The sequence below is a fragment of the Balaenoptera musculus genome, chromosome X (genome assembly GCF_009873245.2).
Source record: "Balaenoptera musculus isolate JJ_BM4_2016_0621 chromosome X, mBalMus1.pri.v3, whole genome shotgun sequence".
Classification (NCBI taxonomy): Eukaryota; Metazoa; Chordata; class Mammalia; order Artiodactyla; family Balaenopteridae; genus Balaenoptera; species Balaenoptera musculus.
Genome location: NC_045806.1, coordinates 57,732,359 through 57,804,447, shown reverse-complemented (window position 1 = coordinate 57,804,447; position 72,089 = coordinate 57,732,359). Strand labels below are relative to the sequence as shown.

General features: G+C 40.5%; 2 protein-coding genes and 1 pseudogene across 5 annotated transcripts in view; 1 reads left to right on the top strand and 2 right to left on the bottom strand.

Annotated features, from left to right (window-relative positions):
• Window positions 1–7,081, bottom strand: part of GCNA (germ cell nuclear acidic peptidase) — a 16,153-nt gene extending 9,072 nt beyond the window's left edge. The window contains exons 1-4 of the mRNA XM_036839122.1: window positions 6,993–7,081; window positions 6,555–6,591; window positions 3,600–3,682; window positions 198–569 (exon numbers count right to left, since the gene is read on the bottom strand). Of these exons, the coding sequence (XP_036695017.1) occupies window positions 198–569; window positions 3,600–3,678 (451 nt within the window). The 5' untranslated portion in view covers window positions 3,679–3,682; window positions 6,555–6,591; window positions 6,993–7,081. The remainder of the gene's footprint in view (window positions 1–197; window positions 570–3,599; window positions 3,683–6,554; window positions 6,592–6,992) is intronic.
• A 10,923-nt stretch (window positions 7,082–18,004) lies between these two features.
• Window positions 18,005–55,635, bottom strand: OGT (O-linked N-acetylglucosamine (GlcNAc) transferase). 4 transcript variants are annotated; one of them, XM_036839236.1, is made up of 22 exons: window positions 55,370–55,635; window positions 52,349–52,499; window positions 51,230–51,473; window positions 45,065–45,133; window positions 41,663–41,779; window positions 39,326–39,405; window positions 38,576–38,771; window positions 38,176–38,316; window positions 37,485–37,585; window positions 37,170–37,323; window positions 36,966–37,067; window positions 36,589–36,768; window positions 35,758–35,916; window positions 35,520–35,609; window positions 30,482–30,607; window positions 29,902–30,072; window positions 29,672–29,788; window positions 29,413–29,583; window positions 27,620–27,772; window positions 25,490–25,742; window positions 25,143–25,266; window positions 18,005–20,284 (listed from the first exon to the last, which is right to left on the bottom strand). In XM_036839236.1, the coding sequence occupies exons 1-22, from the start codon at window positions 55,404–55,406 to the stop codon at window positions 20,110–20,112; spliced, it is 3,111 nt and encodes a 1,036-aa protein (XP_036695131.1). In that variant the 5' UTR covers window positions 55,407–55,635; the 3' UTR covers window positions 18,005–20,109. The 4 variants fall into 4 exon arrangements, with proteins under 4 accessions (XP_036695131.1, XP_036695130.1, XP_036695132.1 ...); XM_036839235.1 differs by having other exon boundaries at window positions 52,349–52,529; window positions 55,370–55,620; XM_036839237.1 differs by lacking the exon at window positions 25,143–25,266 and having other exon boundaries at window positions 20,150–20,284; window positions 52,349–52,529; window positions 55,370–55,620.
• LOC118888298 lies at window positions 55,603–60,386 on the top strand (annotated as a pseudogene).
• The last annotated feature ends 11,703 nt before the right edge of the window (window positions 60,387–72,089 follow it).

Here is a 72,089-nt window from a genome sequence, read left to right as displayed (position 1 = left end):
GTTCCTCGCCCTTCCCCAGAAAGAGCCTTCTCACTGGGATGGCTGTCTCCCTCGGCCACTAGGAAGCTGCTGACACATAGCGGAGGGTTAGTAGACAGGACAAGCAGACTCGACAAGACAGACGTATCCGGGGGAAAGGGAACCCACTTGTGGCGCTAGCCTTCGTGGGACAGGCATACTTGGTTTGATTGGCTTACCAGGTGTCACAGGTATGTTTTTGGTTTTATTTTTCCTTTTCCTTGGTTGTGCCACAAGTACAGCCTCTTCATCACTTGACAACTTTCCTTTTGAAATCTCTAGCTCAGCCTTAGGATTGCCATTTGGTGGCTGGCAGACATTTTCCCCAAGATCCTGCTTACCAACATCATGAGATGATTTGTTTTGGGAGATAACAAACTCATCCCTCTTTTTCTCATTTGAGGGAGTTGGGTCCTCATCACACGAATCATCTTCTATTAGCACAGGGCCCTCCAAGTCATTACGATCATCATCATCATCATCATCACTGATAAGTATTGGAGAGTCCTGGGGCGGCTGCTCATCGGTATCAGACACTTCCACAATCTCATCTGAAATCCAAGAGACACAATGACGTATAAACATACTCCCTCTACACCCCACACCCCCAACTCAAGTTCAGATTATTGAGCACAAATTAAACAAGTCAGGAACTGTGATGTAATGAATCCTAGGTAAGAATCAGTTATTTAGATGATTTTCCCTCTATTACTTTTTTATTTTACTGAGAACAGTGACAGATAAAATAGCAATCCAAACCCAGAGGCAATTTTCAAATCACATTCTCTGTAGGTGCTCAGGGGTTCCCACAGGTCCGAAACTTGTATATTTTCACTGGGCCAGAGCAAAATAAGAGAAATTAGAATAATAAAGTGGGTTTGTTTTTTTTTTCCCCTATCAAGCTAGCTTTCTATAATTTAAAGGACTGTCCTTTATTTTGAGATTATGTCCTGACTAAACTTTTGGTGCTCTTTACCTTATGAAATTATGGTGACAGATGGCAGATGGAGTTTATTTCCATCATTAGACAAATTAAAAATTGCCAACTCTATGTTAGTCACCAAAATTTCTTTTTTAAACTAGTCCATAAGTCCAAAGCTCTCAAAACCACTGATGTGAGAGTGAGGAGTTAAGTTCTGATGCCAGCACTGAGAGGCCTTGGGAACACTGAGACTGTCCCTGCCCTCACTGAGGATCCAACCCTTCATCTGGATACAAGGGGCAACGTGTCTAAGACTCAAGCTCTCTGCAGTCTGCTCAGAGTTCAACTTCTAGGTATCTATGATTCTGGATGTAAAAAATATAAACCACAGCATGAGCAAGTTGTGAAAATATCTTTATGGTGCAAAAACTCTGTATCCTAAAATTGCAGATTTGGGATAATATATTTTGAGTCTCATCTATGATTTAAATTAATTATCAAAAAATTTCAGGGCTTCCCTGGTGGCGCAGTGGTTGAGAGTCTGCCTGCCAATGCAGGGGACACGGGTTCGGGCCCTGGTCTGGGAGGATCCCACATGCCGCGGAGCGACTGGGCCCGTGAGCCACAATTGCTGAGCCTGCGCGTCTGGAGCCTGTGCTCCGCAATAAGAGGGGCCGCCATGGTGAGAGGCCCGCGCACCGCGATGAAGAGTGGCCCCCGCTTGCCGCAACTGGAGAAAGCCCTCGCACAGAAACGAAGACCCAACACAGCCATAGATAGATAAATAAATAAATAAAAAATTTAAAAAAAAAAAAATTTCAGATATGCAATAAGGAAAGAGAAAGCAGTGGGTGTTCCTATGGTAAAAAGTCATCCTTCCTAGAAGAGTTAAAGATTTCCCACCTGCAGCTGAAATTCTAAGCAGTAGGGACACAAATGAACTCATTTACCAAACAGAAACAGACTCACAGACCTGGAAAACAAACTTCTGTTTACCAAAAGGGAAAGGTGTTGGGGGGAGGGATAAATTAGGAGTTTGGGATTAACATATACACACTACTATATATAAAATAGATAAACACCAAGAAGCTACTGTATAGCACAGGGAACTATATTCAATATCTTGTAATAAACTCTAATGGAAAAGAATAGAAAAAAGGAATATATATATATATATATATATATATATGTGCGTGTGTGTATAACCGAATCGCTTTGCTGTGAAACTAACACACCTGAAACTAACACAATATTGTAAATCAACTCTACTTCAATAAAATATAAATAAATAAAAAGTAGGGACACACTGCTTACAATCTATAAAAAATGACTCTGTACATTGACAAAGGTTACAAGTGAGGTTGGAAGTATGTGTTTAAGCTCCTTGGGACTTTTTTTTCTGTAAAACTGCCTAAATTCATTACCATAACAAAAGAAATGGCATGTGGAGAAGAGTAAAGAAACATACAAAGACAGTCCTGTTGAAGCATTCTTCATCCCACTACTGGGATGGATGCTACCGGTCAGAGCAGCCTTAGTTGAAAGTTCATCCTCAAAAGACGATGGATCTTCTGATTCAAAGAGTTAGCAACTGGTGGCCTATGGTGATAAATTGGCCTCTGGCTTTGTCACTCAGGCCCCTACTCTAAAGCTACCTCCCTCGGGGCTCCCTCTGCATTACAGTAGCTTGTCACGTTACACCCCCTACTCTGCACCTGGACCTCTGTCCTGCTCAGGCAATCCACTCAGAGCTAGAGAGGAGGGAAAAAGGAAATGAGAGGGGACAGGTGGTGAAACAGTAGGAAATGCGGGTTCCAAGCCACCTCTCCTTTCCCTTCTCTGATATCAATGGTATATCTGAGGTAGTTATCAAAGAAGTATCCAGTATTTTTAAGGGTGCCAGTACTTTAAGTAGGTGCCTGTGTCTCATGCCCTACACCAGGTACTTAGCAAACAGAGATCAATAAAATACTATCCCAAAGGCTTAAGAAGCTCCTAGTCTTCCAAGTCTCACACCCACCGAGCGGGTTCTGAACTGCGAGTAAAACTCTGTGCCTCCCGAAAGGTGATGAGGGCCTCTGAATCCAAAGAGGCAAGGACCTGCTATGGGAAACAGGCTCTAAGAACAACAGGACTCTCTAGAAAATATAAAGGGGGTAGCAAAAGGCAAAGACAAACAGCTAGACAGAGAAAACAAGCATTCCTCTGAGAAGTCACTGTCAGCTGGCCCGTAAGCCTCACACACGAGTCTCCATCAGGCTGGAAAGAATGAGCCCCTGTCTCTTACTCCTCCTTCCTCCTCTCTGTCATCCCCACACAGAGAAAGAGGAAAAGAGCGGAAGGCGGAGGAGCAGGGCAACCTTCACGCTAATCAGGCTGAGTTCCTGACTTCCCTCTGCTCCCGTGATGTAACGCTGGGTAGCTAAGAACTCTACTGAGGGCGATGCCTGGGGTCTAAGGCAGCAAGAACAGTTGCTGGTATGTTAGGAAATTGACCAGGCGGTGCGGGGAACCCAGCCATATCCACGTCCAGCACATAGGACGAAAAAACAGTGGCACTCACTACGAAATGATTCAGAATAGAACATTTGCTGACTTTCATCCTGAGATGACTGTGCATGGTGAGGCTGCACCTTCTCTAAGTTAGTAGTATACTTGCCTTTGATATGCATTTCAGCTATCTTAGCTCTCTTTTGCTTACAGAGGCATCCATCATCAGAGTCTGAGTCGATCACCATGTAGCTGAGTGATGAGACAGGGAAAAACAAAAGAGAAGCATGAATGCAACATTCTTCTTTTCATGGCATTTTCTACCTTTGCTCCAATGAGCATAATCACTTTGAAATGACTTGTTGGTTTCCCACAGTAACTCTGTTCCCCTTCTCTGGAACTACTCAATTGTTATTCCTGATTTTCCATCTTTCCTATCTTCGTACCAAACCTTTCCATCTGTCTCAATCCTTTCAAAAGGAGGAATGTGTCAAGTACGGAGAGAGTGAAGTGGGCTGTCAGACGGTATGTGTTCAAATAGTTTTGGCGCAGGGGGAAATTGATTAAGGAAAGGTCTAGTTAATTGCCATTTCTCTTTATCCACGTTGAGATCCCCCTGCCACAGATACAGAGAGGCAGCCTCGGCAGGGAGATTTCTCCTGGGCGCCACTCTTTGCAGCCCGAAGCCAGCACCGCCCTCTCTAATTGACGGACTGCTCTGGCAGGAGTCCAACTCAGCAGTATCCCTGTGCCACCCAGGATGCTGGTGGTGAGCACGCCTCTGGGACCATTGTTCTCAGCTGGCCCAGGTATTTGGGTCAGAGGTTCCAGAAGGCTGAAATTCTCCACCTTTCTGTATTTCCCAAACAGTGTACGATAAGTGTGATATACCTTTACGATGAGACAGAAAACTACTTAAAACACTGCTAGAGGACTTGTCTGCACCCGTTACAGGCACAAATCCATTCATCCATTTCCACCATATTCACCACTTTTAAGCTGCCAAGTTGATGGGCCTTTGCTCTCCTGTTAACCATTCATTCCATCCTTAAAATTCTCTCTTTTCTTGATTTCTGGGATACTGTTTGGTTTTGGTTCTCTTCTCACCTTTTTTGCCCACTCCTTCTCACTCAATTCTCTTCCTCACTCATTCCCAGGCTTTATCCACACCCCTTTCATGCCAATCCAATTAATTCCTAAGGATTGGGTAAACATTATCCATCCGCCAGCCCAACATTGCTTCTGACTTCTCGCTCCACAGTGCCAGCTTCCTACCTGGATATCCTGTGGGGAGGGCCGGTTTTTAGTCAGTCTCCACAGGTACAGCCTCACCAACTGTTTTATTGATGGTGTCTATTCGAACCAGTCAGGCAGCCATCCTGACTAATCCCTGTCTGTATCTATTGGCTGTAAATGTTTTGAATATCAGCCCTGCCTAATAGGCCCCTCAATTTCAGCATACCCAAAACTGAACTCATCACCTTCCTCCCCAAATCCACCCTTCCTACAATATCCCATATATAGAAGCCTCCTGGGACTGGACCAAGATCTGTGGGCACTCCTGGGAGACCCGTTGAAATGGATTTTCTTTACATATTTATTCAACATCTACCTAGTGGAGGCAGGAAGAAACCAATTTTTCTACTTAAAATTTGGATACTTTTAAATTTATTATCAAACAAGGGCTCTATAATGTATAATATTGTAAACCAGAATATTTCTAAGGATCCATGACATACCACTTAAAATGTAAGGGGCACTGATGGAAATTCTGCATCTTTGACTGTGGTGATGGTTACACTACCATATACGTTTGTCAAAACTCATCAAACTGTATACCCAAAAAGGGTTAATTTTCCTGTATGTTAAGTCATTCCTCAATAAACCTAACTGTAAAAGTATAAATAATAAAACTGATAGTTTCTAATAGATAGCTTTATACAATGCATTATTCAGTTCTAGAATTTCAGCTAACTGCAACTGCAGACTTTAAATCACTTTCACACATTGGTGTCAAGCTTGGTGGCTTGCATGCTGCAAAAATAATCAACAGAGATAAATCAGAACTAGCTAGAAAAACATTTTCCCACTTGACAGCACTATTTCGCCTTGGGTGGGTGGGTGGGGGACAGGAATGATCAATTCATATTTCTACAGGAATTCAAGGAGTTGATGTGGAAACCACAGTTATTTCAGTTTTATTCCAGGAATTTTTTTTTTCTTAGCACTTCCTATAGTTTGGCACCTGGGCAACACCCCTTCATCTAGCAGAGGGCTCCTAAATAGGAAAAGTAGTAGACAATGCTGACAGTTAGGTTAGGGCCGGATCACAGAGGACTTTAACTACTGGGCTTACCAGTTTGATTTCCCTATGATAAGCAACTTGAATAGACAATATGATCAAAGCAGTGTCTCAGGAGATTAATCTGGAAGTGGGATACAGACTGGATCAGAGGAGGAAGAAATCAGGGTTAGGAGCCCACTTAAAAAACTCTTGTACGGGGGCTTCCCTGGTGGCGCAGTGGTTAAGAATCCACCTGCCAATGCAAGGGACATGGGTTCGAGCCCTGGTCCAGGAAGATCCCACATGCTGCGGAGCACCTAAGCCCGTGCGCCACAACTACCGAGCCTGCGCTCTAGAGCCTGTGAGCCACAACTGTTGAAGCCCGCGCAGCTAGAGCCCGTGCTCCGCAACAAGAGGAGCCACCGCCACGAGAAGCTTGCGCACCGCAACAAAGCGTAGCCTGCGCTCGCTGCAACTAGAGAAAGCCCGCGCACAGCAACGAAGACCCAACGCAGCCAAAAATAAACAAATAAAATAAATAAATTTATTTTAAAAAAAAAAGCTCCACACAGATACAAGAGTAAAAACTGATAAAGGCCTTAGTAGTGGAGACTGGAAGTTAAGGGATGGTTCAAAGAGACATTTTGAAGAAGAAACTGACCAATTAAATAATGGGCCAAGGATAAGAAATCTAATATTTTGAACCCAGTTGTGAGACCAAACACCCATTATGACCCTGAACATAGGATTCACAGAGAAAATGTGATGTTTATTCTTAAGTCATCTTACCAGGAACATCATTCCTTAAAAACGTCAAATTTCACTAATTCTCCTACCCACCTGATGTTCCCTTTCTGCACGTTCAGTCCAGACACAACTGAAACAGAGAAAGAAAGAGGGCATCAGAAAGCATCTGAAGCATGATCAAATCTGGTTACCCATGTCTTTAACTCCCTAAAACCAAAGTCCATAAATTAGAGCTGGTCAAAATTTATGGTGGACTCTTACATCTCCCATGAGAGAGAAGAAATAAAAGTAAGGAGACCTTGAATGAAAAAAGTAAAGGAAGCAAATTGGAAAAGAAGCACAAAGAACTTCCTCTGCTCCTCACAGTAGGGAAATAAACTTTGCTTTGCCAATCTAGAACGAGACCTAGAGGAGACAAACCTAGGACAGCTTACACCAAATGTCCCAAATCACATTTTAGTCATCTCTACGGAGACATGGCTAAATTATGCTTTAAATTGTAAATTACTGCTTTGAGGGGACTCTACTTACAGTAATCAAGTTCTTCATCACTGCTTGAGTCCACAGTAAGAATGGAACTGAAAAATAAAATACATTCTGTTTTAAAGGAAGGCTACTAACGTCATAAGCAACCAAATGTCAAAAATCTCAAATGAAAAGAACCATCAATCAGAGTTTCTGAAATGCAAAAAGGTTTTAAGGACTTATGAAATGAAGATCACAATAGGGGAGGAGAAGAAAAATTAGAAGGCACAAGCTGCTCAGTCCGTACTGCACAAGAATGTTAGTTGAGTATCATTAGCCATCAGTGAGAAGCCTGTTTTCTGCCAAGTGGTATATTTCTATTTAAAGATATGAAAGTGAATTCTGAGAAAGGGACCACAGGGGAAAGGACTTGAGGATGCAGAGTTTACAGTTAAAAATCAAAAGGGCAAAAGAGCAAGGGGGACACCTTTTGGGGCTGTGCTGCTTGAAGAGGGTCTACTGATCGGGACTGCTACCTGAGTAAATGGACAAATGCTGAAGTCCGTTTCTTGGGGAGCAAACAGAGCGTGATTTCAAAGCTGCAACTGCTCCCTGCAGTGAACCTTGGTGTTGGGCCGCTTGCTTCTCTGCCTCGCAATTTGCCAGAGGCCCTAGTACTCATCCTACCCCCACCGGCGGCAGGCTAGTTGGCCTGTTGTTGTAGCTTGGCAGTATGGTCGGCCCTCCGTATCCACGGGTTCCACATTTGCTCATTCAATCAACGTCAGATGGAAAACATTCAGGAAAAAAAAAAAAATCGGCAAGTTCCAAAAAGCAAAACTTAAATTTGCTGCACGCTGGCAACTATTTACAGAGCATTTCCATTGTATTAGGTATTATAAGTCATCTAGAGATGACTTAAAGTATACAGGAGGATGTACATAGGTTATATGCAATTACTACACCATTTTATATAAGAGACTTGAGCATCCAGGATTTTGGTATCCGAGAGGGGTCCTGGAACCAATCTCCCACGGATACTGAGGGAAAACTGTACTATCTGAGGTGACACCAAAACACATTGCAGCTGGGGATCCTTTTTTTTTTTTTAATTTATTTATTTAATTTTTGGCTGCGTTGGGCCTTCGTCGCTGCACGCAGGCTTCGTCTAGTTGCGGCGAGTGGGGGCTACTCTTCGTTGTGGTGTGCGGGCTTCTCATTGCGGTGGCTTCTCTTGTTGAGGAGCATGGGCTCTAGGCACATGGGCTTCAGTAGTTGTGGCACGTGGGCTCAGTAGTTGTGGCTCACGGGCCCAGTTGCTCCGCGGCATGTGGGATCTGCCCGGATCAGGGATCGAACCCGTGTCCCCTGCATTGGCAGGCAGATTCTTAACCACTGCGCAACCAGGGAAGCCCGCAGCTGGGGATCCTTTAGCTCACCAGGTAGCAGCTGACTGAACACTGTCAGCTATCTTGACTGGACTCAAGATCCAGCTCAGAAAAGTCATACTGCGATAAGCATCACTTCCATGCTGGAGCCAGGCTCCAGTTGTAGGACCTACCCATAGGTAATCTTATCATGGATTACTGTGACAATAGAGCTAACAGAGGAAACCAAAGTGCTGAAGAAAGCCTTATAATAGCTATAAGGCTTTACATATATTTATATGGTTTTATACACATAAGGTTTTACATAACATTTATAAGGTTTTACATATAAAAAGTTAGCCTTACCCACTTCTTGTGGACTTTTATTTTGGCCTTGAGGTTGATTACTGGATTGCTTATATACCTTTTATATACATTCTTTCAAGACACATGCTGGCTCACCCCCTTGATTGAGTTTCCTATTCATTTATTGATCACTGTACACTGGACTTATTCAGTAGTAGGCTTCAAGTCCCTTTCTTTTTTTTAATCAAGAAAGAAAACTCTTGGTTTCCTAGGTATGGGTCAAAACGTGACCTTGGTTATTTGAAACCTATTATCAATATATCGCACTATATATAAACTAAAACGTGGTTCATACTTCATTTATCTTTTTACATATTTTTGTGTTACACGCACACACTTTTTTTTTTTTTTTTTAGAGGTCAGGCAAAAGGAATCAGGGATTGGAAACATGACACAAAAAGTTACACAACAGAGAGTCCCACTCTAATCCCGAAAGAGAAAATATCGAATTCCAGCCTGGCTAGTAACCAACAGGAAAAGTGAAAAGGTCCGAGGACAGCACTAAGGAAGAAATAGGAGGTCAAAAAGAAGGCAGATTTTAGACACCCTTCTCAAGTAAAATTTACGACCAGGAATACAAGTCCCTAGACAGTGTTTCAAGACTCATGTCACTGATTTTTTTTTAATTTTTTACAAAATAAATTTATTTATTTATTTATTTGTTTTTGGCTGCGTTGGGTCTTCGTTGCTTAACCAGAACTCTATCATGAAAGGACTAAGAAATCATATTAGGGGACTTCCCTGGTGGCACAGTGGTTAAGAATCCGCCTGCCAATGCAGGGGACACGGGTTTGAGCCCTGGTCTGGGAAGATCCCACATGCCACGGAGCAACAAAGCCCGTGCGCCACAACTACTGAGCCTGCGCTCTAGAGTCCGCGAGCCACAACTACTGAACCCGCGCGCTACAACTACTGAAGCCCACGCACCTAGAGCCCATGCTCTGCAACAAGAGAAGCCACCTCAATGAGAAGCCCGCGCACCGCAACAAAGAGTAGCCCCTGCTCGCCACAACTAGGGAAAGCCTACACGCAGCAACGAAGACCCAACATAGTCATAAATTAATTAATTAATTAATTTTAAAAGAATGTAACATGGCCAACACAGATTTTTTCATTTTTTCCTTTCATCCTGTTCCTTTACAGTCTTACCCATCTCAGTCAATGGCACCACCATCCAACCAGAAATGCAAATCAAAAATTTAGGAGTCATCCTTGATTTTGCTCTCTCTCAACTCTCATGTCCAATCCAACAGCAAGACCTTTTGGCTCTACTTCTAGAGTGTATTTCATCTAACCTGATACATTATTATATGTACCTCTAAGAAAGGAAAAAACACTACTAAATGATGACATGCTATCAAACATACGATGCATCCCAATCTCAGAAATGTTAAAATGTGGGTAGTCTCTGAACTGATAATATATCCTACATTCATCCAAATCTCTCCAACTTCACTATCACCACTCTACTCTAAACCACCATCACTTCTCACCTAGATTTCTGTAAATGCAACTCTTAGGCCTCAGCTGTAAAAGAACCATTTATCTCATAGGGCTATTGTGAAAATTAAACAAGATCCTACAGGATCATGTACTTCTCCCCCATCATGGCATTTATCACACTATACTGTCATTGCCTGCTTACATGCTTCTATCTCCCATTCCAGACAGTAAGCTAGGCAAGGATTTGGAAGTGTATCTGTTTCATACTGTTTAGTACAAAGCCAGTACTTAATAAATATTTGTTGAATAAATGAATGAATCTCAAAAAGTGGTTCCCAGGACCCCTTTCATTATTTTCCACCCTCCCACCCACACCCCCATAGAACCTTGTTTTTGTTTTTTGGTTTTCTTTTAATTTTTATTTATTTATTTATTTATTTATGGCCATGTTGGGTCTTCGTTTCTGTGCGAGGGCTTTCTCTAGTTGCAGCAAGCGGGGGCCACTCTTCATCGTGGTGCGTGGGCCTCTCACTATCGTGGCCTCTCTTGTTGCGGAGCACAGGCTCCAGACGCGCAGGCTCAGTAATTGTGGCTCATGGGCCCAGCTGCTCCGTGGCATGTGGGATCTTCCCAGACCAGGGCTCGAACCTGTGTCCCCTGCATTGGCAGGCGGATTCTCAACCACTGCGCCACCAGGGAAGCCCAGAACCTTGTTTTTAAAGGATTTTTTTGCCCATTAGATCTCACTAAGTAATATTTTTCTCCACTTAAAAATTTAATTACACATATATGCCCATCTATGTGACAGTCTGAGGTACAGAGTCAGCCCAAAGTAAAAACAAACAAACAACTAACAATATTGTCTGCATTAATGAAAATACAGTGCCCGGATCCTGAGACATAATGGTCCTGACTTGCAACAAGGGCGGGTGGAGAGACTGGCAGTTCGTTGTCCAACCTCAAGAGCAATCTCCAAGCAGAAGTCCAGCATCTGGGCTTTGCATCTGTAGCTTCAGGAATTCAGGTTTCTCAATTCTTCATCAAATGTTAGAGGAGTGACTCCTATTAACCAAGTTTGCAAGGGGCTGACTTATAACGCAGAATATACCTGCTTACTTCTCAGGAGAACTAATGCCAACCAAGTGCCCTGGGCACTCCCTATTTGGGGCAAGTGACTGAGGGTCATTGAGAGAGCTCGGACTTTACCTTGTGCATTTTTGATCACATACACATTACTTTGATCCTTTAGTTGAATGCTGCAAATAGCATCTTTGTGCATTTAATTACTTTCATAAATTGGATTTTCCTAGGATTGATTTCCAGAAGTCAAATTACTCAGTCAAAAGTATGACCAATTTTATAGCTCTTGGTACATTTCCCTAATTGTTTCCAAAGCGCTGTACTAGTTTACAGTGTCAGGAATATTACTATAATAGGACTAAATATTTAAAATGTGCTAATTTAAGAGGTAAATCATTCTTAAATTAGCATTTCTTTTTATTACTTCTTAAGATGTATGTTTTCCAAATGTTTGCTGCATTCTTTTGCTAATCTTCCCCACTTTACTGACTATCATGAAATAATGTTTACCAGACAGTTTTGTGACTGATTAAAACACACTGAAAAGAGGAGTAAGGAAGAGGAACACTTTGTCCCTGTTCTTCCAACAGTCCCACTCCCCAGCGATAAACAATGTTTCGTATTTATTCTTTGAGAAAGTTCTTAAGCATAAAGCACATACCAGCACAAGTCAAGTGCACAAAGCTTTTCTTCTTATAAATGGTATTATGCTATATGGATTGTTCTACAGGTTGCAGTTTTTGACTTTATATACCTTAGTATTTCCCCTATCAGCACATACAGCTCTTATCACTTTGTTCTGGATGAACCGTAATTTATTCAAATACACCCTTCGGGCATTTAAACTCCTTCCAAATTTGTGCTATTACAAACAATGTTGCAATGAACATCCTCGTATGCATTTCTCTGTGCGCTAGTAATTAATCATACATCCTTCATCCACAGAACTGAACAAAGACCAAAACAACCTGTGTATGTCTGTATATGATCTAATGAGCATGAGTTACAGGGAGAAGGGACAAGGGGGAAAGGAAGGAGAAGGGGAAAAGGAGTCAAGAGAAAATAAGAGTGAACTACAAAAAGAACATGTATGATGCAACCACATTTTTGCACTTATGTATATGTGAGTATATGTATACAGAAATTAAATAAAATTGTCCTAAAAATGAAAGAAAAAGTCCTAGTCGTGAAATTACTGGGCCAAAGGACATGGGCATTTAAAATTTTGACATTGCCAGATTGCCCTCCAAAAAAGGTTGCACCAATTTATAGTCCCACCATGACTGTATGAAATTTCCCTACAAATTTGCCAACACTGGGTATTATCAAAATTTTTTTTTAATCTTTGCCAATCTGATATATGAAAAATGGTATCTCACTCATTTAAAATTCTTTCATTTCTTTAAATAAAATTAAAAGTTGAATAAATTTTAGTGTCTATGGGCCATTTGTATTTTTTTCCCTGAGAACTACCTTCTAAAACTTTTGCTCATTTTCTGCTTGTTCACCTTTTTTAATTGTTGCTTTTATTTAGTTAGTTTTTGGCTACACCACGTGGCTTGCGGGATCTCAGTTCCCCGATCAGGGATTGAACCCCAGCCGTGGCAGTGAAAGCCCGGAATCCTAACTGCTAGGCCACCTGGTAACTCCCTAATTGTTGCTTTTAAAAGTTCTTTGTAGATTAAGGAAGATAGCCTTTTATCATAAGTAATAAAAATATTTTTCCAGTTTGTTGTCATTTTTATGCTTTTGTTAGATATCAAATTTAGAAAGACCTTCTCCACTCCAAAATTACTGGAAATGAAATCCAGCTATATTTTCTAGCATTTTTAATGGTTTCATTTTTTAATTTTTTTAATTTTTTTTATTTTTTTTTTATAAATTTATTTATTTTATTTATTTATTTTTCGCTGTGTTGAGTCTTCATTGCTGTGCACGGGCTTTCTCTGTTGCAGCGAGCAGGGGCTACTCTTCATTGCGGTGTGCGGGCTTCTCATTGCAGTGGCTTCTCTTGTTACGGAGCACAGGCTCTAGAGCGCAGGCTTAGTAGTTGTGGCTCACGGGCTTAGTTGCTCCGTGGCATGTGGGATCTTCCCGGACCAGGGCTCAAACCCATGTCCCCTGCATTGGCAGGCGGATTCTCAACCACTGCGCCACCAGGGAAGCCCCATTTTTTTATTTTTAAATATTTTATCCAAGTGTAATTTATTTTGGTATAAGGAGTGATGAGGTAAGAATCCAATTCTTAATTGTTTCCCAAATGGTCAACCAATTATCTTCAAATTATTTTTCAATGAATCTATCTTTTCCCCACTGATTTGAAATGTCATTTTTTTCATCATGAACTAAAGTTTCATATGTATTTGGGTCTATTTCCAGACTCTCTATTCTATGGTCTCCACTTTCTCCCATACCAGACACTTGTCTGTATGCTTATCTTACCTGTGAAGGAGGAAAACAGAGCAGTGTTCTGGGAGAATGAAGACTTGGAGGAGATGAGGCAACTATCTTAAAATGCCTATCCCAGAGAAGAAAAATACCTCACCTGTGTACCTCAAGAGGGCAGCACTGCGAACACTGGGAGTAACAAAAGGACAGATTTGAAATTCATCAGAATGAAGAACTTTCTAGAAATTACACATATTCAACACTGCATTGTGTTGCTTCATGAAGTTGTACACTCCTGGCCACTAAAAGAGCTGTTATACAGAGGATTCAGGCATTGGATAGAAGCTGGACTCCCATGATTCTAAGCTCTCTTTTCACAATTCTCATTTTATGACTAACCAAATTATACACTCTGTAGACTCTAAGTGACATAAACATACACTTTTTGAGAAAGTCGTTTTGCCAACAGAGTAAGACTAAACTAAGAGAAAAGAGAATTTTTCAAATCTCACCAATCATCATCCTGGATCTTCCAATGCACATCCTCTGCTTCAGACATGTCCACGTCTGTAGTCAGGACAAGGATATACGTTTGAAAGGAAACCAAAACCAGTTAGATGTTTCTACATTCTGCATTTACCTTTGAGCAGCTTCTTCACCCTAACTTAAAGCCAAAACTTTGCTCTATGAAATGAGAAGTATTTAAATTTGTTTATTGCCGATCTTTCTCCGACCTTGCCCCACCAAGGTTCTTCGTTGATCCGTTAGAAAGCCCAAAGCCCATAGCGGCCCCTGATGTTAAGTCGCCTCAACCGCCATCTGTTACAGAGATGTGCAGGGAGGACAATCGTTCATTTATCAGCCCCCAGATCAATTTTCTCCCCATTGTAAGGCTTTAGCATGTACTACTCCGTCCCCGACCCAATGCTCTTCTGACCCCAAATGTATTCCCACGCCCCCCTACATCGCCACCGGCCCTCCCCTCTCCCCACATCTTCATTCCCCCTACTTCCGCCTCATGCCCCAAGGAAGTCTTCCATCAGGCTTTCACACGCTCCCCCCCCACCCCGCCATCCCCGTACCCTCCACCACCTCCCTACTCCTGCTCGTAGCCAGTCTTACACAGACCAGGCCACACCCCGACACACACCTCAATCCAACTCACACTCTCCCCATCCCCCTACTCGCACGGGGAATCACGTCACCGTCCCCCCACGCCTCCACCTTCTGCCCCAGCGGGGCCTCAAACCCTCCGCTTACCATCACACTCCGCACTCCGCCTCCCCGCCTCCCCCGCCCCCCCCCCACACCCCCCCCCGCCAGCTTTGCACCAATCAAGCCTAGACCCCTCTTCCCTCTTGCACATCAGACCTCAACACCTCCACTTACCCCCCCACACACACACCCCTCCATCCCCTTGCTCCCGCCTCCTCTCCCCAGGAGGTCTTACACCAACAGGCCTAGACCCTTCCCCCACTCCCGCCTGGAACCAGTTTTGCACCATGAGGCCTAGGCCCCTCCCCCACCTCAGCGCCCCCAGCCAGCCTTGCACCAATCAAGTCTCGACTCCTCCACTCCCCCCCCCCACTCTCGCCTTCTCTCCCCACGAGGTCTTACACCAACAGGCCTCGACCCCTCCCCACTCCTGGCAGCTTTGCACCATGTCCTAGACCCATCCCCCCACCTCACCTCCCAGCGCCCCCAGCCGGCCTTGCACCAATCAGGCCTTGACTCCTCCGCTCCCCCCTCCCATGCCCATCTCTCGCCCCTAGCTGATCAGGCATCGACCCCCCCCCCCACGCACACCCCTACCCACCCTCCACCTGCCCCTACTTCCACACGTTACTTCAACCTCTATCAGCCGGCTGGCCTTCCACCACTCAGGCCTAGAGTGCCCCCTACAACTGTACGCCACCTCCCAGGCCTCTACTCCCTCATGCACCAACTGGTATCTCTGCCCCCCATCCCCCACCTTTCTTTTGCGGAGTTAATATCACTAACACACACAAAAAAATTCCTTCTTCCAAAAGCTTTAAGTGGAAATGGGCAAAATATTTTGCCAAAATCTCAGTCTCAAGGCTCATGGACAGTGTCCAGAAGTCAGCTCAACTAGGACGAGGGTGAAGATGGTGAAGATTGTTTCCGCTTCGGTACCCTCCCTTCACCTACCTGCTTCTGCGGCCTCTGGCCCGATCGAATCGCCGCCGCTCTCCTCAGACTAGAAGTGGAAAGTGTGCAAGGTCCCGAGCAACTGTGAAACACGTGAAACGCGAGCGCTTTTATAGAGCCCAGGCTCAGCGGGGGGGGGTAGGAACTGACGTATTCCCGCCCTCCCTGTACCCACCTATCACAGTGCGGTAACCAGGAGATTTTGCGGCTATGAACTCAAATTTGGCGCCCAGTTATAGTGCTTCCGGAATCAAGCTTATCACTTCCACGAGGTATCGCTAATATTTCCGGAACGTACCATTTCACGCACAGGGTACAAGCTCATTTCTGTAGTTCGGCGATCCCTAAATTAATTTTTGGGGCGACAGGGAAAAACCGAGTCGAATCCTCCCGAACAAAGTTTCATCCTTGTGAGGACTTGGATAAGCGAGCCCCATTCCTTGCTTGAATTGCCCAACTAAGACCCTTAGCCTCCCTCCGAACGTTAGCCTCCCTCCAAACAACGCGGACGCGCGGGAGGGGGGTGGGGGGAGGGGGGTGGGGGGGAGGGGGGTGGGGGGAGGGGGGTGGGGGGAGGGGTCAGACCCCTTGATAAGAGTGAGGCAGCAACCCAAAAGTACCAGGCAACACTGAACTATGATGTTTGCTTCCAGACCCCTCCAAACTCCGGAGATAAAGAGAAATTAGTTACTTGAAGCATTCTGGCACTCATTCCCGACACACCAAGCAAAACAAACGGGGGCAGCAAAGGCTTTCTAGATTGTGCCCGTTTCTCTGGCAAAAACCCATACATCTCATAATTTAAGCATTTGGCCAACAGAATACATATAAAACGTCCCTGCATTTAAAAACATTAATGACATTGAGCTTATTTCATGCTAGGCTCTGTTCCAAGTGTTTTTATGTGGATTTAATCCTTACGACACTTTAAAAAAGTAGGCAGTGTTAGCACTCTCATTTTACAGAGATCACACGGCTAAAAAGTGGCAGGGAGCTAGAATGCAAATTCCAGCAGCACTAGTTAGTCTTAAGCACCAAACTGCCTACATATAAAAAGGTACTTTCTGAGTTGATAGGGAATGGAATAAGAAGGGCTTATCATTATAACCTTATCACTTACAACAAACTTGCAAGTTTACCTCTACAAGCCTATTCCATAAAAATGGGGATTACATAACTGTGTGCCTCAGAGGTTTGGGCAAAGAATCTGAACATTAGCTGTAGTTAATATTAAGAGGCATGTGCTTCAAGTAAAGAGTGGGTTTAGGATTGGAATCAAATGGTAAGTTACACAAGTTTATTCAAGGTGCACAAGCAACTCCTTTAGACTGAAGGCAGGAGGAGCTGAAGTAGACTGGAAATAACTGATGCAGATTCCTAATAAACAGAAGAGGGTGGGGGTAAGAACTTATTTATGGGGACTTCCCTGGTGGTCCAGTGGTTAAGAATCCGCCTTCCAATGCAGAGGACGCATGTTCGATCCCTGGTAGGGGGACTAAGATCCCACATGCCGTGGGGCAACTAAACCTGCACGCCGCAACTCTAGAGCCCACGCACTCTAGAGCCCACGCGCCACAACTAGAGAAGCCCATGCGCCACAACGAAAAGACCCCGCAAGCCACAACGAAAAGACCCCACATGCCGCAACTAACACCCGATGCAGTCAAATAAACAGATATTAGAAAAAAAAAAAAAAGAACTTATGACTAATCTACTGGACATCTTTCTTGCCCCATCTTCCAAGAAACAAACACTAACCCACATTAGGGCTTTGAGGGTCTCAATTCACAGAACTTGGGAGGTAAATTACCTAACATTTTATTGAAAAAAAATTGGTTATATCTCTGAGAAAACAGGCAGCTAAACAGCCTGTTCTGGTCCCTGATGCATGAATATCCTCCTCCCTCATACTGGTGGTTGAGTTCAATCACCATACAGAGTGGGAAGGAATAGTCCACATAAAGAATGAGACTACAAGGGTAGATGAAGAAGCCAGAATGGTTATAAGCTGAACAGGAACAAACACAAATGCGTGTGCTGGGAGTCTCAGGCTTTGTTAAGTCTTAATGAATCGTACACCAACCTGACCCATGCTCCACCACACTTGGCTGAGAAAACAAAAGAATTCTTACTATCACAGCTGCACTGTAGGGAAATCTGGTCCTTTTGTTGTTTGGAGCTGTTCAAATATAGATTTCATCACTGGAGGACCCTATTATTCCATCCAATGCTCAATTTAACAGAACACAAAATACATCAGCCATATTAAGGGCAAATCATTCATTTATTGTTTAAAGATTGCAAGACAACATCTGAATTTCTGTAGCACAATGTAAATGTTTTACTTTTTTGATAAAGCAGAGTATAATAGAAAAAACAATTAGTTTCCAGTAATATCTATATCTCTATTCAGAATTAAGTCTTCCACAGACATGTTACCTGGAAACAAAAGCCTGTTACAATAAGCAAAGCTTCAACCAGAGCGGCTACTTTTCAGGCCAGGGAAAGGTTCATCCCTATAGGAGGATGATGTGCTATGTAAAATGGCTGCAAGGTCACAGCCTTGAGGGCGTTGGAAGTCTATTATCCTATTCCACATTAAGTAGTTTGGTGAACTTCAAACGTCCGTTCATCTGCAACCAAGCTGGCAACCTTTAACTGATTATTTCAAGCAGGTAAAAAATAAATTAAAAGAAATCCCTACACTGATGTTCCTTGATTTACACTGTTAAATCGTTCATTAACATGTAATTCTGGCCAAGAATTACATTTGAGACTCCTTGCTCAGATTTTGGTTAACAGTACAAATCTTTCAGAAATTCAAGTTCTTATTAATCAATAATTTGTCAGCTAGGATACATTCAGGCATCAGCTGCAACTACAGAATAGGTGCACTGCCTCAGCGCTTTGGAAAGACAGAATCTAGAACACTACTAGCAGACAAAATATCTGTTACTAGACAGCATATGTGCAGTACAGCAAGACAAAAACATATATTCATATGTTGGCTTGTTTAAGCCTCAAGCCCTCAATCCTTTGTTGAAATACAATAATTTCATTCCTATGGTTTTCAATACCAAAAACTCAACCTTCAGGAGGGCTAAAGTCTAATTTATACTCCAAACCAAGTAGTGCAGTTCGCTACTACTGAGGCTGATTCCATAAAGACTTCAAGACCACGTCCAGAAGACAAGTTATTATATATAATACCCTAGAAGGTCTGAAACATAATAATCATATACATAGCTGGTCCTCCAGAGCTTTTTACCTATAACATGTTTTTTGATAAAAGTTATTTAATGTACTGGAGATAACTGTGACTTACTGATCAAATATTTGAATACTTATACTTACCTGGGATTTCATTTCTGCTGAAAGAAAAAGGAAGAACAGGACTCACTTAAAAAAAAAAAAAACTTTAGAAGTGAAAGTAAAAATCTTATCACACACTATCACTTTTGGAAGCAGCATAGAGGGGCAGTTAACGGTAAAACACTGGTGAAATAGATCAAAACTCTAGGCCAAAAATCCATTATTATTATTATCATCAGTGACAGTACCACAACTGTGCCCTTCATAACTAATAGTCACTCCTAAGAATCTTCATTTGGCACCAGATGATGTGTTTAAGAGAAACACTCTGGGAGGTTTTGAATCAGACTTGGTTTTTTGTTAGCCAAGTTACAGGAAAATTTTTAAAGTGGGGGGAAGGGAAGAAGGAAACGGACCAGAAAAAGAATTTAAGCCATAAATCAACAAAGCACTGATAGTTCCAAACATGTCAGACACTAAAATGACTGATATAGGCTCAAGTGGTTTATAAAACCTATAAAAAGACTACACCAGCAAAGTCCCCATTATCTACAGAGTTCAGAAACTAAAACAAGGAATATTTTAGCTTAAAACCTTATCTCAAGAGAATCATATACACTTCACATGAATAAAAATACCTGAAACCAAACATTTTTAAAAGCTCCAATACCCAAAATACAGAAAAAAATAAATTCAGAAGACTCAATCAACCCATGATAATCACAAAACGGCTGGGCAATCTCTATCTCCCCTCCACACTAACCATCCATCCCATGGAAGACCAAGGGAGATCAGACCTTCCAGACTTATGCAACACCTGGCTGCTGCAAAATTCTATGGAGACTCCTTGTGGAACAGCAGTTTCCCATCTCTTGTGTCTCTCCCTATCATGATCATGCAGGAAGCAAGTCTGGCTGTGCTATTTGTTATCATTGTCTGTCACCCATCTGCAACATGATATTGTACAGATAAGTACAAAGTAATGTATCTAGTTCCATTTCCCCCAGAAGGTTGAGGCTCAGGTACAGGGGTAATTCTCCTGTGCACACAGTCATTATTTAGGCCGACTCAGTGACTTCAACAGGCTTAATCATGTGATCAGGTTTGTTGCCAGCTGCATAATGCTCCCACATCTGTAGATAGAGCCGCTCTAGTTCCATTGTGTATTGTTTGGTGTTGAACAGAGGGCTAGATATTCTCTGCTTCCAGACTTTGCCACGAATTCTCTTCAGGCTGAATAATAAAAAGAGAGCCAAGTTTACAAATCAGAGCAGAAACTCAGAACTAGCCCCCATAAACACCTAGACACCTTTATGGTAAATTACATGACCAAACTTTCTCTTCTGATTGGCCCTCCCTTACCTCAATGCTAAAAAAGTGAAAGGTCACAGCTAACATAATGTTGAACACTTATAATGGAGTTCACCTCCACGTCTCCTGAAAAAACTGTTCTTTCCTAAATAAGCATATCCAAGAGACACCATGCTTTCTCCACTTCATCTTATTTCTACCTATAAAATAAAAATAAGACTTGGCAATGACACGTCTATTCCTACGTACTACTGGTTAGAACGTAAACTGTTTACCCTTTTAATAAGCAACTTAGCATGTGTCTATTAGAACCATAAATGTGCATAACCCTATGACCTATCAATAACACTTTTAAATCTATTCAACAGAAATATTCAGAGATGCAGACATACTTGACCATGCAAAGATGTTCACTGAAGCATCATTTACAATAGCTAAGGCACAAACATAAGACGGAAGTATTCATTTTATGAATGTTTTAACGAAATAGGAAAACACTCAAGGGGAAAAACTGCAGTATGTCTACTGCTTTAATTTTCCCCTTGTACATGAACTGAGTTGTTTATTTAGATATAAAAAAAAAAGGGTTCCTAATATCACCAAGACTATGGTTCTGTTCAGAAACAGGAAAAAAAAGCAATCAATTCTTCTGGGGAAAGAGGATAGAATTCTCTCTCTCCTCCTGTTGTGAATATATCATTTGTCATGAGACTATTCTTATACAGAGAGAATTATTACTTTAGAACCAGAAGCTGGAATACTCCTGTGCATTTTTAAAAACAATTAAAAAAAAGGTTATTCTAATGTTTTTTTGTGCCAGAACTAGTAAAACAGCTATGCGTATCTGTTGGCCTCAACCCAACCATGACCATATTAATGTTATCTTCCAAATAAAAATACCTTTGTGTTTTTTTTTTAAAGTTCTGTATGTCGGCTTCCCTGGTGGTGCAGTGGTTAAGAATCCGCCTGCCAATGCAGGGGACACGGGTTCGAGCCCTGGTCCGGGAAGATCCCACATGCCGCGGAGCAACTAAGCCTGTGCGCCACAACTACTGAGCCTGCGCTCTACAGCCTACAAGCCACAACTACTGAGCCCGTGTGCCACAACTACTGAAGCCTGTGCACCTAGAGCCTGTGCTCCGCAACAAGAGAAGCCACCGCAATGAGAAGCCCGCGCACCGCAACGAAGAGCAGCCCCGGCTCGCCGCAACTAGAGAAAGCCCGCGCGCAGCAATGAAGACCCAAAGCGCCCAAAAATAAATAAATAAATAAAATAAATTTTTAAATAAATAAATAAAGTTCTGTATGTCAATAGAATGGTTAAACTGTGGTGCATCCATACACTGAAATACTACTCAGCAATAAAAGGGAATGAACTACTGATACGAGCCAACAACATGGATGAATCTCAAAACATTATCCTGAGTGAAAGAAGCCTTCAGAGTACATGCTGTATGATTCCATTTGTATAAGGTTCTAGAAAGGCAAGACTAAATAAATTATGGTGCAAAAAAAATTCAGAACAGTGGTTGTCTCTGAGAGTTGGTGAGGAGGACCAACTGAGAAGGGGTGTGAAGGAACTTTCTGGAGTGATGGTAATGTTCTACATGCTGTTGGAGGCCTGGGTTATAAAGGTATTTCTCAAAACTCACTTAAGATTTGTGTATTCCAGTTTGGGATTAGCAGGTACAAACTACTGTAGATAAAGTAAACAACAAGGTCCTACTGTACAGCACAGAGAACTATATTCAATATAATAAACCATAATGGAAAAGAATATGAAAAAGAATATACACGTGTATAATATATATATATAATATATATATATTATAATTATAAATATTATATTATATATATTATATATAATATATATAATATATTATATATATATTATATATAATATATATAATATATAATTATATATTATATATGTTATATATTATATATTATATATATATTATATATAATATATATAATATATAATAATATATAATATATATATATAACTGAATCAACTTTGCTGTACACCAGAAACGCTGTAAATCAACTATACTTCAACGAAAAAAGTAAAATTAAATTAAAAAAAGATTTGTGTATACACTGTATATAAATTCTGCCTCAAAAGACAAAAGAAACAAATATTAAACTCTAATGATGGCCATTCTGAAGTATTTAGGGAGAAGAATACTGATATCTGCAATTTAAATAAGATGGATTTCTAAATGGATATAGGAATAAACAGATGGAATCAATGTGATAAAAGTACAGTAAAATTATCAGTGGCGGAAGCTAGGTGGTAGGTATATAAGTGTTTATTATAAAATTGAACTTTTTCATAACAAAATGTTGGGAAAAAGTATTGTATGAAATCAACTAAGTTCCAAAAAAAAAATACACTAAATTATTTACTGTAGTTATCTCTGGGATGATGGACATAAATCTTAATTGTTTAATGCCTGGGCTCAAAGTTTTCACTAGTTTTTCTTAGCTGTATATGATGTTCAGGGGAGAAAATTTTGAAAATGATAAATAAATGCTTAACATACATCTGTTGAATGCTTACTATGTACCAAGAACTGTTGTTAAGTGCTGCACGTGGAACGCTTCTTTTCTTTTTTTAAACATCCTTATTGGAGTATAATTGCTTTACAATGTTGTGTTAGTTTCTGCTGTATAACAAAGTGAATCAGCTATACATATACATGTATCCCCATCTCCCCTCCCTCTTGCGTTTCCCTCCCACCCTCCCTATCCCACCCCTCTAGGTGGTCACAAAGCATCGAGCTGATCTCCCCCTGTGCTATGCGGCTGCTTCCCACTAGCTATCTATTTTACATTTGGTAGTGTATCTATGTCAATGCTACTCTCTCACTTCGTCCCAGCTTACCCTTCCTTCCCCCTCCCCGTGTCCTCAAGTCCACTCTCTACGTCTGCATCTTTATTCCTGTCCTGTCCTTTAGGTTCTTCAGAACCTTTTTTTTTTTAGATTCCATATGTGTGTTAGCATACGGTATTTGTAGAATTTCTCTTTCTGACTTCACTCTGTATGACAGTCTCTAGGTCCATCCACCTCACTACAAATAACTCAATTTTGTTTCTTTTCATGGCTGAGTAATATTCCATTGTATATATGTGCCACATCTTCTTTACCCATTCATCTGTCAATGGACACTTAGGTTGCTTCCATGTCCTGGCTATTGTATATAGAGCTGCAGTGAACATTGTGGTACATGTCTCTTTTTGAATTATGGTTTTCTCAGGGTATATGCCCAGGAGTGGGATTGCTGGGTCATATGGTAGTTCTATTTTTAGTTTTTTAAGGAACCGCCATACTGTTCTCCATAGTGGCTGTATCAATTTACATTCCCGCCAACAGTGCAAGAGGGTCCCCTTTTGTCCACACCCTCTCCAGCATTTACTGTTTGTAGATTTTTTGATGATGGCCATTCTGAACGGGAACACTTTTTTTTAATCCTCACATCTCTGCAAGGTAGGTACTATCATTCATCCCCATTTTGCAGATGGAAAAACCAAGGCACATAGAGACTAACTTGTCCAAAGTCACAAAGCTTGTGAGAGAGCCTGGATTCAAACCCAGGAAGTCTGACTCAAAGAGGGTGCTTCTTTAAACTTCTACATAATATGCTACTTGTCAGAAAACACAAAGAAAAAAAAAATCACACGTAATACCCAAAGAAAAATCTCATTTAAGAGATAAACACTATTTTATTGTATGGATAAAGCATCATTTATCTAAGCATCATCTCTCTAATTCCCACCCATTTGGGGGCATTTAAGTCGTGCCCAAATATTATTATAAGGATATTCTTAGGGTCAAAGGTCTAGCTTTTTTTTTTTTTCTTAGGGCTCTGAAAGGACTACCAATTTACTCACCAATGTATGAAAAGGTCAGCACCTCAATGCTCCCTCATCATTGGTATCATATTAAAAATCTTTTATTTTATTGGTAAATAATGGGTATACCTCAATGTTATTTTAATTTATTTCTACTAGGGAATTCCCTGGTGGTCCAGTGGTTAGGACTCCACGCTTTCACTGCCGAGGGCGTGGGTTCAATCCCTGATCAGGGAACTAAAATCCCACAAGGCGGGTGGCAAGGCCAATAAATTAAAAAATAAATATTTATTTCTACTACAGAGGTTGAAACTTTCTTGTTAACCATTTGTATTTCTACTTTAGTCAGTTGTCATTTCTTTGCTTACTTTCCTATTAAGGGATTTAAAATGTAAATATTCTTCAGTCTTTATATAGCCAGGCTATTAATATTTGACATTAAGGAACAGATTTTTTTCCCTCTTGTTTACCTTTTAATTTTCTTCTTTTTTTGATTGAAGTATAGCTAGTTTACATCTTTTAATTCTCTTGACTTACTTTTATTCAGCCACTTACTCTTTACATAGTGAAACCTAATGATCACTTCATTTATGAAAGTTTAAAAAGTTCTTCTCAGGACTCCCCTCGCGGTCCAGTGGTTAAGACTCCATGCTGCCACGGCAGGGAGCACAGGTTCGATCCCTGGTCGGGGAAGTAAGTTCCCGCATGCCGCGTGGCGCGGCCATAAAAATAAATAACAAGTTAAATTAAATTAAAAAATAAAATAATAAAAAGTCCTTCTCCCATCCAGAGAGCATACAACTAATTCATTTATTTTATATTACCCTTATTTTATGATTTCACTTCATAACACCTATATTCTCTCTAAATTTTTCTTGTTTCCTTCACCTCACCATATAATTTGTTCATGGAAAAGTTTACTTACTATTCTAGATCAGTTCCCAGTTTCACAGCTATGTCTTCATATTCTTGTCTATTTTTAGCAATAAGCTCAAGACAGCCTAAACAAGTGAGCTGGGAAGCTGCAACTCGGGAAGCAAGAGTCTCTCCTGCAATAAGAAAGATAACAACTGCACATCTGAGAATGCAAATAGCACACAGTTATTAATGTTGTTTATGTTAAATATCCACACAATGCAGATGAGGAGTGTCCAGACTTGAACAAGTCTCATTTTCAATCATCTTGCCCTAAATGTTGCTTCTAGTACATATGATTTCACCTGGAAGTGTCTCTCCCAAGGAGATTTTAAAAAGAACAAGGAAGCAACTCACCTGGCATAGTCACCATGGGTGTCCCTGCCCAAAGGACATCCATCCCTGTGGTGTGTCCATTACAGAGTGGAGTGTCCAAGCAGACATCAGCCAGCTGGCCTCTCCGAACATGTTCCTCTTTAGGAGCAACAGGTGAAAAAATGATACGGTTCTGGGGAAGGCCCATATTTTGTGCGTACTGTTGAATATTAGGTTCTCCTACTGCTGGAAAACGCAACAGCCACAGTACACTATTGGGAACACGCTTCAGAATCTAAAATAGGGAAAACAAGAGCAAGTATTAATAGCAGCTCTGCCCTTCTCAAGAAAGGCTCCCATAAATTTCTAGTAATTCTACCATACTCTATTCTTTTCACCCAGATAAGCAGCCTACCGTGAACTTAAGTCTTTCTTTCACATAGATGAATTAGATCAACTGAATTATAGGTTCCTGTTCTGCTTAGCTGTCCCCAAAGACAGTTCAAAGAAAGAGGAGATTAATGCAAGAAGACACAAAACAAGTTACTAATTGGCAAAATCTGAGGCAGCTATGTCCTGTGGGAATTGATACTAGGAGTGGTTTTTGTCCATGAGATAGGAATTTTCCATTTCAAATTTTAAATCCCCCACCATGGTACAACAAATAAAGTTAGTTCACACTTGCCAAACTTTATTTGCCTAATCTAGATCAGGGGTCGGCAGACATTTTCTGTAAAGGACCAGAGAGCAAATACTTTTGCCTTTGATGCCAACATGGACTGTGTCATAACTATTCAATTCTGCCCTTGTCACTGGAAAGTAGCCATAGACAATATGTAAGTAGGCATGGCTGTGTGTCAATAAAATTTTATTTACAAAAACAAGCAGCTGGGACTTCCCTGGTGGTCCAGTGGTTAGGACTCCGTGCTTCCACTGCAGGGGACTCAGGTTCGATCCCTGGTCAGGGAACTAAGATTCCGCATGCCACACTGCCAAAATAAAAAAACAAACAAAAAAACAAGCAGTGGACTGGATTTGGCTCATCGGCCATAGTTTGCCAACCCGATTTAGACCTACATCTACTCAATGTATCATACAAGTTCACCATCCCGTCTCTGAAAGCCATGAGAACAGATGGATTTCAGAATTTAGAATATTTCAGATTTTTAAAAAGTAGTACAGTATATATAAATTACGTAACACTCTCAGCGGCAACTCCCTGCAAACCAACATATTAGTATCTCTGCATCAAGATGTAGGAATATTCATACTAAATGGAATAAAGAAAGAACCATAAATAGCCTAACGTCAGTTCAGGCAGTGTGGCTGCCAACCAAATAAATTTACCACAAACTTATGAAGATGCTTTTGGTTTTCAGGTTTTTTGAAATGGGGAAGTGAAGATTAAGGGATAGTAAACCTGTACTCATCTGTTTCCTCTTCTCCACCCTCCCTCCTCCTTTAAAAAAAGAAAACAGACCAAAAAACCCAGATATTAATCAGAAAAAAAGTCCACCAAGAATTATCTCCATTTTAGCTCTATGGAAAAAGAGGCAGATATGGATAGCAAAGTTTAGAACCTTCAGAGGTCCTGCTTATGCAAACTGGTATGATGAAATGACTGAGAAGTAATGGCATAAGCCAATTCCTTCCTGGTTCTAACTCTACAATATTGCAAGAATGATGTAAAATGTGGATGAGTATACGTAACAGCTTTGCTATCAGCTTAGACCATGGGTTGGCAAACTATAGCCTATGAGCCAAATCTGGCATATTGCCTGTTTTTGTAAATAAAAACTTATTGGAACATACCTATACTCATTCATTTATATAATGAGTATGATGTTTTCTTGCTACAATGGCAGAATTGAGTAGGTGTGACAGAGTATGGACTGCAAAACCAAAAATATTTACCACCTGGCCTTTTAAGAAAAAGTTTGCTGATCCCTGCATTTGAACACATAAATTTTAAAAGTTCATAATATGATATTTAGACACTTGAAGGACAAATCAAAAATTGCTGAAATCTACAGCTCTTTTGAAGATTATCACAATAATCTAGCACAATAGCTCCTGAATGGGAGGATTGGGGGGCAGCCTCAGCAAGACGACCTATATACAGAATCTTTACTAGAATCTCTAGACATTAATAATGAATCTACACACACTCACATTTGCCCACATCTGCAAAGTAGATGGGTCAATTTTATATAACTGATTAAAGTTACAGTACACAATGGCATCTTCTGGTAACCCGTACTGAGAACGTGTGGTTACAATAATGGTACGGGGAACCTCCTCTCCAGTGGCAGCCTTATTGTTGATCTAAAACAAGAAAAAATATACGATTATATTTAAAGTAAACATGGTCCGATATTTTCCTTTTCTTTTCAATATTTGTTTATTTATTTATTTGGCTGCTTCAGGTCTTAGTTGCGGCACGCAGGATCTTCGTTGCACCATTGCAGCATGCGGGGTCTTTAGTTGCGGCATGCGGGATCTAGTTCCCTGACCAGGGATCGAACCCAGGTCCCCTGCATTGGGAGCGTGGAGTCTTAACCACTGGACCACCAGGGAAGTCCCCAATCTGATATTTTTCATTAATAAACAATCCTTATGATGCAAAGTGGTATAACCATTAAAAGTCATGTCACTGAACTATAATGAGAATATATTCATGACACATTAAGTTAAAGGATAAAAGTTAGAGCATTATCTTAATCTGGGGGGGACTGCACTATGAAACATTTCACTCTAGCCAAAAAGTTCTCTTCAAAACCCTATTAGTCCAACAGCAAGCTTTTGCTCACTCTTTTCTCCATGTATGAAATATCCTTTTCTAAATCACACCCACCTTTCAAGACTAAACTTAAATTACTAAACAATCTCTACTAAGACTGCCTCTCCTCACATTGCTCAGCACTATTTCTGAGCATCTACATACACAATTACAGTCTTATCTTAAAATTCCCACACATCTGGGTACTGCCTTACCTTGTTATGCAACTATTCCAGGTGTGACAGACATCTCATACATTACGGGCATTGTGTTCTACACTCAAAATTCTTTGTACCTGTGCACTTCAAGAAGTATACTTTTTTTTCCTTAAGTCAAGCATGTCTGCCCTATTGTTTCAAAGGACAGTTCAGGCCCAATACACATTACGGGTGATTAATTCCTTTACCTGAATTCATTTCAAGCATTCTTTGTATAAACTGCTATACCACTAAAACTGTTAACTCCTAAAGAGGTCAGAGATCCTTGCCTTATGATCTCTTGACAGAGCTACATATTCACTTATTCAAGTATGCAATATATACTATTGGGTTGGCCAAAAAGTTCATTCGGATTTTTCATATGCGCTTACAAAAAAACCTGAAGGAACTTTTTGGCCAACCCAATATTTACTCAGCACGTACTTCAATATTGTGGCTAAGACACGGACCCTAAAGTAATTCAATTCAGTGGAGAATACATACAAACCCAGGGAATTATAATGTGTTGTGCTGGACGTAAAGATATATCCCAAATACTACAAGAACAGAGAATACAGGTACCAATGGAGCAGGGAAGGAGAGGTCAGGGATATGGACAGAAACAGATTCCTGGCGGAGTTGTCTGAACTGAAAGTCTTAAAGATGAGTAAGATTTAACTGGGGAAAGGATGAGTTACAGAAGCAAGACACTGTATGATGCCTACAGACAGTTCACCGTTGATAAGAGTAAAGCCACAGGCAGGGAATAACAAGGTATTAACACAGAAGACTCTCATTAAGTAGCCTGCTGGCTGAATCCAAGAGACTTTTAAAATCAAACAAACCTATATAAGATGCCAATTTCCACTGAATTCATTTCCTCATCTATAAAACAGGAGTAATGACGCTTACCACCTAGAGTTATGAGATGTAAAGAAGATAAATGTATACTTGGTGGTAGATAGTATGTTCTATTATTCTCTTCTCACCTGGGTAGTTGCCAGTCCATTGCTAATACTGAATCCATTAATTGTTATCTGAATTTGTCCTCTGTTAATCATTTCAATAACTGCTTCTGCAATCGTATTCATAGGAATGACAGGCATATTAAGAGCTATATTACTGCTGTCTGCGTTGTCTCCTCCATCAGGACATTTCATCTTAAAATAATTACACAAAATACATCATTAGGGAAAAGATCCCAAATGCAGATAACAATTTCAATGACAGTATTGACCAGGTTCTGACCTTGACAATTTTCACATCTGGTAGACTATCAAGAAATGCTTTGAGGTCGATGCCATTCAGCACAATCCGATTGTCATAAATGTGCCCATTAGACTTAAAATCGATGACTGCTTTTTTCTAATCGAAAAAAAAGTTTCAGACATATCTTTTAGGATGCACAGGGACAGCAGCAAGGAAATAAATGACTACAGTTCTTTGCAATTCCCCTATAGTACTGTTTTTCTACCTACCTTCAGGTGAGGGAACATATTAGCATGATCACCAATAAAGAAAGTATGGGGCATATAAGCCAGTTTCTCAGAATACTGCTCAGCAACTTCAGCAGGTGAAGTTTCCTGATCAGTGATGATATAATCCATGAAAAGCGCGCCACTAGTCCCAGGGTACCCCAGCCACATTGCCTAAAAGAAAAAGAAAAATCAGACCAAAAACTGACTAGGAACCTTCAGCAAAATGGTCTAAAATTAAATAAGTAAACAAACAACCAAGGAGGGTGGACTTCTTTAGCCAAGAGCAATCAAGTAATATTTTAGACTAACCTTCTAAGTGCTAAACCGTTTTTCCAATTTACAAGACAGAACAACTGTTTACATCCAACTTGCACGTCTCCATATACATGTACCTGTGGTCACTGTGTTCTCACTCAAAATTCTTTGTCCCTGTGCATTTTCAAGAACTACACTTTTTTTTCATTAAGTCAAGCATGTCTGTCCTATTGTTTCAAAGGACAGTTAACCAAAGAGGGAAAAAACCTATCACTGTCTTCTTAGCCCAATAAACACTGTGAATAATTATCATTATTTCCTTTACCTGAATAGGAGCTGGCCTGAGAGCAAAGAGCTCATTTCGAGCACCCTTGGTATAACCATTCATATTTACAAGGATGTGTATACCATCTTGATGGATGCGATCAGCTGCTTTTCCATTGCATGGAATCTATGGAATAAAAAAATAAGAACTCATACTATGTATAATCTAAGACTGATTCAACTAGTCTTAATGGCATTGAACAGAATTCAAATTCCCAGATGCAAAAGTGGTAACAACACAAATTACATTAACGCAGGGTAAAAATATGGTTAAGCACCATTAAAATGGGCCCACAGCATTACACAAACAGGATACAGAGGAAGGAGAGTTTACCTCTAGACTGAATGTATGAACAGCTAGGCTTGGGACTTCCCTGGTGGCTCAGTGGTTAAGAAACCACCTGCCAATGCAGGGGACACAGGTTCGAGCCCTGGTCCGGGAAGATCCCACACACTGCGGGGCAACTAAGCCCATGTGCCACAACTACTGAAGCCTACATGCCTACAGCCCGTGCTTTGCAACAAGAGAAGCCACCGCAATGAGAAGCCCATGCACCGCAACGAAGAGTAGCCCCCGCTCGCCACAACTAGAGAAAGCCTGCGCGCACCAACAAAGACCCAACGCAACCAAAAAAAAACAAAACAAAACTAGGCTTCATAGGGGAGTTGATATTTGAAATGGGCTTCAAAGGTGGATAGGAGGACTTCCCTGGTGGCGCAGTCATTAAGAATCCACCTGCCAATGCAAGGGACACGGGTTCGAGCCCTGGTCCGGGCAGATCCCACACACTGCGGGGCAACTAAGCCCATGTGCCACAACTACTGAAGCCCGCGTGCCTACAGCCCATGCTCCACAACAAGAGAAGCCACCGCAGTGAGAAGCCCACGCACCCCAACAAAGAGTAGCCCCCGCTCGCCACAACTAGAGAAAGCCCGCACACAGCAACAAAGACCCAATGCAGCCATAAATAAATTAATTAATTAATTAATTTTAAAAAAAGATGGATAGGAGTTTGAGGGAGTTGGACAGAATACAATCTCGACAGAGAACTGTATGAATAAAGAACCAGAGTAAAGTGCATGGTAGGTTTAAAAAATGGGTAGATTACTTCTACTTGGTATAGGGTATAACTGAGGGCTAATGATGGGTGAAAAGCACTGGCAAACAAGGTTGTTTGTTTAGAAAGGTTGTGAAGGCCACACTGAAGAGCTTGGACTTCATATAGGCACACCAATGTTCACTGCAGCACTATTTACAATTGCCAAGATATGGAAGTAACCTAAGTGTTCATCAATGGATGAATGGATAAAGAAGATGTGGTATATATACACAATGGAATATTCCTCAGCCATTTAAAAGTTGCCAGAGGGAAGGGAGGGAGTGGGGCAAAATAGGTGAACAGGATTAAGTAGTACAAACCTCCCGATATAAAATAAGCAAGCCACAGGGATATAACATACAACATGAGGAATATGGTCAATAATACTGTAATAACTTTGTATGGGGACAGATAGTTACTAGACTTATCATGGTGATTTCGTAATGTATGCAAATGTCAATTAACTATGTAGTACACCTGAAACCAACATAACCTTGTACGTCAACTACATTTCAATTAATTTATATATATATATATATATATATATATAAAATTAATAAATATATATTTTTAAAGAGTTTAGTCTTCAGTCAATAAGCAGTGAATCCTAAAAGGTCTCAGAGGTGGAGGGCCATATTCTTCTTGGTCACAGAGAGTCCAACCCTACATCAAAAATGGTCAGGTATATTTCCAAAGCAACAGCTATAACGCAAAAGACGTTGGTAGAAATTATTTATGAAATGACAAGAGTCTCACAATCCTTCTGCTAGGACTTCAATGATTCATATATATGAATTACTGGATATACCACATGTACCTCTGTCAGTGACCAAAGTGGCCAACAGCGTCTATAAAAAAAACTCTAGTCCATACCTTCAGCAAATTCACTCCCTCACAGGTTTCAATCTTAATTTATCATAAAACTTTTGCTCCTAGAGGAAACAGCAATGCAGCAAGTATAGAAATAAAGAAAACCAAAGGCAAAGGCCCTTTCAATGACCTATTTGTTCTTCTTCCAAGCCACCATTTTGTTCAATTTATTCAGGTAATTAGTATCTACTGTCACAAGTGCTAGCTCAATCCCCAGAGAAGTTCTACGTCCAAGCACAAATACACCATATTTCTATTTCATTTGCAAACTCAGCAAAAATCCATGCTGATTATAAATGCAATGTAATAAATGTAAACAATCAAGGAAATAAGGTCAAAGCAATTGACCACAGGTATGTAGTAGCTGATGTTAAATATCTGTCATGAAAAATATTGAGGATATGGGCTTCCCTGGTGGCGCAGTGGTTAAGAATCCGCCTGTCAATGCAGGGAACACAGGTTTGAGCCCTGGTCCGGGAAGATCCCATATGCCACAGAGCAACTAAGCCCGTGTGCCACAACTACTGAGCCTGCGCTCTAGAGCTCGTGAGCCACAACTACTGAAGCCCACGCACCTAGGGCCCATGCTCTGCAACAAGAGAAGCCACTGCAATGAGAAGCACGCGCACTGCAACGAAGAGCAGCCCCCACTCGCCGCAACTAGAGAAAGCCCATGGGCAGCAATGAAGACGCAAAGCGGCCAAAAATAAATAAGTTAATTAAATTAAAAAAAGAAAATTGAGGATACAAGCTACACACCAACAGTTTTATTCACTATTTGCTCAAAATAAAAAGTTGGCAGTACAAGCCTCTTAGATAGACTCATCCACCAGAGGGCAGACAGCAGAAGCAAGAATCCTGCAGCGTGTGGAACAAAAACCACATTCACAGAAAGACAGACAAGATGAAAAGGCAGAGGGCTATGTACCAGATGAAGGAACAAGATAAAACCCCAGAAAAACAACTAAATGAAGTGAAGATAGGCAACGTTCCAGAAAAAGAATTCAGAATAATGATAGTGAAGATGATCCAGGACCTCAGAAAAAGAATGGAGGCAAAGACCCAGAAGATGCAAGAAATGTTTAACAAAGACCTAGAAGAATTAAAGAACAAACAAACAGAGATGACCAATACAATAACTGAAATGAAAACTACACTAGAAGGAATCAATAGCAGAATAACTGAGGCAGAAGAACGGATAAGTGACCTGGAAGACAGAATGGTGGAATTCACTGCTGCAGAACAGAATAAAGAAAAAAGAATGAAAACAAATGACAGCCTAAGAGACGTCTGGGACAACATTAAACGCAACAACATTCGCATTATAGGGGTCCCAGAAGGAGAAGAGAGAGAGAAAGGACCTGAGAAAATATTTGAAGAGATTATAGTCGAAAACTTCCCTAACATGGGAAAGGAAATAACCACCCAAGTCCATGAAGCGCAGAGAGTCCCATACAGGATAAACCCAAGGAGAAACACGCCGAGACACATAGTAATCAAAGTGGCAAAAATTAAAGACAAAGAAAAATTATTGAAAGCAGCAAGGGAAAGATGACAAATAACATACAAGGGAACTCCCATAAGGTTAACAGCTGCTTTCTCAGCAGAAACTCTGCAAGTCAGAAGGGAGTGGCATGACATATTTAAAGTGATGAAAGGGAAGAACCCACAACCACGATTACTCTACCTGGCAAGAATCTCATTCAGATTCGATGGAGAAATCAAAAGCTTTAGAGACAAACAAAAGCTAAGAGAATTCAGCACCACCAAACCAGCTCTACAACAAATACTAAAGGAACTTCTCTAAGTGGGAAATACAAGCGAAGAAAAGGACCTACAAAAACAAACCCAAAATAATTAAGAAAATGGTCACAGGAACATACATATCGATAATTACCTTAAACGTGAATGGATTAAATGCTCCAACCAAAAGACACAGGCTCGCTGAGTGGATACAAAAACAAGATATATATAATATATGCTGTCTAGAAGAGACCCACTTCAGACCTAGGGACACATACAGACTGAAAGTGAGGGGATGGAAAAAGATATTCCATGCAAATGGAAATCAAAAGAAAGCTGGAGTAGCAATACTCATATCAGATAAAATAGACTTTAAAATAAAGAATGTTACAAGAGACAAGGAAGGACACTACAAAATGATCAAGGGACCAATCCAAAAAGAATATATAACAATTATAAATATATATGCACCCAACATAGGAGCACCTCAGTACATAAGGCAACTGCTAACAGCTATAAAAGAGAAAATCGACAGCAACACAATAATAGCGGGGGACTTTAACACCTCACTTACACCAATGGACAGATCATCCAAAATGAAAATTAATAAGGAAACACAAGCTTTAAATGACACAACAGACCAGATAGATTTAAATGATATTTATAGGACATTCCATCCAAAAACAGCAGATAACACTTTCTTCTCAAGTGCGCACAGAACATTCTCCAGGATAGATCACATCTTGGGTCACAAATCAAGCCTCAGTAAATTTAAGAAAACTGAAATCATATCAAGCAACTTTTCTGACCGCAACACTATGAGATTAGAAATCAATTACAGGGAAAAAAATGTAAAAAACACAAACACATGGAGGCTAAACAATACATTACTAAATAACCAAGAGGTCACTGAAGAAATCAAAGAGGAAATCGAAAAATACCTAGAGATAAATGATAATGAAAACACGATGATCCAAAACCTATGGGATGCAGCAAAAGCAGTTCTAAGAGAGAAGTTTATAGCTACAATCCTACCTCCAGAAACAAGAAAAACCTCAAATAAATAATCTAACCTTACACCTAAAGGAACTAGAGAAAGAAGAAGAAACAAAATCCGAAGTTAGTAGAAGGAAAGAAATCATAAAGATCAGAGCAGAAAAAAAATGAAATAGAAACAAAGAAAACAATAGCAAAGAACAATAAAACTAAAAGCTGGTTCTTGGAAAAGATAAACAAAATTGATAAACCATTAGCCAGACTCATCAAGAAAAAGAGGGAGAGGACTCAAAAAAATAATAAAGTTGGAAGTATAAGAGATTCACCTACCTGAGAAAGATCAATGAAATGATTGGCTTCTGCCATCACCTTCACTCGGAAGTTTGTGCCATCATCTGGGCTCAGGGCATAACAGAATACCTGAAAGGCAGCACATAGTATATTTAATAACCTTGGCTCAAATCTTTCCAAAAGACACTGGGCTTAACACCTAAAGGTGACTATAAAGCTACCACTGTGGGTTTGTTTGGTTTTATAAATAGTGACTCTAGAGCAACACTAGTCTTACCTCAAATTTATCAGGATTGTGCATGCCTGGAATAGACTGCATAAGATGAGAAGTAGGATGATTCCCAAAGTCAGAACTCACGTATCCTACACGCAGCCGACCATCACTGAGCTTCAAGTCTTTTGGATGTTCATACGGTGGTTTATGAAGGACATTTATCTACCAATGGAATTCAGTGCTTGTTAGTAAAGTTGAGTCTATATGTAAATTTTCATCTAGGAAAACTGACTAGAAGCAGACCTGTTAGGAATGGTATGCCCAGAATACTTCTTTAATTCATATAACCAGTCTAATACAACCTTAGCAATTTGTATAATATGCTTCATACTTTGACCTGTTCCTGAGGCCTATGAAGTAGCCCAAGCAAGTTAAAGCTGTAGGAAGGAAGCAGAGTGGAAAGAGCATGACAAACCCTGCATTTTAGAAAATTCTGTAGGGAAGCATTTTTTAAAAACAGAATTACACCTAGCACTCTGCTCTATTCTGCTGAGAAAATTCCCACCTTTGATCAAGTACTGCTCTAGTTCTCAAAGGTGAGTAGAAAATACCAAACACTTTATTAAAAACTATGGTTTCAAAATTAAAGGAAAACACCATCAGCCTACTGTTAAAGTATTTCAGTTAAGGATTCCACCTTATAGAATGGAAGGGGTTATGATCAAGACAGGACACAATGGGAGGGGGGCTTCTGGGCTGGCTCACGAAGCTTCATTTCTCAACTTGGGTGGTAAACACCGTATGATAACTCATTAAGCCATAAATTTGATTCATGTAGTTTTCTGTATCTGTGTTTTACTTTACAACGAAAAGATTAAAACGAAAGACTCGCACCTTATCCAGGCAGAGGTTCCCATGCCTCTCAGCAATAGCCTTCCTGAAGCCATGAGAAAGAGGATATAGCATACTATGATGAGGATGCACAGAAGGCAACCTATTCTTCTCTAACTGGTCAGCCACAATGCTGACCAACTTCTTCATTCGTTCATCATAGTCTGTCCAATCACAGACAATCTAGAGGAGGCAAAAAGAAGTTATTATCCAGAAAACCTTACTCCAAGACTTAACATCTTATGTGTCTTTGGCCTAAAGTAATGTCAGATAACCCAATAAAAAACACTGTCTCCAGCCAAGCTTGGATTAATATGGCACATAACAACTAAAAAGTGATTACAACCCTGAAAGCCAATTACTGGCCCGTTATTCTTTACCTGCAGGCAATGAGCCAGATTACAATAAGCGTCAGGAAAATCAGGTTTAAGCTTCAGAGCAGTGCGATAAGAAGCAATTGCTTCTGGAATATTCCCTGAATCCTGGAAATAAATAAAGTGGGATGGTTAAAATTTTTCCTAAAATTAAAAACATTAGGTGCTAAGATGCATATATTGTAATAAAATATATATAAAAAATAGTACCTTGTGAATGGAAGCCAGATTGCTGTGGGCATCCGCAAATGCAGGGTTAATCTGAATGGCACGAGTATAACACTGCAAGGCTCCCTGAACATCCTGCATCTCCTTTAGAGTGTTTCCCATATTAGAGTAGGCATCAGCAAAGGTAGGACTGATTCTAAAGGAGAGGACAAAGATTTTATTTCTCTAGTACAAAAACCTTTAACCCCCTGTAATATTAATTTAGTCTGCTATTATTAAAAGTCCCACATACCAAATGTGCCAAATGCCAAACCTTTAAAAACTTAGAAGAAAAAAATAAGGCTGTGAGTCTCTTACCGAATAGCCTCCTTATAATGCATCAGAGCTTCCTGCAGTTTTCCCTGCTGCTGCAATACACTTGCTAAATTTGAATGGGCAGCAGCAAACTCTGGGAAGACCTATAAAGATTCAAGATGATAACCGAGGTTTAAAAAAGAAATAACTGCTAAAACAGCAGTAATAACTTACCACAACAAGAACTTTGCTCAAGCACCTTTATATCCCTACACTTCTCTCCACCTTCTCCAAGTCTACTCATTCTTCAAAGCCAAGTAGTTCAAATTCTACCTCTTCCTTTATTTTACACCTCTCCGTGTTTCAAAACATGAGGTAGACCTCTCCTCATCTTAGTTTATGCTGGTAACTCTAGCATCTCTCTCTTCAAAACTCCTACCACACCTACCAACCAACATTACAGCCGTCAGGTACTGAAATTATATATTTACTGGTAACTCTTCTTGAACTCTAGCTTACTGTTTAAATTTTTTGTGCCGATCTTATCTACCCATAAAATAACAAACTCAATGTTAAGGATTTTCTTGAATGTCACACAGGACCTCACTCATACCTTAGGTACTCAATTACTGGTTCAACGAATGATTCACCCACTATCTATTTTTAAAAAAGAGGTGGATGACATGGCAAACTTAATTGCCTTCCCTCTACTATCACACAGACAAAATACCCAGCCACACCACCCTCAACATACTTCTAATGCTTTACGATACAAGCGAACTGCCTCTTCAATGTTTCCCTGTTCTCGTTTGATATTGGCTAGGTTATTCAGAGAGTCTGCATGGGTGGGACACAGCCGGAGAGCTGTATTATAACAATCTTCTGCTTCGGCAACCTAAAAAACAAAACAAACTATTCAAAAACCTATATAGAGGAATCACAGAGCCACCACTGATATTATTCTAACAATTGCTTAGTTAAGCCTAATGGCTGGTAATATTCCAGAAAACAGGTATTTTTGCTATTCTTCCTCTCATCTACAACTCCGAAATTAAACAATTTACCACCTCAATATTTAATGACAATATGTACAAAAATGACTTTTTTTAAATCCCATCAGGTAACAAAGAAAGAGACTGAATAAAAATCCTTACACTGCCCTTCTCTTTGAGAGCGTTGGCTAGGTTGCAGTAAGCATCAGGGAAATGTGGTTGCAATTCAATAGCTCGCCTGTAGGTGTCTATTGCCAGATCTATCAGGCCTTGCTCATAGTATACACAAGCCAGGTTGCCATGTACCACTGCATGATTTGGACTCAAGCTTAGGGCACGAAGGTAAGCTGCCACAGCTCTATAAACAGAAACACACACACACACAACGCAACTAACTTTTAATGGATGCTTTGTTACAATTATTTCATTCTATACTATATCAAAGTATATCAATTATAACTAGTTACAATTAATTCATGCCATACTACACTTAACCTCAAAAATCAAAATTGCACCTTTATAAAATGTATTTTTACACTGAAAAATTTTCTATACCCCCATAAGAAACAGACTTTCCTTTGACAACAGCAACAAAAAGTTAAAAGTCAGGATTTACTTAGCTTTCTGAATCAGACAGAAGGAATAATTTAGTCTAAAAGATAACCATTTCAATAGTTTTACAATAAAGGAAATTTCAACTAAACTCCTAGCGAAAGGATAATGGCTTTGTGAAAAGCCAACAATGAAGTCAGGCAACAATAAACCTATAATAAAAGGTAATACAGCAGACCTGAGCAGGGGAAAGCAACATAGTAGAAAAGGAAAGTGTATTTCAATGACCCACTGCGATAATTTCAGTCTAAACTCTCAAGTGTTGATACAACAAAAACTCCAAATAGAACATTCCCTCACCTGTCAAAAATCCGTGCCTCTTTCAAGACATTTCCTAAATTGATATAAGCATCCAGAAAATTGGGGTCAAGGGTGACAGCCTAAAAATTGCAAGACAGTTACTTAGAGCAAGTTAGAATTTCAGATTAACTTCCCAATTACAATTTTTTAGTCTGAGGTAATTTTAGACCTCCAATTACATTTTCTAGTATAATTAAATCTTATTTCTTTCATTTTTAAAACCCAATTATTTTAGTACCCACTCATTATTCACAAATCTCAATGTTATCAAAATAACTTCCCATGTAATATAAGAGCAAAATGTGTCCTGAAGGGAAAAATTTTAAATTGGGTCTGCTCCAATTTTATTGCGCTGAACACTTCTCATGGTTGGCCCCATTTTATTCTCAATTAATCAGCCTAGCTCTTCTAGAAAATAATGGCAGGAAGAAGCAGCAAGCTCTAACTGAAAAAGGAAATACATACCTCAGTAACTACAACTGTATACTCAGACCTTAGTAAGATATGTAATTAGAGCTGTATACTCAGTAAGATACATTACTTCAAGGGGATACTAACCATTAAATGGTTCATTCAAATAGTTCTGAAGCTGTCTTAAAATATGACCAGATATATCTACAGCAGTAATTCTCAACCCTGGCAGTATATTAGAATTCACCTCCTAAATGGAGCCTGGGTTCCATCACAGGCCAGTTAAATCAGACCCTCTGAAAACGGGGCCAGGATATCCATATCTTTTACAAGCTCCTCATGTGCAACCAAGGAGAACCACAGAGCGAGAGAGTAGGTACTACTATAGTGTAATGAATGGAAACCTGAACTGAAATACTGAAAAGGTAAAGGTAATGAGTAACCGTGAATGTATTTAAGATTCATTAAGAACATTCCTCTTCACTTAGATGGCAACTCTGCTGCACTTAACTTACTTAGATTGTCTATAGTAATAGACGTCCACCCCCAAAATTTAACTTTTTATTATGGAAAATTTCGAATATATACAAAAGCAGAGGAATATAACAAACCCTCAAGTCTCCATTACCCAGCTTCAACAATTAAAAAATCATATTCAATTTTATTTAATCTATATTCCAACCTAACTCACCCTCTTCCCAGATCATTCTGAAGCTAATCCCAGACATATCAGTTCATTCGAAAATATTTCAAAATATATTTTAGGGACAATACAGGAATACTTTTTCCTTCTAACATAACCACAATACCAATATCACACCTAAAAAAGTGACAGCAATTCCTTAATATCAAATATCCATTCAGTGGTCCAATTTCTGGTTAACTTTGATTGAGGATCCAAATAAGACCCATACAATTAACATGACTTTGTGAGTTTCTTTAAATCTTTTAAATTAAAAGTTTAATTTAAATCTCCATTTTTATTCCTGTAATTTGTTGAAGAAATCAGATCACTGTCCTATACAGCTTCCCATAGTTTGAATTTGCTGACTGCACCCCTATGGTGTCCTTTAACATGCTTATTATATTTCCCTGTCCCATGTATTTCCTGTAAATTGGTAGAACTACAAGCGTAATCAGATTTGGGTTCTTTTCTCTTTTTGCAAGGCTACTTCACTGGTGGAAGTATTTACTTCTGTCACAAGGTACAAAATGTGGTTTTGTCTCTTTTTTTTGCCACTGATAAATGCCTAAATTTATTATTGGTGATACTCTGATTCTATCATTCCTACTTCATTTATTAGCTGGAACACTTGTATAAAGAGAAACTTCCCCCATCAACTACTGGGTTACCCTGATGTCCAGTTCATACAGGAGAGAGAGGACAATTGTTTAACCAGTTCTCAAAATGAGTTGCTCCTTATCTTCCAAAGATGACCCATGAATTTCTTCTTAGTATAATTATACTCATGAACTTAAATGTATTTGATAAGTTTCAATATATTTCAGTTATTATTCCCATTGATGCTCAACTCCCATCTTTAGCCAGTAGGAGCCTCTTCCAGTTGCCTCCTGAGTCCTTTTGACATAAATATACCAAAACTTCCTTGCTTTCTGGCACAACAAGGCACTCCAGATTATTTTTGTACGTTTCCTGCCCCAGATCTGGAATCAGTCTTTTCACCAAGAAACACTGCTTCTTTACAGTAAAGCTGCCCGTTTAAAAAAAGAATTTTTAATTACTAAAGTACATTTTCAATGCTAAACTGGAAACTGCCATGTACCATCCAGCAAATGCTGCAATACTGTCAGAGAAACAAAGATATTATGTGACTAATTAAGTAAAGGCCTATTATTTAGTTCTAGTAGAAACACCCTGCATACATAAGCACTTCAAAAATACCAATTATTAATTTAACGACTAACCTTTTCAAAGTGATGAATTGCAAGCCAAATCTCCCCTTGTGCATTGAAAACACAGCCAAGATTACTCCAAGCTACTGCAAAGTTCGGTTGCGTCTCAATTGCTTTCAAATAACATGCCTTAGGAGGGGTTAATGAAAGAAGATGGGAGGGGAAGGAGGTAAAGGGAAGGGGGAAAATTTATAAAGGGGAAAAAAAAAGATTGGGGGAGGGGGGAAGAAGGTGATATCATTATTCCTTCTCTGACCAGCCAAAAGTGACCCTGCAGCATAGGCTCGCTTGCGCCAAAACTAATGCGCTGCCACAGCTGGCTGCTCCTGCGCCTGCGCCACCAGAACCCAGGTGCAAACCACCATGTTCAGTTCTGCCAACCAATGACCAACCCTTACACTGGAACTTAACCGGAAAGTCAGTTGCCTTAAGACTCTATGCTGGACTTCTCTTATCTGAACACCTAAGGGCTCTTGCTACGTTTTCAAGTGGTATCTGGAAGGCGCCACTTAAGGCTAAGTTCCTCCCCCCCTCCCCCACCCAAGTTTCCCAAAGTCTGTTCTACGATGTGTTAATAGTTATCACTGGAAAAAAGGATTTCACGATCAAATAAATTAGGAAAACAGAAAACAGGTTTCTTGACTACAGGACTTCCCTAAGCCTTTAATAGTATATACACGGTTCCCTGAACTTAGTTGACCATGGAACTCTTCTTTCATTGGACATTTTATGAGAATACCTATAAAACACATTTTGGGAAATGCTGCTCTAAATAAACAATAATGTTCCTCACTAACATCAAAACTATGCTACTGAGGAGGAAAATGCTTTTCTGACAAGCCAGATATCATAAGGCCAGGCTATAAGTCACATCCTCACAATGCCCATCTCCCAAGGGGGGACTGAAGCTGAAACCTCATATGACAGGACTGCACCTAGGTTGAGGTCCCTGTAATGCGAGCGCAAACATCGCTTGCGCAACCTAACAGCATCGCACTGCGCAATCGCTGCGAACTGCTGCGCTACATAGAACACCCCTAGACGCAGCAAACGGCCAACCAGATCCATTAATCTACTAGACAGGCCCATAGAGAATATTTGTTTAATGAGATTAGTTGGACTCGAGGTATGTTAAAACCCAATTTTATCCAAAAAGGCTACAAAATAGGACTGAGGGAGCCAGTCAATCAGATTACTCATCTAGTCAACCGTTCACAGGGGCTCATTCGCACGCATTGCGCATTAACGCTGCGCAGCCTTTGCGCTACTGCAGGGTCACAGCGCATCATCAGAAGAGCAGAATGCTGCAATCCAAACAAAGAAGAAAAAAGGAAAAAATGAACAACAAGAAGAGTTAGAAGCTTTTACTAGTAAATTATCTCTAATAATTTTTAATATCAATTAACTTTTACTTATCTTTGACAGAATTGTGGCTATAGTATAAAACATTCTCTTACATAACTTGCTTGTAAATAAAATTATTTTAAGCTGTTTCTGAAGCCACAAGACAGAAGATTCAGGCATGGAGGCAAATTGTTTTGCTGTGGCAGTTACAAACCCGTTACCATATTTCTCATCATGTGACTTTTCGGTGCGTTCCTTGCTGGAAGAGGAGGAGGTGTGTGTCTGCCCTAGATCCAGGCCTCGAGCTCCCTTCAGCGAGGCACCTTACGCATGGAATAGGAGGTTTCACCCACCTGAAACCTTCTAAATACAATATCAATGGTGAAAAACCAAAAACAAGAGAGAAAATAAAAACAAGATCATTAGTAAAAGTTCAACAAAGCAATTGAAATTCTTTGGATGTCTATTACATATGGGAATGAGGACAGTCTCAAGTCTGTAATATGGGAAACATGCAGAAGGGAGAGGGTTAATCAGGGCTATTGCATACAGCAGGGATTTTTGCTGGAAGAAAGGCTCTTCATTTTCTACAAAGACAACTTAATTTTGCTTCCATCTACTAGGAATATGCTGGCTTGAATTTTCAAATGCACTGATTACAAAAGAAATACATTGCATTTCACTCAAGAGTATTTTCTTGTTCACTAAGTTCTCACAAAAACAGAATAACATTTTTCAAACTAGGTGTCTCCAGAGCTCTGAAATAAAGAAGTCAGCAACCTAAGGCAGGCGCAATGTCTCAGCCTAAACCGATCTCTAAAGCTGCAGTGAAGTGCAATTCATGTTAGCTGTCCGCTTGGTGGGGTGACAATTAATAGAAGCTTATCAAATATTCGTTCTATAAATTACCAATTAGATTTATCAGCTAAGATTGAAATCAATTACAATTCATTAGCTGGAAACCTACATAAGGTTAATCCAAAGTGTCAGCAGAATTTATGAGCTATGCACTTAAAACTAGTGCCTTTTAACATCAGACGGTGCTGAAAAGCCTTCTCCCTCCCTGGATGAAGCAGTCAAACAGACAGCTACGCTGCGCATACACTCCACGTATTAGCATGCGCGTGGGGCTCAGAGCAACAGGTGGGAGTTTCAGAAGCATTCTGGTTTCTCCCCACTCCTCACCCCTGCAGCGCGGTTGCGTAAGGTGGCTTGTAACAAGACAATTTCATTTATAAATTTAATTTAAAATTATACCAAAAGCTTTAATAACCCAACCTGGTGTTCAAATTCATTATTTGGAAACACAGAATGCTAAAAGCCACCTTTCCACTTGGGCAAGTTTTCTTTCGATCAGTCCATTTCCCAAACAAACCAGCTTTGTCCTTCTGACTTTTTTTTTAAAGGAGGTGGGATGGGGAGGAATAAAAGAAGGAAGTAAGGAAGAAAAGAAGGTAGACAACTAGGATTGGAAAAGAGGAAACAGGAACTTGGGGAAGGGAGTGAGGACAAGAAGGGGCAGGATGTTCCAATTATTAATTTGCAATCATTTAACAGCCTTTCTTCCACTGTAAAAAGGGTGAGGAAGATGAAGGGAGGAAGGTTAAATAAGAATTTTAAATGCCAGTATTACAGGGTAACATTTGGATGAAATTCTTCTCCACTTACAAGCCACAAAGGACTTAGAAGAGCAGCATTTTCAATGGCACCTGCATCATATAGGAGTCTTGAGCCAAATCACAGGCGCTCTGCTTGTCACCAGCAGGCAAGCCTCAGATTTGAAGGAATGTTATTTATTCCCACATAAGATCATGATGGAGCCCATTGTTATAAAGATGATCTAGCTCAGCAGACAGGCTCCAAAATGTTCAGGTTCTTGCTTTACCCCCAGGTTTAGAACAGATATGCCAAATCCTGGCCCTGCTCTAGTCTGAGGCGATTCATGCCGTCAGTTTTCCTCAGTTTCATAGGACTGTTTTGTGAAGATAGCTCAATGAAGAGTTGAAGACTTGGCAAAAAGTACAAGTATACATAACACTGATGTTTAAATGTGTTCTATCAAACACCTACCTTGGCTTCTTCCAAGCGACCCAGGGCTTTGAGCAGGTTCCCCAGGTCACTGCGAACACAGTACAAATCCTAGAAACCCAGAGATACTCTGTCATTAATTATACTCTGCTTTGTCAACCAAAGATATCTTGAAATTACTTTTACGTATCTAGCTCCATCATTTTATTGTCAACTAGAGATACTGCTTGACAAATTTAAGAACAGGAACACAATCCCCTCATCCTCAATTCCAAATTCCAAAAAATTTTAAAAACTCATTTGATGATTAAATCCGACTTGAACTGGCATGAAGTTATTTACAGAATTTATTGATCACACTTAATGTGAATATGCATACCTTTTGCTGCAGAAATATAAATGTGTTCTACTAGAAGGTGCTGCTCCAGACACACCTGGGAGTCATATATGGTATTATCATCTTTCTAAAATCCTAAAAACTCTGAATTTTAAGACGCATTTGATCCCACCAGTTTCAGATAGAAGACTATGGGCCTTGCTATAGCTTCTCCTCTCCCCAAATGTTAGTCACGTTAAAAAAAAAAAAAAAAGCATCAAATGTTTGTTCAACTATTTTGTTCAAGGTTATGATGAACCACTACTACATTGAGGGTCAAAAATTTTCCATAGTGGAAAAAAGGATTTAACTGTGACTAGTTATTGGCAAACCTACCCTTAGGCTGTCAGAGTATGTAGAAAACTTGACTTCATTTCACTATTAGACAAAAGGATTACCATCCAACCAAAGCTTTAATCCTGGCACCTGGCACTAGATTACTCATTAGTATTAACTGCCATTAGAGTTGAGTGGGCGAATAATGAAAAGCAGTCGACTCGGCTTTTTATTAGCAGCACAATTGTGTTGCTAGTCATCTGACTCACCAGTCCGTTCATCAGTATGAAAGACACATCAGAACAGTGAGCTTAAATTTTTATTTGTCCTTGGTTTGCCTTGTCAGTCAACAAGCAAAGACAATGGCAATAAGGAGTAAGCTTATCATTCCAAACTGTTCCACGTGTGGAAGAGCCTGACACTAAGTCCTAGAAAGTGAAATTTTGTCAACTGTGCCAAAGTATCATCATATATACTACTCTATGTGCAACTGTATTATGGTTTCCACAATCAGGTGATAATTTTACTGATAAACAGCTTTTGTGATTGTATATTATCATCCATCAAGTGAACAAAAAGTCAGCCAGCAAAGAATAGGCTGCCACAGAACACCCTTATGGTTGGCCATACTGAGTCAGTTCCATGAGCTACCTGATCTGTCTGTCCATGGAGCAATGACTAGTGTTTTGGGAGAAAATGGTGGTCTCCCGTGACCTCAAGCACAAAAGGCTAATACTAATCCTCATAGGTATCGTTAATCTTATTACAGACTTAGCATCCTCTAATGAGTCTTAAGTATTTTTCAACCCTATTTATACTCTCAGAAGTAATGAATTCTATAATCTTGCTATCTACTTTGTATGATTTTTTTCCCCCTAAACTTTAAGGGCTACCGTTATGTTTTGGCAGACCATGACTGAACAATCCAATCTGTTCAAACAAATTCCTTATATCTCATTATCGTGGTTATACATCTTTGGACTTTTACCAATTCCTATTTCTTTTCTGAGCCATAATAATCAGAAGTCTTGCAATAATTCTCCAACAATGACCCTAATGGGCTATACATCTTAGCCAACTGTTGCATAATTTTACCCTCTAGTTTCTATAAACTCTTGGATGCATGCCATCCAAGTACTGACAGTGTATGTACCTATATTTAGTTATATCATCTAGACCCATTACAGCATACTAAATCAAGTTAACACAATGCCCACAGTTAAAAATAGATTATCTTCAAGATCGCTATAAAATAATCAATAAGGCAGTTTTAGAAAAAGGTAAAACATACCATATTAAATATAATAGTGAAATCCAATTCTCCCATTGGAAATCTAAACCTTCATGCATGAATAACTAATTTCCAGAAAATTCAAGGATACCACTATTCTCCCCAAAGTTCAAAACCTAAGACATCAGTTCCGCTTCATTAGTCACATTGAAACAATATCTGCTAAGAGAATCACAATTCTCAAACCCAGCCCATTGTGTCCATTCCTAGGTTAATATCTTCTATGCAAACCTTTATTCAATTCAACAATATGCCTGGAACTGTAGGGAAATAAATTAACAGAATCCTTATCTTCAAAGGGCTTACAATCTATGTGTTAAGACAAAACACATACATATTAAACAGCCACATAGTGGTAAAGAAATGAACTCAAAGAAGAAATTTTAAGCCAGGCCTTAAAGGATGAGTACGGTTTTAACAGACAAAGGAGGAGGACATTGCAGACAAGGGAAAATACTATGAATAAAGGTAAGGAGACGGAAATGAGTAAGAATCTGCTGTATAACAACCCTTCCTGAGATAGCATTTATTTCCCGCCTTTCCTCCTAGAGCCCCCCCACCCCCACCCACAACATCTATATACACACGAAATAAAATCAGGTTGATTAAAGCCTACAGTAGTTCTCAATTGCCTCTCAAATTAAATTCAAACTCCTCAGCCTCTATTCTTTCTCAATCTTCCAATTGACTCTCCTCTACTACACTCACTTCTTGTTACTACTTGACTCACCACTTCAGCCAAGGAAGTCTACTTGCTATTTACCTTCCTACAGAATGCTTAGGTTATAAGCATCCACTCGAGAAAATCTTCTGATTAATACTCCCTAAGAATAATCATCTGAGGAGCTTACACCTTTTTTCCTTTATGGGTCAGGTCCTGTCTCATATTATAATCCACAACTCCCCCCACAACACATCTCCCCAATTCCTAACAAAGCACTGTACACACAATAAGCACTCAAGTATTTAAATGTGACATTTGCACAGCAAACTTACAAAAAGCAGAGCAGAGAGGGACAGAAATACAGTTGACCCTCTGCATCTGCAGATGCAGAAACTGTGGACTCTTGAGGGCCAACTGTACTACACCACTGTTTATAAGGGGCTTGAGCACCCACAGATTTTGGTATCCGTGGGGGGTCCTAGAACCAATCCCCCACGGATACCTAGGGATGACTGTATAAGGTTTTCTACAGTTTAGCTGTATGACTGAGACTCGCAACAGTAACAAATAACATGACAGTAACACGTGATGGTCAGGATGCCAGTAGCTCTCAGTGCTATGCATCCACAATCAAAACAGAAGCAATGGTTCAAAAACCTATAGACTCAGAAACAGAGTTCCTTAGAGCAACTCAGTATTATAGCCATCTTACAAAGAACATTTTATACATAACTCATAAAAGGGATTGCCAAGCATGGGCAATTCTAGTGAGTTATCATGTGAAAGATTACCAGCTGCAACAGCACCTTCAAATACAATGGACTAATATTTTAGTGAAATTATTAAATCACCCAATATTACAGAAGCCAATTCAGAATGTAAAAATATGAAACAGCTCTACTTCTTAAAAGTAATTTCTAGGGCTTCCCTGGTGGCGCAGTGGTTGAGAGTCTGCCTGCCAGTGCAGGGGACACGGGTTCGAGCCCTGGTCTGGGAGGATCCCGCATGCCGTGGAGCGGCTGGGCCCGTGAGCCACAACTGCTGAGCCTGCGCGTCTGGAGCCTGTGCTCCGCAGCGGGAGAGGCCGCGGCAGTGAGAGGCCCGCGCACCGCGATGAAGAGTGGCCCCCGCTTGCCGCAGCTGGGGAGAGCCCTCGCACAGAAACGAAGACCCAACACAGCCAAAAATAAATAAATAAATAAATAAATAATAAAAATAAAGGAATTCCTTTAAAAAAAAAAAAAAAAAAAAGTAATTTCTATAATCAAGTCACAGAATAACTTCTAAACTGACATACCATTAACTTAAAAAGACAAACACTATTGAAAACAGGTTGCCAAGACCACCACCTTAACATTTTACTTTTTCACTACTGCAAAACCAAAATAACCTGAGTTTCTTTAACTATTTTTCATAGAATGCCAACTACATCTGTGATTCAGGCCAGCAATGCACTGCCAACAAGAGCACAATCTAGGAACAGACTCAAGATTCTCTGTCAGTACTGAATTGACACAGGCATTTGACAGTAAGCTTAAATCTAGTTAAGACTAGATACCCTGAAATGAATTAAAACATCATCACTACGGTATATTTAGGTGAAATCAAGGCAGTAGGCACAGTCCCTTTTTCATTCTTACTGGTAAAGACAGAAATAAAGCAGCACCTTCCACTAAAAGAAACAGAACCAGATGGGAATGCACAGCTGTTCAATGCCTTCAAGGGGTAGTCCCATGATTTATTTTAGTATTATCTTACTTCTTTGGTAGGGCACAATGATAAGCTTCCTGTTAACAGGTTAGATATTGAAAAGCATGGTTCTGTCTCCCACTTTAGTTTTCCCTTCTCATCATACTCCTACAGTTTGGCATACTGTCAGCAGCAATGACTGCTCTGCGATACATGTAGGCAACTGGAAACCTGAGCAAAGGGGATCAGAGTTCCAAGGTGTTTGGGCCCACGGCTGTGTAAAAGGGCACAAGTGAATGTATACGCAATCAACAAGTGAAGGATGGAACCAACCTTAATTAATAAAGGGAAAGAATTTACTGTGACAATTAGGTACACAAGTGAGCCCTGAGCCTTGGCAAGAACAAGGTGCAAGCCCCAGTGGCAGCACATACAGGATTCCCTAAAACTTTCTGTAACTAGCTAGATGGTACTGCAATAAAAATTACAAAAAAGTCACTCAAATTTACATATATATGCATTGAGTATCTCCAAAAGGATACATAAGAAATTAGTTTCATCAGCTACCTCCAAGAAGGGTAGCTGGGAGACTTTTCACTGTATCCATACAAAAAGCAATAAATAAAATTTAAAATTTTACAATCAAAATTAACGGAAAAAACAACTGTTCATAGACATGATAAAAAGTGATTTCAGATCTTTGCATAAACTACTATATTAAGCTTCAGTTTCCCACCTGTAAAATAAGGATTAAGGGACAGCAGAATGGTTTTCAAACTGTGCTCAAGGGCTGCCTTGAGGGGTGGATGCCCTCTGGGTACCCAGATAAAAAGGGTTTCCTTTATTTCTTCTCTCTACAATGTTTGCTTTCAAGATATTCAGACTCAGCTTTTAATATCCACTTCACCACTACTAGCTGTTTGATCCCAAGAAAGTTAACATAACCCCTGAGTCTGTTTTTAAGTGGTAAAATTGGAACAGATACCATCTACTTTGAAGGATCATTGTGAGCATTAAGAAAGACCAACGTCTGAATGGCACAATGTCTGAGCACATAGTAGACTTTCAATAAATGGTAGCTATAATAGTTAATTATTAACCACTTCAAGGGTTGGTGCAAAGCTAAATGTTGATGACGTAGCTCAGAAACATATTCTTAAATGTTTTCTGGATTCCTATAATCTCCCTCTTTATCACTTTCCTGTTATGTCTATCTTATTTCCCTAACTACATCAAAAGTTCTAAGGGCAAGTCTTACTTTTTCTGTGTACCTTTCAGAAACCTTAACACATTGTGAACTTAATGTCTGCCAACTGGGCCTCACTTGTTCCCCGGAAAACATCTGCAATTTAGACAAAAAATTTATTAGAACTAATCAAAAGCCTGGTGTGCATACTATCACCTCTATTCTACCACTTCTAATTATGTAGAAAGAAAAGAGAATAGGATATTGAGGAAAAAAATTTGCAGCCTAGTTTTCATGTCACAGATCCATATACTGACATCTTAACTATTCTATATTACAGATTAAGGCCCTTCTTCCATTATTCCTTGAAAATCAATTAACTGTTGCAAACATGTTATAGCAGAAGTTACCCAAATTTAATCAAAAGAGCCCAAAGAAACAATGTCATGTGTTCTGTACTTTTACGGGCATTATAAAGACAGACGTAGAGTTTCTTGCAATAAGGATAATTTTTATGCTCTCAAATAACTTGCTAGATAAAATAATTTTTTTTAAAACATAACACAGACCTGAGTCAAAGCAATTTCACCATTTTAAGTAGACAAAACATTTCCAAACTCTTGACTTTTTTCCATGCAAAAACCTATTTTAGTGTCTAAAGTATCAAACTGTTTCTTTCAGGGCTTTTGTGAAGGGAAAATAATAACCATTAAAATTATACTCACAGGATTGTACTGAAGAGCAGAGACGTAAGCTTGTACTGCCCCTTCCATGTCGCCTGCTGCTACCAAAGCGGCTGCCAGGTTAATATAACCATCGATGAAATCTGGTTTGAGACGCAACGCATGCCGGTAATGCTCAATTGCTTCCTGCAACTGCCCTCTTTCCTTGTACACATTCCCCAAATTCGAATAGGCTTCTGCCAGAAGAGGGTTCTGTTTAATTGCCAGAGTACTAAAGTGGGCAGATCTGGAAAAGGGGAAAAGTATTCATGCATGGGTATGCATGTTACAGAAAGAAGGTATGGCCCATACGCAACTCAAACAGTTTCTGAAGATCCTGTGTATTGCTCATTATATAATAATACATTATCTTTTAACTAGCACATAGTAGGAAAAATTTTGGAAATCAAAGTTTTTCAGAAGTGGAGGAATTCCAGATTTCAAATTGGAACACTCTTTTTTCTTATGAGATAAAATTCTTAACTAGAGTCTCATTACCAAACTGCCTCATTGTAAACCATGATCGTTAAGATCAAGAATAAAAATGCTATGTGCGTGAGTCTCATTTTCCATTTCTTGAAAAGATTCAATGACGCACACCTTTAAATATCTAAATAAGCCAAAATGACAATTTATTAAAAGGATAAGAACACAGATTCTTCCCTTTTGATTAATTCAACTGATTAGCTAAAAGTAGCACATCATAATGACTTGATGGCATCTGCAACTTGAACCACATATGCACCTCCTACCACAGCATATACACCTTCATCTCTGAGCATTTCTGTCCCTCAAGCTGACACATCTTACAAAGGTAAGAGTGGATGCTCAGATGTATACTAAGAATAATTACCTGAATAGAGTTTTAAAAAAGCAGCAGACGTAGGTGGAAAGAACTAGAAAAGGTCCCTAGTCATACTGATAATATAAACACCACCACAAAAGGAGGGAGGAAAAACTGGCAGCTGCGCATGTCACAAGTGGGCAAGAGAGCAGATGTGCATTGGTGGCTCCAGGTGAAACCCAGTACTGGAAAAATTTCAAGTTCAAATATTTAAGTATCATTTTTCAAGCTTAGCACCCAGAGGCAGCAATCACCAGCATCACCCCCACATCTCCTACCTGTCCAGCCTTCGACACTGGAAGTGTATAGATGAAAGTAATAAAAGTACACCAGTATTGTCTGGCTCTTGTCTCCAGAGCTGCATGCAGTGTCTCTCAGCTGCCTCAAAATCTCCTGCCTGATATTCTCGATGTGCCAACTCTGCTAACCCTTGGAAGGAAAGCATACGTTTCGTTGGTTCTGGAGAATCATCAAAACATTTGAGGGAAGGGGGGGGGAAAACAAAAAGTTAGAAATGCAAACAAAAAAATGTAAAAATATGGTATATTAAACTTAAAGGTGAAAATGCTTGAAACTATGTAAAGCACTAGAGTGTTCTGCACGTTACTGATACCCCCAAGTTAATATCAAGTGCAGAATTAGCATTTTTAGAATTCGCCCATTAACTTTCTTTCCCAGACCAGACAGAAATATTTACTTCCAAAGGAGATTACATAATGACAAAAAATACTTCGTATTTTTAAGTTACAAATCAGAAGTAGCATCTAAAGAGTCACGAAACATTATTCCTCATACCTTAGTCAACACAGAAAAACAAAATATAAAACATGTGATTTGCAAGGTCACATAGATTTAATAATGTCAGAATAACCTACTGGGAAACTTAATACTTTGTCCCATGTTCTAGGTTGGATCCGTGGTGGGTGGAGTACTGGTAACAATCTCTCTCTTAACCTGGGTTGGGGGCACCAGATGCGTAGTGAACTCAATTATATTGTTGCTTTTGTATATTTCACAACTTAATTTTTTAATTACTTTAAGGGCAACACTAGAAACAAGCATACGGAAAAAAAACCTAAAAGTCAAGGTGCTATTTTTAAAACAGCTGATAAACAAGATGAATTCATCTGTCAAGAGCCAAAATATTTAAAGGGATCATCAAACATTTTAAATAAAGACCCAAGATTACATTGCTCCTCTACCATCCCAAACTCACACTGAGACCAAATTAGCTAAATCCCACCCACGCTGGTTTAACACTAGCATTTTCCAAAGACCTCGGATACTGACTGAAGGATTAAGACACTGCAAACAACCCTGTGTAAACCAAGCAGTTACCTACAACTGCAATGATTTTTTAAAAGAATGGGAAAACACTAAAATATAAAACCATTCGATAAAGCACAACAGAATAACAAATGAAAGCACTTTGCTGTGTGTAAGTGACTTCGTTCAGATATATAAAGATAAAGGGTATACATCTAAAGCCCAGAGAGGGAAAACAACAACAAGCTACCTAAGTATCAATTGTAGATACTTACTTAATAATACATTACTGGGAATTTGACCACACCACTTTAACTAGATAGCGTGGGAAACATTGTACAAATTACTTAAATTCTACCAAGGTCAGAGTGACAAGCTCAAATTTGAGCCTAGACCCCCAATCATTAGAGCTGGTGAGTGAACTGTATTCACGGGAACGCAAAGTAAATTTCCTAACAGAATGCACAGCTAGCTGACCACTAACATAAGAGCAGAGAGACCTGCATCCAACTCTGGGGGCGGTTATATCTCTGAGAAAAACTAGAAAATCACATTTTAGACAAGCCTCTAGAACTTCCTAGCTCCTTATTTTAAGACATTATTAACTTTCCAAGGCCGCCTGCTATTTTAACGCTCGAAATGACAACTTCCTCAAATAAAATAACACGTAGAAAAGGGCAAGCTAGTACAGGAGAATCTAGGACAGAATCTTAAATCTTTAAAAATCCCTGAGAGGGAGGGGAACACTGACTAATAACTAATCCCACTACCTACAATCATGGATAAGACAATTGAAGATTCACTTCTTAGTGCGCAATGTTCAAAAACAATAAAATCCTTGACACATCTCAACTGAGAAATCAACAAAAAAATAACCTCGTGGGAAACCTTAGAACCGCAGCCCAATCCCCCCCTCCCTCCCGCCCCAAATAGCCTCAATATGGAAAGGCAGCTGAAGGACACTCCTATAATTTGGTTGTTTCCTTATTTTTAGTACCAAATACTCTCGACTAATTGTCTAAAAGGGCAACCGCCTTGTACTTGTGCAGCTACACTCCAGTTGCTTTACAAACTCTTCAAGCAGGGATGAAAACTTAAAAAAAATACACCCCCTATGAATAAAGAGATACCGGGCTAAAGAATGGGGATGGAAGACCCAGAGGCGGCGGCGGAGGAATACAGGGAGAAAGTAACACAAAGCGAGAAACTGGCGGGCAGGATGGTCAACGCCAAAGCCCCAACACCAGGGTGGTTTCTCCCCAAGGGTAGGAAGTGGACCGCAGGGCTGGCAACCTCGCGAAGGAAAGGGTGTGGCTCCCTGCGGGAGGGGAGGGAGGAGGACTGGGTGGGAAATCCAGGCTGGGGGCAGCGGGTGGAATTGAGCGATGGCAAAAGGAACCCCTGGAAATTTCCAATCGAAACCGGGGCCACTCAACCGAAGACACAGCAGAAAGGCGCTGCCCGGCGGGGTGCTGCTTCCAAATCCTCTCTTGTCGAGGTTACTCGAAGCACACCCAGGAGCTTGTGCTCGTCCTTGGGGTGATACAAAGTGAGGATACGATTACCTCGGAACGGCACCCCCGCCCTCGATTGACAGAGGACCACCAAATCGGGCTAAGGGGAGCAGGGTGGAGGGGGACGTGGAGGGGGAAGAGGAGGGGGCGGTGAGCTGAATTAGGAGAGAATACGGCGGCGAAGGCAAGTGAAAGGCAGCGAGAAGGGCAGGGATTCCAATGCACTCCATTCCGAGACATCCTAAGCGCGCACGTGTGGAAGAAGCGTCCCGAGAGAGTAGAAGGCTAGAAAATGCATAGGATTACAAAGCAAGAAAGGAAGCAAAAAACAAGCAAGCGAGAGGAAATGTTTAAGGAACGGACGACAGCAGAAACCCCGATCGGATGCCGGTAGACGACGAAAAGCTCAGCGATGCCACTGATGTAATGGGGATGGCTAGAGGGAAGGGAGTGATGAGAGGCAGAGGACGGCGCGAGACCCCAAGGGGGCGTCTGCCAAGGTAGAACAGACACCGGTACCTGTGCTGTCGGCCACGTTGCCCACGGAAGACGCCATCTGGAGCTTCTGGAGGGAGTGCGAAAAGGGGGTAATCGAGTCCCGCTGCCGCCACTACTGGCAAGAATGTTTCTAGAGGTAGCAAATACAAGGGCAGCAGCCGTACCACTGCTTTGGGAGGCTTAAGCGGCGGCAACAGTTACATACACTGAACCTTAGGAACTCTGGTCGGCTATCTATCTCTCACGGTCTTGAAATGGCGGCGACGGCTCCTCGGCCGAGACAACACGGACCGGAACTACTTTCTGTTACAATCAAGTACCAGCGCGGAAGTAGCGCGGTAACCACTTACGTCAAAATGACTATAATCAAAGTCACTCTTTCCTATGTAGCCTTCCGCACAGGGCCCATTGCGACAAACACGATTTGTGTCGAGAGCGCATGCGAGCAACCCTGTCAACCCGACTCGCGGCTAGGGCACTGTCTGGGGCAGGACCGTCCAAGTTTTCTACTAGCGAAGCGGAAGGTGAAAAAGAAACATACACATGATGGCTACATTTTTGCCAGAGTGGTAAAGTATATAGTCTACTACCTAGCCAAGAACGTAGATTTTAATAGAAATGCCAAAGGCATCTACAAAAGTTTCATCAACTTTATTTGTACAAAAAAGGATAGTTACAAGGTTGATGAATCAATTCTGAGCAAGTAAATTTAAATGGTTATATTTCAAAGGCCGGGATTCAAAACGATGGCGGAGAGGGTTCCAATTAGAACACATCTTAATTCTGATTCCAGCCATTGATTTAAGCACTTTGATGAAAAAGATTGAGAGTTTCACAGGACCAAGTGAACCCAAGCATCTCAGATTTGGGCCATATGGCCCGAAATTTCCAAATCCTTTTGGTGTTCAGGATAGTTTTGCCCACAGTATTATGGCAAATGCTTCATAACTCGGGGACATGCTGAGAGTTTGCACTCCAAAGGCAGCAGCCATAAAAATGTTAAAGACGATTCATATTCGTCAAAACCCATGACCCTTCTGAGTTGTGACTTCATTTCCACCACGTAGCTCTGCAGAACGTTACAATCGGTGATATCATTTAACTCAAGGCAGCTCAACAATGATAAGTGGATTAATTTGCCATCTACCTAAACCACACGTCGAGATTGAAGCTAAGTTGCCTCCACTTATTGAACAAATCAGTACTTTATGATCCTCCTGCAGTTTCAAGTCCACTGTTCAGACATTTTGTCACATTGGTATTAATTTATATCTCATCTCTTGTTCCAGGAAGGATTTAAGGTAGCTTGCCACATCAGCAAGAAATTATAAACCAATGGAGGCAACAAGTTGTGTCTCTCGGAGCCTTCTTTTTTCCAAAAGAAATAAAAAAGTCCTTGATCTAAGAAAACAAGTCGGTGAATTTCTTCAAAATGTTTCTACTACCTAGCCAACTGACTACACACACACACACCCTTAAGTCCTCAAATTTTGCTTCAATTTCTTTGAGACAGTTCACATACTGTTAATTATGGATATGGGCACAGAGGAAATTTGTAATATTGATCATTTCTTCTATCACATCCATAATTACGAGTCAGATGCAGTGAAAAAGACAAAGTTCACTACACAAACTCTCCTGGAAATTGGGCACCAACCTCTTCTCTTAATTTGATTTAACTGGTAAAACCTTTTTCTCCCCGCTCCCCCCCCCCAACCCCGGCAGAAGTGCTCCATCTGTGGTGAATAAAATCAGCTTTTCAACTTTTAGAACGGACTTCTCAGATTCCACTGGCAGATGTTTAGGCCTTACTGATTAGTGGGTGCTAGCTAATTAAGTAAAACTCTTCTTCTTGTTAAATGCCAGATTATGTTCCCAGCCAGGCAGGCTATTTGGCCCATCCATACTTGTGGTCTAAGTTTCCTTATCCTGAGAGGAGTCAAAGGACGCTGCTGTGGAAAGCTGGGTGGTGGGGCTCACAGTGATTCAATAAGGAAAAACTCCTGTTGGAGTCTCAAGAACCCCCTCCAGGTACCTTCCAGCAGTAGCACCTGGAGGGTTTAGTTGGAAGGACTTATCAGATAAACGCATCTTCTTTGGCCAATCAAGTAACATTTACTAGAGTGCAAGGCACTGTGGGAGACACAAAAATCAGCAAGACAAGATCTTTGCCCTCAAGGAAATTGAAGCCCAGTTACGTAGACACAAAAAGCCACTAGAGCATAAAACAGAAGAGTATTATTAAGGTGATAAAATACATCACTGTCTATAAATATCTGAGGAGGGAACAGTCACTTCAGGCTGGAGGAGGGTGACCAAGAAGGCCTGACCTGGGCATTGATGGGGGTGCTTTTGTGTGTTCTCTTTCACACTGATTTCTGTTTGTTTTTCTCCCTTTTATGGGCAGCAATTCTAAATTCAGAATCACCTAAAATAAACCAGGCGCTTCTTCCACCGCAATCCCAAACTTTGACACCGTAATAATACCGCTAATGGTGTATTCGTTTTCTGTTACTGTCTCGCAAATTGCCCACCAATTTAGCGGCTTGAAACAACGCACACTTCAGAGCAGTCGCGCCAGCGCTCGGCGAGGGAGCCGGAGACACGCTCTGGCCGCCGCCGCCGCCGCCGCCGCCGCCGCGCAGTTGCCGCTGGAAAATGGCTCCAAAGGTTCAATGAAGCTGGAAAAATACATAGATGTAGCGCCGCAGGCTCTCCAGATGTTTGGGGATAATATTCCAGAGAGATATCGACCCCCACCCCCCGGAGTAGCTAACCATTCATAACGAAGAAAATTCGTTTTAAAACCTTCCGGAAATCTTTGAGCTCGAATAAAAGTAAAGAAACTGATTTCATGGTAGCACAGCAACCATCACTAGCCAGTGAGTTTGGAAAAAATGATTCCTTATTTGGTAGCTGCTATGGTAAAGACATGGCCAGCTGTGATATCAACAGGGAAGATGAAAAAGGTAGAACAAAATAGATCAAAGACTGAAAGCCTAATGGGTACATTAAAAAGGCGGCTTTCTGCAGAACAAAAGCAGAAAAGCAAGGGGAGCACACCCTCTGGGAGCTCTGCCAGATGAGGATACGTTTTCCTCTCCTCAGCACCAATAGTCTTTAAAGATGCGAGAGCTCAAAAGACCAATAAGGTCCACTTTCCTCGTCAATCATCACTATAGTCCTACCCCTTAGTCTCTTGACCTACAAACTCTGAGGAGCGGTGTATCAAAATGGAGGAAGTGAGATTCAAAGCCCTGTTTCTTTCTTCCAATCCAAATCCAACACGGAAGGATGTCTGAAAAGATTTTCACAGTCTTCAGCCTGAAACTGTGTGCCGAGAACAAAATAATTCATTAAAGAGTTCAGGGGCTTCCCTGGTGGCGCAGTGGTTGAGAATCTGCCTGCCAATGCAGGGCACACGGGTTCGAGCCCTGGTCTGGGAAGATCCCACATGCCGCAGAGCAACTGGGCCCGTGAGCCACAATTACTGAGCCTGCACATCTGGAGCCCGTGCTCCGCAACAAGAGAGGCCGCGATAGTGAGAGGCCCGTGCACCGCGATGAAGAGTGGCCCCCGCTTGCCACAACTAGAGAAAGCCCTCGCACAGAAACGAAGACCCAACACAGCCATAAATAAATAAATAAATAGATTTTTTAAAAAAAAGAGTTCAGAATCTCAGAATGGAGATTTGCGTCTTCACCACAATGAACACGTGCCTGTAGTTATTGGACTTACCCGTCAAGACTGCGTTTGGTATTCTGTGCCTAGAAATGAGGGGGATGTATGCTTTGGAAGGATCGCCTATTGTCTGGACAGTTTTCCCATGGAAGTTTCTGCAGTTCCTTCTCAAGCGGGAGAGAACTCTTTCTCCAAAAATAAAAACGAGGGCCTAGTCATTGCCCCAGAGATCTTTGTGGACAAGTCTGTGTATGGCTTGTTCATTGGCACCTCAGGTGTCACACTGCAAAGCCCAAGAGTGAGTCATGATGATGTCCCTCCACACTCACCATTGCCACCTCCAATGCAGAAAAATCAAATCCAAAGTTACGTCGGTGGACTTACCAGCACAGATGTCCATGCGTCTGAAAGTATACATGCTATCATTTGAATTTTGATCCTGACTCTGCTCCTGTGGTTGCAAGAGTCTCTTTCTTTTTTTTAATTTATTCATTTTTAAAATTGATTTATTTTTGGCTGCATTGGGTCTTCATTGCTGCGTGCAGGCTTTCTCTAGTTGCGGCGAGTAGGGGCTACTCTTTGTTGTGGTGCACGGGCTTCTCATTGCGGTGGCTTCTCTTGTTGTGGAGCACCGGCTCTAGGCACATGAGCCTCAGCAGCTGTGGCTCACGGGTCAGTAGTTGTGGCTCGCGGGCTCTAGCTCTAGAGCGCAGGCTCAGTAGTTGTGGCACACGGGCTTAGTTGCTCCGTGGCATGTGGGATCTTCCTGGACCAGGGCTCAAACCCATGTCCCCTGCATTGGCAGGCAGATTCGCAGCCACTGCGCCACTAGGGAAGCCCAAGAGTTTGTGACTCAGTGGAAAGTAGTGGTCTTATGGTTGTGACAAGCTTTGCAGAGAAGCTGAGAAAACTTGTGAAATAAGGATAGTGCTGGGGACAAATCACATGCTGGGAGACAGAAGGAAATCTAGCAAATGTGCCAGATGGTTCTTTTCTTGCTCCGGCTAGTTCTGATGACTGTTATCTTTTAAGCTCCAGCTTTCGCTTCCATGGTAAACACTTCACACTAGAATTGAGCACTCAAATGTTAGGTTTTGCTTTTATGAACAACCAGATGTGGATGGACAATTTGCTGATCTAATTAAACATTCAACCAGGGACTCTGAAAATGGAGCTTTTTGTTATTCAAGGTCTCGGTTGCCTGGATATGCAATTTACCCTGTCAGACTGACCAAACAAGTATCACGATTCCTGCAGGTGCTATTTTGTTATATGTCAGTATATCAGAATAGACTTATTTCAAAAACTGCCTTTGCCAAACAAAATGAAGAATTATTGACAGGAGAAGCACTACTGAAAGATTAGGAGAACCCTGCATCATGCACTTTGGGTTCCAGAAAAAGAGATTGAAATATAATTTACAAACTTTCATTACTATCAAAATCTTTTGCTGCAATAACTGTTAAAAATTTAGGTGAAAAGAGTAATCAATTTGTCTAGGGGTGGGGCAGTATTGCCAACGTGTCTTGAGTTTATTTTTGGTTCTGTAAAAAGGAAAGTCTTGAGGTTTGAGAAGTGTGAATTGTCTTCCATTGTATGCAAAATAATCACAATGTAAATTATCAAATTCTCCTTAATGTGCCTCCCCCCCGAGTCCTTTGCTGCTATCCATTGTGATTTTTAGACATTAAGAACACATTTCACATGTATGCAACCCAAAGTAAAGTTGAATGAAACTTTTAGAATAAAAACGGTGGTCTCTTTAAATGGCCTATTTTCAAAAGATAGTGTTGAAGAAACATACCCATGTGATAAAATGCAGAATTTATATATACACTAAAAATGATTTTTAATCTCATACTGTAGAAAGATTTAGAATTATGAATTGACCTAGCTTGGGTAATAGAATGCAGATCTGCAGTATATCTTTTACCACATTCTTTTCTAAATTATTTTTAAGGTTGTGCTAATTTTTTGGTTATGAAAAGTTGAATTTTTCTGTTGCCTTCATTCTCATCTAGTGGTTTGTATATTTTGTAAAAATGGCCTTAGAGGCCAGACACTATAAAACTCTTAGAGGAAAACATAGGCAGAACACTCTATGACATAAATCACAGCAAGATCCTTTTTGACCCACCTCCTAGAGAAATGGAAATAAAAAACAGAAATAAACAAATGGGACCTAATGAAACTTAAAAACTTTTGCACACCAAAGGAAGCCATAAACAAGACGAAAAGACAACCCTCAGAATGGGAGATAATATTTGCAAATGAAGCAACTGACAAAGGATCAATCTCCAAAATTTACAAGCAGCTCATGCAGCTCAGTATCAAAAAAACAAACAACCCAATCCAAACATGGACAGAAGACCTAAACAGACATTTCTCCAAAGAAGATATACAGATTGCCAACAAACACATGAAAGAATGCTCAGCATCACTAACCATTAGAGAAAGGCAAATCAAAACTACAATGAGGTATCACCTCACACCAGTCAGAATGGCCATCATCAAAAAATCTACAAACAATAAATGCTGGAGAGGGTGTGCAGAAAAGGGAACCCTCTTGCACTGTTGGTGGGAATGTAAATTGATACAGCCACTATAGAGAACAGTATGGAGGTTCCTTAAAAAACTAAAAATAGAACTACCATATGGGGCTTCCCTGGTGGCGCAGTGGTTGAGAATCTGCCTGCCAGTGCACAGGACACGGGTTCGAGCCCTGGTCTGGGAGGATCCCACATGCCGCGGAGCGACTAGGCCCGTGAGCCACAATTGCTGAGCCTGCGCGTCTGGAGCCTGTGCTCCACAACAAGAGAGGCCGCGATAATGAGAGGCCCGCGCACCGCGATGAAGAGTGGCCCCCACGTGCCGCAACTAGAGAAAGCCCTCGCACAGAAACGAAGACCCAACACAGCCAAAAATAAATAAATAAATAAATAAATAAATAAATAAAGAACTACCATATGACCCAGCAATCCCACTACTGGGCATATACCCTGAGAAAACCATAATTCAAAAAGGGTCATGTACCACAATGTTCACTGCAGCTCTATGTACAATAGCCAGGACATGGAAGCAACCTAAGTGTCCATCGACAGATGAATGGATAAAGAAGATGTGGCACATATATACAATGGAATATTACCCAGCCATAAAAGGAAACGAAATTGAGTTATTTGTCGTGAGGTGGATGGACCTAGAGTCTGTCATACAGAGTGAAGTAAGTCAGAAAGAGAAAAACAAATACCGTATGCTAACACATATATATGGGATCTAAAAAAAAAAAAAGGTTCTGAAGAACCTAGGGGCAGGACAGGAATAAAGACGCAGACCGTAGAGAATGGACTTGAGGACACAGGGAGGGGGAAGGGTAAGCTGTGACAAAGTGAGAGAGTGGCATGGACATATATACACTACCAAATGTAAAATAGATAGCTAGTGGGAAGCAGCCCCATAGCACAGGGGGAGGTCAGCTCGGTGCTTTGTGACCACCTAGCAGGGTGGGATAGGGAGGGTAGGAGGGACATGCAAGAGGGAGGGAATATGGGGATATATGTATACGTATAGCTGATTCACTTTGTTATACAGCAGAAACTAAAACACCATTGTAAAGCAATTATACTCTAATAAAGATGTTAAAAGAAAATGGCCTTACATTAAAAAATCTTGAAGAAATGTAGCCCACCAATTTAGAAATTGTTGCCTTTTCTGCCTTTAAACTCTGATACAAATTGGCATAATATATAAAGACCTATGGAACTAGAACCATTATTAAAGAAATATTACATGAACTTAGATTCCTATGATAGCAATTTTCTGCATCTATACTTTCCTCTGGCAAACGCTTTACCTCAGTTTCTTCAGTTTAGTCACATTTTCTTGGGTAGAACTTGACTGTACCACTAATTTGCATAAATGGATTGGCGGATTCTCTTGCAACATTCAAATTTACATTAGGTTTTGAGTTGACTTAGATAAAAAGAAAACATTGTTTTGCAGTTGGATTTATATTTTTCTTTAATGTAGTCACTAGTAAAATGTGCTAGATTTGACCCCTGCCCCCACCAAAGACTCTAGCTGGAAAAAAATGTGGAAATTGTGAAGCATTATGTGAGAAAAATATTAAACCATATCAGATATATGGAAGTCTTATTGCCTACCATAGGTACTGCCATTTTTTAAAGTTTTTTATTTGTTTATTTTAAATTTAGCTAAGTCTTGAGTAATTTGGAATCATTAGTTAAGCATTTTATGTCTGATTCAGTAGTCATGGGGGTGGTTATCCCTAATATTTTTTAGTTATTTTGAAATGCAGAGTGTTTATTCATTGCACAATGCTGTAATGTAGTGCTTTGGGATTGTCCTGACCAGAAGATGTTTCCAGTTACACAAGAAAACTCTTTCTATCTAAGATGAAACCTGTAATTCGAGGTGTTTCTTCCTTTGTCACTTAGTTTTCCCTACCCTCATTTAAACACAAGGGGAAAAGTCCTAAGTAAGTCAAACTTAATGGCTTTGTCATTCAAACGTAACTGTATCCCCACTTTTTTCTCTATTTGTTTTTTAGGGTCAGAATTGAGATATTACCAAGAAAAGGCACAAAGCCACGATATCATGGCACTATTTCTTTTGACTTAAAGGGGAAAAAGTACTGAATTCTGGCCGATGTTGATCGTACCTTGTTGTGGAGACTCCTCTCATTTTCTGATATGTTTTCACCTAATAAGAAGATGGAGAATATGGAGAATATTGTAATAATATCATTTGTTCACTATAAGCTATTTGGATTTAGAATTACTACAGAGTTTTAAGCTTGTTATCAAATTAATGTAATACATTTAAACTACTCTTTTGCAAAGTTATTTATTTTTAAACAATTTAAAATATATCTAGGGTGAGTTAAAAGTCTTGTGCATCTATATTAGATGGCAGGTATTGTTAGAGAGCCACTGTATATTAATAATAACTGTTGAAATGACTTTTCCATGTTTCTAAAAGCATTTACAAGTGCTTTGTGTGAAACCATGGTGCACAGAGATCTTTGGACTGCCCTGAAACCTATTTTATCACGTGTGCGTAGCTTGTTCCCCACGTTTTCCTCATGTGATACTATGTGTGTAAGATCTAACTATTCAGTGTCAAGTTCAGATTATTCTGATTTTCATCTAAATGTTTTAAAACTTAAAAAAATTTTCACACAGTGAGCTTTTATTTTTATTTTTTTATTTTTTAATTTTTATTTATTTTTTAAATAAATTTATTTATTTATTATATTTGGCTGCATTGGGTCTTCATTGCTGCGCACGGGCTTTCTCTAGTTGTGGCGAGCGGGGGCTACTCTTTGTTGTGGTGCGCGGACTTCTCATTGCGGTGGCTTCTCTTGTTGTGGAGCATGGACTCTAGGCATGCAGGCTTCAGTAGTTGCAGCATGCGGGCTCAGTAGTTGTGGCTCGAGGGCTCTAGAGTGCAGGCTCAGTAGTTGTGGCGCACGGGCTTAGTTGCTCCGCAGCATGTGGGATCTTCCCGGACCAGGGCTGGAACCCGTGTCCCCTGCATTGGCAGGCGGATTCTTAACCACTGTGCCACCAGGGAAGCCCTATTTTTATTTTATTTTACTATTTTTTATTGAGGTATAGTTGATGTACAATATTATATAGGGTTTCAGGTGTACAATATAGTGATTTACAATTTTTAAAAGTTACATTCCATTTATAGTTATTATAAAATATTGGCTATATTCTCTTGCTGTACGATATATCCTTGTAGCTTATTTATTTTATACATAGTACTCTGTATCTCTTAATCCCCTACCTGTATCTTGCCTCTCCCCTGTCCCTCTCCCCAGTAGTAACCACTAGTTTGTTCTCTATATCTGTGAGTCTGTTTCTGTTTTGTTATGTTCATTTATTTGTTTTATTTTTAAGATCCCACATATAAATGATAACATGCAGTATTTGTCTTTCTATCTCTGACTTATTTCACTAAGCATAATAGCCTCCAGGTCCATCCATGTTGTCGCAAACGGCAAAATTTCATTCTTTTTTATGGCTGAGTAGTATTCCATTGTATATCTATATACCACATCTTCTTTATCCATTCCTCTGTAGATGGACACTTAGGTTGCTTCCATATCTTGGCAATTGTAAATAGTGCTGCTATGAACATTGGGTGCACGTATCTTTTCGAATTAGTGTTTTCATTGTCCTCGGATATCTACCCAGGATTGGAATTGCTGGATCATATAGTAGTTCTATTTTTAGTTTTTTGAGAAACCTCCATACTATTTTCCACAGTGGCTTCACCAATTTACATTCCCACCAACAGTGTAACATTCTCTTTTCTCCACATCCTTGCCAACATTTATTTGTGTTCTTTTTGATGACAGCCATCCTGACAGGTGTGAGGTGATATCTCATTGTGGTTTTAATTTGCATTTCCCTGATGATTAACGATGTTGAGTGTCTTTTCATGTGCCTGTTAGCCATCCGTTTGTCTTCTTTGGAAAAATGTCTATTCAGGTCTTCTGCCCATTTTTTAAATGGTTTGTTTGTTTAAATGTTTAAAAATTTTATTTTGTGTCATTTTAGAGGGCAAATGTTAATACTGTTCTATTCAGAAAGACAATTTTAATGTGCCTTTGTGTAGCCATATTATAAAATACCTTAAAGAAATATGCCCTGTTATAATGCAGTCTGAAATTAAGTTCTGATTGTATATCAATAAAAATAAAAGTATTTGCCAAAAAATTAATTAAATGTATAAACAGAAAGAAGGAGGTATTGCAATATTTTCTACTTTTGTGTATAAAGAGAGCCATTAGACATAGGTAGCACAACCTAATGTGAAAGGTTAATTTTATATGATACTCAAAGAGTCTAGTTAAAAATGGAAGGTAGGGAATTCCCTGGAGGTCCAGTGGTTGGGACACTGTGCTCTCACTGCCGAGGGCCCAGATTCAATCCCTGGTTGGGGAACTAAGATCCCACAAGCTGTGCAGGGCGCGGCCAAGAAAAAAAATGGAAGGGGAAAAAGAGAGATAAAACTTTAACCCCTAGTTTGGCCTAAATAATTTTGATCATATTTTTGGATTCTATTAAATGGTAACTTAAATGACATTTGGGAAAACCTGTACTTGCTTTTTAAAATATGTGCTTCTAAAAATCTGAGCTCAAGGCAAAAAAAGGAAAACAGGAAAGCTGTGTCCACTTGCCATACTAAATGGATCAAAGTGGTTTTTGTCAAATGTTTCATCACAAAACGTGATGAAGGCCAGAGCTATTGTCAGGCTTATTAGGACTCTACTATGAATTTTTACAAATAATAAGAAAGCTATAGAAAGAATTTGGAAATTTTCTGTGTGTCCCTGATTCTGTCTCTCAATCTAAGAAAAACTGTTCTCTTTCTACTTGGAGCCATAATCTGAAAATGTGGAAGGTCAAAATATCTATTGCAGGAGATGATCATAGAACTAAAAAATAGGTTTTAAGGAAACCAGCTACACAGGGCAACCATCTTGCTCTTAAAGAAAACCATGTGCCAAAAGCCGCGCAGCCAAACAAACAAAAAAACAGTATACATTATAATTTGAGCCAGCATTCAAAACTGAATAAAGAGATAAAAGTTACTAAAATCTTAAATAGGTTATGTGCAATGTCTCTGCTAAAGCTGTAAGCCTAAACATTTTGTTTAAAATGCCTTCAGAAATTGCGATTTTAATTATTATACATTTCACGTGAGAGATATTGCTTTATGAATGATTCAAAATACCTATTATATATATTTAAATCATAATGGCTTTTCATCAAATGTGAATTTTTTTTTCTTTATTGGCCTCACCACGCGGCTTGCAGGATCTCAGTTTCCCGACCAGGGATTGAACCCAGGCCCTCGTCAGTGAAAGCCCAGAATCCTAACCACTAGGTCACCAGGGGACTCCCTGAATTCTTTTTTTTTAATTGAAGTATAGTTGATTTACAGTGTTGTGTTAGTTAGTTTCAGCTGTACAGCAAAGTGATTCAGTTATACATATATATACATATATATATTCTTTTTCAGATTCTTTCCCATTATAGGTTATTACAAGATATTGAATATAGTTCCTTGTGCTATACAGTAGGTCCTTGTTTTTCAAATGTGAATTCTTAATTTGAAAATGAAATCATACTATCAGCAATAGACAGTTTTGTTGAATAGTCTAATAAGGAACAATTGCCAGTTCCATAAATAACTTTATATTTCTAAAATAAAGTGTTGGTACACTAGTAATCACAAATTTAGTTTCTTTTAATACTTTTTTAATCCTGTAAAGAAAGTTTTTTTATAATCATCCTTTTTATTAATCAATCATGACATGGCAAAATGTTTAGTTGCTGTTTCTGGAAAGTGTTACAAACTCTACATCTAGAGATGATGAAAAATTCTTATAGAATTTGTGATAAGTATACATGTTGGGTTAGAAATTTTATAGTCGTGTTGGAGTGTCATGAGATTAATACTTGCAGTCCAGACTGCTGTAGTTTATACTTTTTCTGTACGTTTCAATCAGGTATGTAAAACCATTTGTACTTAGAAGCTCACTTGAATCATCCCAAGTCCACTGATTGTAATATGTGGTTTGGTTTGTAAACAAATAATAGCAATGTCTTGCACATTTCTGGAAATAAATTGTACAAGAATTTATGTATCTACTTCTATATACAGTGTATAAATAAAATTTTCGTTTAAAAACACATACCAAACACACACACACACACACACACACTCACACACACGTTTATTTTCTCACCGTTTCCATGGACCAGAAATCCAGGCACAGGTTACCTGGCTCCTCTGCTCAGGGTCTCACCAGCTGAAATGAAGGTGTCAGGCTGCAGACTCACCTGAGGCTTAGGATACTCTTCCAAACTCATGTGGTTGTGGCAGAATTTAGTTCCTCGTGGTCATAGGACCGAGGTTTCCACATCTTTGATGTCAGTCAGCTGGAGGCCACTCTCAGCTCGTAGAGGCAACCCACATTACTTGCCACATGGCCCCCTCCATCTACAAAGTCAGCGATGGAGAATCTCCCTCGTGTCAAATTCCTCTCACACTTTGAATCTCACCAGAAAGAGCCCAGTCCCTCCCACTTTTTAAAAACTGTGATAAAAAATAACATAAAATGTACCATCTTAACCATTTTAAGTGTACAGTTTGGTACTGTTAAGTATATTCACACTGTTGTGCAACAGATCTCCAGAACTTTTTCGTCTTGCAAAACTGAAACTCTAGGGACTTCCCTGGTGGCGCAGTGGTTAAGAATCCGCCTGGCAATGCAGGGGACACGGGTTCGAGCCCTGGTCCGGGAAGATCCCACATGCTGCGGAGCAACTAAGCCCATGCGCCACAACTACTGAGCCCACATGCCACAACTACTGAAGCCCACGCGCCTAGAGCCCGTGCTCCGCAAAAAGAGAAGCCACCGCAATACGCCGCAACAAAGAGTAGCCCCACTCGCCACAACTAGAGAAAGCCCGTGCGCAACGAAGACCCAACACAGCCAAAATTATTAATTAATTAATTTTAAAAAAACACTGAAACTCTAGATTCATTAAACAACTCCCCATTTCCCCCTCCTACAGCACCTGGTAACTGCCATTTTACTTTCTGTCTCTATGAATTTGACTACTTTATTTTTTTTATTTATTTATTTATTTTATTTTTGGCTGTGGTGGGTCTTCGTTGCTGCGCGCGGGCTGTCTCTAGTTGCGGTGAGCGGGGGCTACTCTTCGTTGCGGTGCGTGGGCTCCTCATTGTGGTGGCTTCTCTTGTTGCAGAGCACGGGCTCTAGGCACACGGGCTTCAGTAGTTGTGGCTCGTGGGCTCCAGGGCACAGGCTCCGTAGTTACAGTGCACGGGCCCAGCTGCCCCGCGGCATGTGGGATCTTCCCAGACCAGGGTTCGAACCTGTGTCCCCTGCATTGGCAGGTGGATTCTTAACCACTGCGTCACCAGGGAAGCCCTTGACTACTTTAGATATGAGTGAAATCATACAGCATTTGTCCTTTTGTGACTGAAGAGCCCAATCCCTTTTAAGAGCCCAGCTGTTTAGGTCAGCTCCCTTAGGATAATCTCTATTTTTTAAAGTTAGCTGATTTGGGATCTGAATTACATCTGCACAATCCCTTCACAGCAGCACCTAGATTAGTTTTTGAGTAAAGAACTGGGAGAAGGTGTGTATTCACCAGGTGGGCAGGAATCCTGGGGGCCATGTTAGAATTCTGCCTACCACAAATGGCAGAGTAACCCTGAAAAGGAGGCAGAGTACTAACTAGGGCCTGTCAGCCAGCTTCACATACTGAGTTCAACTCTCATATACCGTACTAGCCCTTCCAGTTTGCCACATGTGTGCTCCAGGCAACAGAGCACTGAAAAAGAGTGAAACAGCCTGATCCCATAATGTTCAAGATATCAAATTCTTGCCTCAGACTAACTGAAGGATTTGGTAGAGCGGGAAAAAAGCAAGTAAAGACAAGTAAATTAGCTGAGACCAAAAGCCTTTGATAAGTGCATCCCCTGCCCTATCCAGTGGGCAAAGTGGAGATGCAACTGATAAGGATCCCATTCTCAAAGGTCCTGACAGCTGCTTCTGGGGTGAAGAGCTGGGCCATAAAAGCATAAACTGAAAGGATAAAGCTACCAGGCTTCATACTGCATATGCTGAAAATAGGTGAAACGGTATAGAGCTACAAAAACACGTGTGATATCAAAATAGCTCTGGAATTCATCTTCCACCTCCTCTGCCAGTGCCACTTCCCTGGTATTGGCCCAGGCAACTGCGAGAGCCCTCTAACTGGTTTCTAACCCTACCTGACTCTAGTTTTCCACAGTTAACCTTAGAAAATCTAAAATAGAAATCAGAATGATGTCTATGCTCTGCTTAAGACCTCTCAGTGGCTGTGCCTCCGATGTCAGTTCCACCTGCTAATCCAGCCTCATCTGCTGGCACATCCCTGTGCTCACACTCATACTGGTTTCAGTTCCCTGAAAAGATCAGGCTGTTTCACACATCCAACCATGCCTTTCCCCAATCTGTTCTATCTTGAATGGTCATCCCTCCATCCCAATCTGCCTAGAAAATTTTTTTTTTAATTTATTTTATTTATGGCTGTGTTGGGTCTTCGTTTCTGTGCGAGGGCTTTCTCCAGTTGTGGCAAGCGGGGGCCACTCTTCATCGCGGTGCGCGGGCCTCTCACTATCGCGGCCTCTCTTGTTGCGGAGCACAGGCTCCAGACGCGCAGGCTCAGCAATTGTGGCTCACAGGCCCAGCCGCTCCGCGGCATGTGGGATCTTCCCAGACCAGGGCTCGAACCCGTGTCGAACCCGTGTCCCCTGCATTGGCAGGCGGATTCTCAACCACTGCGCCACCAGGGAAACCCTAGAAAATTCTTATATATCCTTCACTCCTCCCTCCTTAAGTAAGGATACTGGCACCCAGCCCATGACTTCCCACTCCACCCTAATTCCTGGTGCTCATACTAGGGGATCTCATTGTCCATGGAGATGACACAGCCAGCAACTTCTGGGTCCCATGACTCTCTCAATTACCTTCTCTATTCCGTTTCAGCCACCTGCACTCAAAGCACCACACCTTGAACTTTACTGAGGCCCAGAATTGCTTACCTCTAACATTGAACCCTTCGGTATTCCATTTTGAGACAAGCTCCTCTCCTACCTGCTTCCTCAGGAGTAAGGGCCTCACAGGACACTGGTTCTTTTACCTCATATGGACCCCTTCAGTCCTTTGAGCCCTCCATTTTCTCCCAGTCTCCCAGCCCCTCCTGGCCTCTTTTCCTTCCCTTCCCAACCTTTCTTAATGCCATACTTGATCACCAGAACTACTCTCTCACCAGCAGCCACAATTCCCTTTGTGTTCCTGTCTGCCAAACCAGCCCCACAAACCTCTCACCCTGTGTTAGTACTACCAACCACCCTTCTCCCCTCCTTCACCTGGTTGTTTCCACCAGGTGTCTAATCTCTTCTACAAACAAAGCTACATTCACACTCATCCTTGTCTCCATTCCATCTTCCTGTTCAAGATCCACCCATCCACTTGGGCCCTATGTGCCATCTTTTTCAATCATCTCCTTTAGAAACTTGCTCCATCAATTAACCCTTCTCTCTTTGATTTCAATCCGTGGTGCCTCTTCTCCTTAAACATGCTTAGGTCTTTCCTGTTTAAAAAAACAGAAAACAAAAAAAAAACTCTCTCTTGACCCTGAATCTTCATCAGGTGCCAGTTTCTCTCCTTACTTTCTCAGCTTAAGCTTCTCCAAATAGTAGTAGTCTATGTTTGCTGCCTCTACTTCCTCAAATCCATTCATGCCTCAAACTACTGAAAAATATTTCCATTGAAATTTCTTTCGGCAAAAGTCACCAGTGACTTCCAAACTGCCAAAGCTTTTCGGTCTTGATGTTATTGGACTTCCCAATGCATTTTTAAAAATACTTATTTGTTTATTTGGTTGCACCGGGTCTTAGTTGCGGCAGGGGGGCTCCTTAGTTGCGGCTCACTGGCTCCTTAGTTGCAGCACATGGGCTCCTTAGTTTGGCATGCAAACTCTTAGTTGCAGCATGCATGTGGGATCTAGTTCCCTGACCAGGGATTGAACCCGGGCTCCCTGAATTGGGAGTGCGAAGTCTTATCCACTGTGCCACCAGGGAACTCCTGGACTTCCCTCTGCATTTGACACTGCAGATAATTGCCACCCCCTTGAAACGTTCCTGTTCCTAGGTTTCCATCACATTGAATTCATTCAGTTTCCTGGTTATTCTGTACTTCTTTGAGCATTCCTTTTTTTTTTCCTTTTTTTAAAAATCAGTTCTCTGTTTTTAATTTATTTTTATTTATTTATTTATTTATTTATTTATTTATTTATTTATTTATTGGCTGTGTTGGGTCTTCGTTGCTGCATGAGCGCTTTCTCTAGTTGTGGCGAGCAGGGGGCTACTCTTCATTGCAGTGCACGGGCTTCTCATTGCGGTCGCTTCTCTTGTTGTGGAGCATGGGCTTCTAGGCATG

Coding starts and splice junctions, on each gene's coding strand:
- OGT (XM_036839235.1), bottom strand. CDS start 55,406: ATGGCGTCTTCCGTGGGCAACGTGGCCGACAGCACAG. Junction 35,610..35,757: donor ACAATCCTGATAAATTTGAG/GTAAGACTAGTG, acceptor GCTGCCTTTCAG/GTATTCTGTTATGCCCTGAG. Junction 25,267..25,489: donor ACCCATGGTGACTATGCCAG/GTGAGTTGCTTC, acceptor TTCTTATTGCAG/GAGAGACTCTTGCTTCCCGA.